Raw genomic sequence first — 71,255 nt, forward strand, 5'->3', positions numbered from 1 at the left:
GATGCCTCGTCTAGAGTGCGACAAAATTATCGTCGAAGGGAATTCCTTAAATGTTATTCGCTGGCTTTCGGGTAACGCTTCTCCCCCTTGGCGATTTTTGCATCTCTTAGAGGAAATAGAGGACAGAGCTAAGGGCTCCTCAATAGTTTTTCGCCATGTCAGGAGATCAGCCAATGCGGAAGCAGACACCCTTGCCAAGAAAGGAGTCTTTCGGGCCGCGTTTGAGTGCTTTGACTATCTACCTCCTTGAATTATTGTACTGCTATCTTTGTATTATCTTTGTTCCTTCAGGACCACCTCGGTTCTGTTTTTACATATATATATATATATATATATATATATATATATATATATATATATATATATATATATATATATATATATATATATATATATTCTGTTGCCCTTTTCAAAAAAAAAAAGATGGCTGGTAGGCTTTTCCCCAACAGACTTTCCGGGTCCATTGATCCGATCGCCAAAACCAAATCTGGTCCATTGCTTTTACCTCACTTTGATCTGACGATCCTAACCCTTTATCTATTATGTCTGTTTTATGGTTAATGCCACAAAAAGCTAAACTGTTGTTTTTTTTGTAATCCACCAGATCAATTGTCATGGTTATATACACAAGGAGATTTTATATGGTGGCCGACCTTTACTTGTAAAGGAGGTCGGAGAGAGAAAACACCCCCTCCCTCGATCTTTTTTACTTTTCTTTGGATCTAAAATCAAGCTGACAGGTTTTCTCTCTCCGCCCTTGTGATTTCACAGTCGGCCACATATAATTTCTCTTTACACAAGTCCCCATGTGGGACCACTATTGATTGTTTGGGTTGGTCCTATCTGTATCTGTCCGTTAATTGGCCTCATACTAATATAGTCTGAGTCTGATATTGACACTCCGTTACTTTTATTAGTGTCAGTCCTTTATTTTACTCTTCTGAATTTGGCTGTTACTCTTTACTGTTAGAGGGTGTTCCTATTTCCAGACATCTACCCAGAGAAGTGTTAAAGATTATCATTATCATACAAGGGAGTGCTGATATCATCTCCCTAATATGATGGGAAAGTCTTTTTGGTGTTGAATTTGAGTTTTTCCCGTGATGGTGATGACCACTGAGGTCATTGATTCAATACTCCTTTTTTTGGTGGGCTGTTGAGTTATGGCTGTTAAGATATGAGCCATTCATTTGGTGGGTCCTGCTATGGATGTGCCAATTAGATAATCTGATCATTCAATTGATGGCCGTTGATCATTACAATTTGTAGTGGGATTCATCTTAATGAACTGTCTAGATCTTGAACAGATGCGTATGGTCGTTTAGATAGAGGTAGAAAGTTTCCATATTTAGAGAGTGGTGTCACCACTTCTGGAAAAAAAAAGGTTAGAGAGTGTTGTTCAATCATGCTTGTTCTAGTAGACATTTAGAACAGTTGGATCTCCCAAAAGACACTAGAAGTGCTACTTTTTGAAATTGGTAGGATCTCCCAAGAGACTAGAGGTACTGTTAGATGTGATTAGTTCTGTATTTCTAATCTTCGAGTTAGATAATTATACTATATTATATGAAAAATGACAAAAAAAAAGAAGCCATTTTTGGACTATTATTGAAAAGGCTGGGAAGTTGAAAATGACCAGAATGAAGTACTTTTTACTGTTCATAGATTTTGGAGGACAAAAATGCTTTTCACTTTTTTTCAATCACATCTATTATTTTATTATTACTTTTTGAACTTACCTCTCTTCCTTCTCAATCACATCCATTATTTTATTATTACTTTTTGCAAAACAAATTTCAATAGCTATTAAGGGGTTTTTTTTTTGGGTTTTGCAAAACCAATTTCAACTACTATGTAGGGATTTTGTTACGGTTTTGCAAATGTGAACCACTTTTTAGGATCTTATTATGGTTTTACAAAACCAATTTCAACTACTATTTAGGGTTATGTTAGGATTTTTCTGTGTTTGAGAACCCTAGTGGTTTAGAGTGTTCAAATAGAGGTTGAAACTTCCTAAATAGTGGTTCAATTTATAAAATAGTGGTCGGAAAAGTGATCCTACTCGGTCGAGTAGATAAGCTTATCTACTTGGTCGGGTTAAAAACAGTGTGGGCCCACATTGTTTGGGTGATCCAAACCAAGTCCACAAAAAATCAGATCCATATGATCATCTTAACCCATCAAAAAATGGAGGAAAAAATGAAAAAAATGGACAGACATTGTTTGTCACAAATCTGAGCATCTTTTCCCTCCACTTTTGGATGGGTTAGGATGATCCTATGGGGCTGATTTTTTGTGGACACCCTATCTAGGTAAGGACCTTTCAAATGAATGGTTTGGATCACCCAAAAAATGTGCCCCCCCACTGTTTTTAGCCGATCGCGTAGATAAGCTTATCTACTCGACCGAGGACGCTCACTTTTCCCAATAGTGATTTATAGTGTTGAAATAGTGGTTTCCACTAAGGAGTTAGTGGTTGAAATCTTGAATTATTGGTTGAAATTGGTTCAAAGTGTGTGTCCATAGTGGTTGAAATAGTTCCTGAATTCTGTAATTATTGTTTGGAATGTGGTTGAATTCTATAATTAGAATTTCCCTTACCTTTTTCTCTTTTCATTTTCAGCTTTCATGTTCAAACTTTTACCTCGTACCTTTTTCAACCACTAACTCCTCACTGGAAACTACTATTTCAACACTATAAACCACTATTGGGAAAAGTGAGCATATTCGGTCGAGTAGATAAGCTTATCTACTCAGTTGGCTACAAACAGTTGGGGCCCACATTTTTTGGGTGATCCAAACCATTCATTTGAAAGGTCCTTACCTAGATAGGGTGTCAACAAAAAATCAGCCCATAGGATCATCCTAACCCATCCAAAAGTGGAGGGAAACAATGCTCAGATTTGTAACAAACAATGTCTGTCCATTTTTTTCATTTTCCCTTTATTTTGGATGGGTTAAGATGATCCTATGAATCTGATTTTTTGTAGACACCCTATCTAGGTAAGGGCCTTTCAAATGAATGGTTTGGATCACCCAAACAATATGGGCCTGCACTGTTTTTAATCCTACCAAGTAGATAAGCTTATCTACTCGACCGAGTAGGATCACTTGTCCTACCACTATTTTATAAATTGAACCACTATTTAGGAACTTTCAACCTCTATTTGAACACTCTAAACCACTAGGGTTCTCAAACACAGAAAAACCCTAACAGAACCCTAAATAGTGGTTGAAATTGGTTTTGCAAAATCCTAATAATATCTAAAAAGTGGTTCACATTTATAAAACCGTAACAAAATCCCTACATAGTGGTTGAAATTGGTTTTGCAAGAAGTAATAATAAAATAATTGATGTGATTGAAAATGAAGAGATGTGATTGAGGTTAACAACAAAGAGGTTATTGTGGATTTCTTTAGTATTTTGGTTGGATTTTAGAGGCAAGGGAGTATGTCCTCTTATGCTTCTTTTATTTTTATCAATAAAAATCGAAGTGCCTGCCCCCCTTTCCTAGATAAATTCCTTGTTTAATAAAAAAAGGGAAAAAAAATTGTGGTGTTAACAACAGAGAGAAAGTTTTCTTTTTACCTTGCAATGGGATAGGTTTTCGATGGGAAATGATGATATAAAGACAGTTTTAAGATTGTCTCAGATAGTGATCGTAATATTGATAAGATAAGGACCATAGTCACAAAGATCTCTGATATTTTCTGATTTTTGCAAGGCCACCCCTTTACTTCAGAATTTCTCTTTTTATAAAATGATAGAATCCTAAATTTTTCTTCAGATTCTAAAAGATCACGAGATATCTTCATATTTTGCAAATATCTGTTGTCCTAATTTTCTTCATCGATTTTACATTTTTTGTGTATTTATTTTCTAATATTTTTATATAAATTCAAATATAAAATATCTTGAGATACACCCTTCCTGAGAAATATTCGGCTGGTCGGTCCTAATCTTCCATATGAGTGATATTAACTTAAGATAATATGAGGACAAATTTAGTGGTCCAAATGCTCCCTTCCAGGATGCTGCAATGAACTTAGTCATCCATTATGAGTCATACGTTGTTAATTAAAGGCAGTCAAAAGGAACACTTCATTTGTTTGGCTTTGTCTCCATTTTGAATGAGTCATGTCTCTAACTTCTCCCCTTTTGGTTGGATGATCCTAACCATCAACTTATCGGCCGGGATGGTTAGAATTGTCTTGGAAGGGGAGATTTTTCATTTTGGGGGACATTCCTACCTATCGTGCGACAGTGGGTAAATGGTGTGGATCATTGAACAAGTATTCTTCGCCTCTACTTTATTATACACACATACTTTTCTTTGAGAAAAGTATCAAAGTATTACTTCATTTTGTTTATTCCTCCTTGATTTTATGTAAAAATTAGGCAAAATCATTTTGACCCAGAATGCCACAGACACAATAAGCCTGCATTCTCTATTGCCTGCTTGGACTGACTCTACTTGGCGTAGAGAATTCATGGGCCATGTAGCTCAATGATTGAGGCTTTGTTTCTCAACCTTTCTCAATGTTGGGGTCGCAGGTTCAATCCCAACTTGCCCACCAAAAAAAAAAAAGTGACAATAGTGAAGAATCCAATATTCGGTAGCATAGGGTGTGCTCTACAACCATTAATTTACAGGATTCTTCCCCCTTTTTAGTTGTGGAGAATGAGGAAAGCAAAGAGATCTAAAAAATCTCGTTTGGTTATTCGACCTGCTAAGTCCGATTTGCAATTTTCACCTTTTCCGACTAAAAATTGAGATTCTTTGGAGCGAGTCAGAGTCGCTTCTGAAGTTTCTCATCAATCCATTTCCACCCGTTTAATTGGGCGAGAATGAGAAGCCTTGCCGAACACGCTCATAGCCTAATATTCTATTAGGTTCAATCTACAACAAATTAGGGTAGGGTTCCATATGTAATTCGTTAGCGTGACTATATGCATGAATAGAAAATTTTAATAGATGATCCAATGCATGCAATTCACTTCAGTTGACAATTTTTTGTTAGGCAATTGATCAAAGAACAAGGCATGTCAAAGTTTGACCAGTTTATTTATTTAATAGAAAAGATCTGAAGACAGAAGCTTTCAAGCTGTATCATTATTGAAAAAACACCCTCTTCTGCTTTCCTTCTGAAAAATAAATTATTTGAAGTTTTAGAAATTATGTTAAGTTAGTGAATGAGAGAGGATATCCAAGACTTTGTGTTTATTTCCCATCAAAATCTATAAGCTAGAAGTTATTGATTTTTAAAGATTTCAACATAGAAAAAAGTTGTTTAATCTACCGCATTATTTTGTCATTTCAATTGACCAAAGCATGCTTTATATTAAATGACTCAAATACTTGACTTTCTTTGTGAATGACAAAAAGAGATTTTTCTAAATCGAAAAGGGAAAAGAAAAGGGACCACGACCAACCTAACTAACCTAGACTCACCTATCTTCTCCATTACATGACATGAAAATCACTCAATTCCAACATTTCTAACCATTGATTTGATCATAGAATGGCCTAAAATTTACTCTATTCAAACATTTCTAACCATTAGATTAGAGAACGACATGAAAATCACTGCTTATACTCCCTGGAGACGTGTGATCGAATCCCACCTGGGCTTAGCCGATGCGCGTGGTTTATGGGCTATTGCGTGCATCCGTAGGGAATAGTCCTACTTCCAAAGGGGGGTGGGGACACCTTACCTCACCAAAAAAAAAAAAAAAAAATCCTCTTATCTTTTCTTAACCATTCATTTGCAAGCCGACAAAAGGACAATTATGATGCTTAATTTTAAGTGTAATTTTCATAACAAAGCCCACTAAATGAAGGGTCCAGATCATGACATCATGCAGATGATCATAGGATCAGTATATTATTCCTCGTATCCATGAAAAGACCAACACCAAACTTTGTCATAAAACAACAAAAGAGAAGATAAGGAAGAAAAAATCTAAGATGAACCAATTAAAAAGAATAAAAAAAAGGATAGAGCTAATGTTTTTTTTCTTTTTGTCTCCTCCATCACACGTATTCCAAGAGTAGGAAAAGCAATATACCAGTGTGACAAAGTCAGGAAGAGAAGACTTGTCTATCTCTAACTTTTGATTTGAACCCTAAAAAGCAAAACCCTCTCTCAACTATACTATTTTGTTCTTTCCCTTATAATAACGCGTTTTCATGGCCATTTAAACTTTACCTTCTTCGACCAATCTTTTCTCTTGTTTTTGGGTCTCCTCTGAAATGGAAAAACCCATCTTATTTGTGTTCTTCTTTGTTTGTTCTCTCTCATTTTTCACTTTCTTCTTCATCTCCCTTTACAAGAAGAGGAAAAGAGAGCAAGATAAATCGACCCAGAACTCTCTTTCTCTCTTCAATTGTTCAATAAACAAAACCCAACAAAATCATCCTCTATTTGTTGAGATTCTCACCTCAAATCATTCTCCCAAATGGGATTCTATCAGCCCTAATTTCAATGTTTCTTTGCCATTGATAAGTGATGTTGGGGAGAAAGATAATAGTTCTCGTCCAGATGGGTCGGAATTGGATACAGATGCCGGAGATGCAGCCGGAGACGATTGCGAGAGGAGCGCGGACTCGATGGGGAAGAAGAAGAAAAAGAGGGGGAAGAAGAAGAGGCAGAATTTGGGTGGGAGGGATGATGAAGGGTGTGGGGATAATCAGGCGGAAATGGCGGCATTGGCTGCGAAACAGGGTTTTGATTGCTTGTATCCTTTTACATCTTCGTCTAGCGCAACACAGAGGAAGATCAAGCAGCATTATGATCAGATCATTAAGTCTAATGATGCCAAGGCCTTGACAGTGGCTCAGGTATTCTTTTCTTTACCAACAAGTTTTCTTTCCTATCTCTCTCTTCTTCTTTTTTCTATACTTGATATTGAGATATTCTGCATTCTTTACTGCTTTGAAGAACCCATTTAATAACTTTCAGGGAGTGGGATTAAAAATTTAAAACGTCTTCTTTTGTCATGTTCTAAGATCAGCAAATAGTGAAGCGGATAGACTTGCTAGAGTGGGAGAGCTTGGCGATATTTGTCTTCCTTCCCCTTTGAGGGGCTTTTCTTTGTATTACTATACTGTTTTCCTATTATTGTGCTTTATGTTTCTTTGTTCTGACCACCTCGGTCGGGGGTTTGTCCCTTCTTTGCCTTAGTAAAGTAATTCAACAAAAAAAATAAATATTAAGGGAGTTTTTTAATCTCAAGTTGTGAGGGAAAAAGAGCTTAAAATACATTGACATTTTGAAGAAGAGCAAACACCTCTGTTTCATTAGAACACTTAATCCCACATGGCGTCACCTACAACGAACTAGCTTGTACTGTGTGATCTCTAATGATCCCACCTAAAGCTTGTAGGACCTGGATTGCTTCAGACACCCATCAAAGTTTAGTTCGAGTTGTCTGCTCTACCTCAGAATTAACTTTTCTTGTTTCACTATGCTAACAACAACTACCTTCCGATACTAGTGAGGGTCTTCTCTGACTCCTTTAAACTCCTCGAAGGTGACAGCCCATGAAATAACTTGGCTTTTTTTGAGAACTCTTGTCACATTTCATAGAACTCTTGTCACATTTCATAGAACTCTTGTCACATTTCTAGCTAGTTTCCAATTACATTAGGATTGTACCGAGGATCAGCTCGAAGCCCTTATCTTTTAAGCTAGTTATGGATGAACTTACGGAGGGTATCTAGGATGAGGTGCCGTGGTGTATGTTATTCGCACATGACATAGTATTAATTAACGATACCAAAGCAGGAGTTAATGCTAAGTTAGAGTTATGGAGAACTAATCGAAAGGTTTTAAATTGAGTAGGAGTTATGGAGAACTACTTTGGAATCGAAAGGTTTTAAATTGAGTAGGACTAAGACAGAGTATATGGAGTGCAACTTTAGTAATGTAAGGAGGCGGGGCGAGGATGTAGTAAATATGACTAGACAGGAGGTACCTAAGAGGGATATCTTTCGCTATCTTGGTTCAATCCTACATAAGGAAGGAGAGATTGAAGAGGATGTTAACCACAGAATAAGATCAGGTTGGTTGAAGTGGAAGCATGCTTCAGGAGTTCGGTGCGACCGTAAAATACCTACCAAGTTGAAGGGAAAGTTTTATAAGACAGCTGTGAGGCCAGCCATGCTGTACGGCTCAGAATGCTGGACCACCAAGAAGCAGCATGTGCATAAGATGAGTGTAGCGGAGATGCGAATGCTTAGATGGATGTGCGGCCACATTGTAGAACAAATGTAGTGAGTAATGCATGGATAGGGACATTTAGTCATTTGGATTCATTTTTGGAGAATGTGTAGCAGTTTGAAGTTTGAACATGGCAAGGGAAACTTACCTCTGTTGGCAAAGAGTCTCTGATCCCGGCCACTCCAACCAACACCCTGCCTGTTTAGATGTCCAAACCTGAAATGTCTGCTATGCATTGAACGCGGATATGAGTACCAAAGTTATATTTCTATGGACAAAAATGATAAAAGAAAACAAGGCATCACTAACAGCATCCAATGCGTAGATTCATAGGGTAGTTCCTTCATCTCCGCACGAGTTTGGTTGAGCAAACCCTAAGTTATTCTCCACTTAATTCTTGGATTGGATTAGAGTACATGCAATTGATCAAATGATGTTTGCACCTATTCATGTGACTTATTAGAAACCCTAATTTGTTTCCCAGTCAATTTGTGGGATTGGAATACAATGCAGAGTTGCAGGCAACTTGCTGATTTCTGTTTGCATCAATTTGTGGAGCTGGTCTGGTTTTCTTTTGATCTGAATTTCTGATTATGGTTCATATTCTTAGATATTGATGAGAGAAGATTTCGAGAGTGGTTCATGTGATGGAAGATTGCCTTATGTGACTGTAATCTGTTTTGTTTTGTGACCTATAAAGACTTTGTAAACTGTTTTTAGGATTTGAACTCCTTCCTCAAACATTTCATGGGTTTTTTTTTTTTTTTTTTGAATAATCACATTTCATGGGGGTTGCCCTAGGGTTTCTTGGGATTTCTTTTTTCTCTTCTTTAATTTCTCCAATCAAGGGTGATTTAAATCATATAATCAAAGATTAGGGTTAATCTACCCATGGAACACTTCCAGGACATATCAAAGAGACAGATTTCCTCACCTGTGAGTATCATATATACGGAAAAGCAATTAGAAGGCTTTCCTTAAGGCGAAAGAGTTTAGAAGCATTGCTCCTTCACTCCAATTATGGCGCAATGAGTGTAGGGGCGAGAGATAGGTCTTGATGCTTTGAGGCTCGGAGGTGATTACTCGACTCATGGGCCATGTAGCCCATCACTTATGCATGGTAGGGACTTTTTATCCTAAGCATGAGGAGTGACTTCTTTTGTGGGCTGAAAGGAATTGCATTGGCATCTTGGTTCTTTTTTATGTACCTTTGGGCATATCTAGTATTTAAATCCTTCTGTGGGACATTTATGATATTTAAATTTTGAATGCCTTTAATGAGTCTTAGTAGGTGATTTTAAGGACAATCATTTCACCAACTATGGACTCTATTGTTGTAAGTAATAGAGTTTTCCTTCCTTAGTTTATAGAGGATTCTATAAGACTGGTTAGAGTATGGTGTGGTATTTCAGGCATTGATGTTTCCATTTATACCTTGATATGATCGTGGCATATATTAGGATTTATAAGCTAGTTATATTTATTTATTTTTCTTGTCATAATGTATTTGTGTTTTTCATACAGAATGAATGGCTAAGAATTTTCCCGTTGTCTGCATGTGATACCAGGCTGATTCCGCTACCTGGATTGTGTGGCTACCTCCAATATCTGTCATTTAGGATGATATATGCACTATGTGTGAAATGTTAATTTAATCATTTAGGTGACTAAGATTTATTGGCCTGGTTGAGTGAAGTAAGGACCTCGAGTAGGGCCCTGCTCTATATCTGTCATTTAGGATGATCTATGCACTATGTGTGAAATGTTAATTTAATCATTTAGGTGAGTAATATTTATTGGCCTGGTTGAGTGAAGTAAGGACCTCGAGTAGGTCCCAATCAATTGCTTGTTTGTTGTAGATTACCTTTCAATGTGGTGTGGGTTATCTGACAATAATCACATATCTCATACCACATTTTCTAGAGACTGTTACCTACAACCATTTCTAGGTTGTTGTTCGTGTACAGTGAAGTGGCTAGTCCTATAGAAAGCTCCTGTGCACTCAAACACCCATCATCCTGTTGTGAGAGAAACTAGTTTGCTTAATAGGCAGTAAGTGCACACTGGGAGAATGAGTGATGTTCTGAGGATTGCTTGAGGATGATCGTGATTCACATGTTCTAATGTGGGCCATGCTGGTCTAGGGCATACATGTGGAGACTGCAGATGGAATTTTTGGCATTAGTCAAATGGAGATCTAGTGCAATTCTCTCTGTAAATTAGGTGTAATATCAGAGCTCCAACGCCTCGGATTCTGATAATTATGGAAGGGAAAAATCAATATTTGGATTGGAAAGAAGCATAAGAACAATAGATCAAGATACAATGGGCGGATTATATGGGATTGAAAAGGGCTCTTTCCTTTATTTCTTTCACTTCTATTTCACTTTATTTAGTTTTGTCCTTTTAACTTAATTTGTTCTTTTTTTTTTTTTTTGAAATGGTTTAACTTAATTTGTTCTTACTAATAGAATGTGGATTTTCCTTCTTTTTTTTTGAAAATTGACTTGGATTTTCTTCTTCCATTTAATCGTATTTTCACTTGAATCTTGTGAGTACATTATAATGGGCTTTCCTTTGTTTGGAACTTCCTATATTGAATAAATATTTCATTAATATTCATGCGATCCCACTCACCAAACTTCTACTTCCCAGTCCACGCTGTTCCAAATCTCTCTTCTCGCATTATCATTGAGCTGTTGTGGGGCCATTGGCTCCAAACAATGTTTCTCAATTCCTCATACCTTGCCATTAATATGCACCAAAAAAGTCAATAAAGTGAATTCTGACTTCTGAGACTTCAGCAACTACTATAGATCATAGACATTGTGGAACATGCAAGTGATCGCAGATTTGACATAGTTTACATAGCCTAGTTTCCACATGACATAAAGTTCATGTACTCACATCTTCGGAAATTTTACATCCACATAACTCATAAAATTTAGGTTTTATATGCATCATAATGTCTGACGTAGAGTTATAAATTAATCGAGATACATAGAAAGCATCTTTTATACATCTTTATCCCCAGCCAGGATAAAGGAGGAGGGTTAGAGTTAGGTTGGCAGCCGGCCGTAAACTTTTCCACTCTTCTATGAAATGAATCCAACATTGTCTATTTCAAAAAAAGATGATGTTGGATATAGGTGCTTGATATATAATTCTATAAATATATGGGTCCAACAACTTGTAATTGCGCCACATGACACCTCTAAACCAGTCCAACTGGTAGCCAGTTTGCTTTGTGAGGCTTTCCCAAACCAACCTTCATGTTGAGGTACTACTTTATTCATGTTCAGCCTTTATGTTGAATACCATCGATTTATAATTACGTCTTCTAACTACAATTGCACGCATAAAAAAGAACTGTTTTTGCTTGGCATCACATGTAGAACAGTAGAAGATATGCTTGGATTGATGAGGGAATTCATAAAGGGAACTATTTGTCACGTCACATACAAAATAACTAAACGTTGTTGTAATGTTATATATTTTCAAGTAAGATACACTTGTCGCAATTGGTAGTTTACATCTGTCAAGTCCAGACTCTGTCTGGCAGAATTACTGAAACGAGACTGTCATCACTGTGGGCATCACTGCTCTACCTACCCCCCTTGTTGATGTACAATGCTTATTCGTTACAAGCCTTTAATTGCTGAATGGTATCCTATTTACACATTTTGGTTCCTGCTGTTTGCATCACATTTCATTTCTTATCCGTCATCTCTACTCCATCCATGACAAATCTTACTTGCATCATTCTATCATTAGTCCATTTTTTGAAAGCTCAACACCCATTGTCATCCGAACTTAGAATCCATCTACTAGGAGAACTTCTAGCCCGACCCTTGCCTGTCATTCTGATGGGCAGACCATACTTTCTAGACTAGGACGCTATTACAAGAAGTAATGCAGGAAGTGGAGGGAGAAGGGCTCAAAAAAAGAGAAAACGTGGGAAGTTGGAAGCACTAAGGGTTCGTTTGGAAGCCGTGAGACAAATGGGAATCGGAAAGTTTTACGTGGCCGACAGGGGAAGGCATAGATTGGAAATATTGGGAATCGAAAACATTTTTTATTCCAGCAGCTTTTTGGAAGACATGGAAAGTGGGTGAGATGAAATTGGAAAGCAATCTATATACGGGGTTGAGACAAAATCGGAAAGAAATCTTGAAATCTTCTACAATGAAATCTATTCAAGGGGTTGTTTTAAGCTACGATTCTGGGATGGGATTTTGGGATTTCGACGGAATGAGCGAAGAAATCTCGAATGAAAACCCATGTTACTGGGTTTGCAACCCCAATCGAAGAAATCCATTTCATTGCCGTCAATGTTTTTGATTCAGCTGAGGAGACATGAAACCACATATTACTGGGTCAGCTGAGGCGATCTCCGGCTGCACCCACACAGAGAATGCCTGCCCTTGTCGGCCTCTTGTCAGCTTATCTGGCGTCCAAAACTCAGGCTTGAATTTTCCGCCTTAAATCGAGAGGATTTAGGCAGAAAATCTTAACATCTAGGATCGCTCCTCTTTGATTCACGTATGAAGTACCACCAAACCCACCTCTTTCTCTCTCTCAAGATGCAGAACCACTTCTGCAACTATGGCCTCTACATTGTAATGGCAAAATCGATTTTCTGCCAGATGCAGACATTCTATTGAGGAAAGCGAGTGGAAATCGCCATGGCAAATGAACATGAGGCGTGTTGGAAGCATTCATTGGAAGTGCACAAGATATGTGTAGGAAGAAATAGGATTACAATAGTTATGATTGGAGGGTAAATGTAGGTTAGGTTAAAAGTAAGTTAAAGATCATGGTTGACCTTTTAGTCAATGTTAAACTTTGTTCCAAAATTACTGTTCAGAGCTGGGATAAGTAAGTTTTTGTTCAGTTATGATAACTGTTTCTGTGGGCCTTCATTTTGCTCACTTGAAAGGAATATTCTAGTGTCTTGTTCATGTTGGTATTCTGTTTCGGAATGGGCACTATGATTAGTGGGGTTTTTTTTTTTTTAAATTAAAATATAAAATATAAAATATTAGAAAACGCTGTATCAACAATTTGAATTGGCTCTGTGAAACTTCTAATATTAGAAAATGTTTCCTGTTTTCAACCCTTGCCAATTCCATAGAAGCGAGCTTCCGAACCTTGTCCTGAGCTTCATGTAACAATGGGTCAGAGATCTCTTTTCAGCTAGGAATGTTACCCCTTCCCTTATTTTTTTCTCAACCATTCAATTAGAATTTTCTTTGTATCTTTTCTTTTTGAATGGTAATAAAATCATATTAAAAGGGTGAAGGGAATTACAAGACCAAGAAGGTCTCATCCCCCAACAAAGCGAAAAAAAATCACAAAACACACTTTAATGAATAAAAGCCAAAAACAAAAATACGACAATCCTCAAGGGGGAAGGTAATTGAAAGTCATAAGTTCATCTATATAAAGACCCTTAAGGAAGTAAGCCGATCTGCATCAATATTGGACGAACGCCAAACATGTTGAATGTTGAATCTCTGTTTCATGTCCCTCAATCACATCGAGAATCTCTTCAATAACATCCATGAACCTCCAAGGGTAGCAATCATCGTGTCTCACCCATCTGACCATATTGAGAGAATCACACTCAATAATAAGGTTATCTACCCAAGTCTGCTCCAAAAGATAGAATACCACAAAGAAGAGCCTGGCATTCATCCATCCCTTCATTGATCAAACTGTTATGGGGTAACATCAACTACATTTATTAATTTTCCACAGTTCCCTTCATTAGTGTAACCCAATTTGGGAACAGCTTTCCAAAGAGTATGGTGCATCATCAATTCTTTTGATGACCAGATACCAATTGTGAAAAATTTATGTGCCCTGGTTGTCCTAGATATTGTAAAATGAAAAACCTATATTGCAAAGCTGATCAAGCCTATATTTAGTCTCTATCATATATCTCTTTGCTTCTCATACTGTGCTCTACAAATGGTTGATTTTCTGGCTGTTTTTTGTTTTGTTTTTGCTCAATTAGAATAGGGAATTAAGAGATTCCGGCTTGGGGAATGAACCTAGACAAAAGTTTGCATCGTCCATGGATTGGAAATGGGAGATGGAGGGGTGTATTGCCTGACTCAGTTATAGTCCTAGATTGAACACCATTTTAGAAATTATGTAATAGGTTTGGCCTTTAGATCAGAATAGGGGAAAAAGGATGAAAGAAAACTATCTTGTCGAATGCCCCCCTTGATTCTCTGAAAAGCCTTAGCACTATTGATCGGGATAAAGGATCAGTGATAAACCAAATTCCATTATTAAATTCCATTATTTTTATCACCCTTATGTTAAATGACCATGCGCTTCTCCTAGCCTACCTCAAAACAGATTTCTTTTAAACTTCTTTTCTATGAATGAGCAATAGCACCATTAGCAGCTACGCTCCAGCTTGAATTTATCTTCTCCAAATGAATCCTCTTTGGAATAACAAAATGAGATCGGCTAGGTAGTGCATCCCCACCCTTGATTTATTGGCAAAGATTTCAGTAGAACTATAAGGACTGAAGGCTTTGCATTAAATGCATTACTGATCTTTGGAATGGGATGGCTTAGTATTTAGTTAAAGGGTGAATGCAATAAATCCAGGCATTAAATGCATTACTAATCTTTGGAATGAGATGGCTTAGTATTTAGTTAAAGGGTGAATGCAATAAATCCTGCCTCACAGATTGGACTGAAGGCTTTGCATTAAATGCATTGCTGATCTTTGGAATGAGATGGCTTAGTATTTAGTTAAAGAGTGAATGCAATAAATCCAGTGGCTTTTGAGATTTCTATTTTTTAGAAAAAAAAAAAAATAGCTGCTGTTGCTCACATGAGATGATGGAAATGATTGTTTATTAGTCCTTAGTCCTTACTAAGTCTGGGAGATATGTTACAAGCATACCTGATGCGGGAATGGTTAACCCAAAGAAGTACCCGAAATAACGGTTTAGGAGTTCCTATCCTTGCTAACAAAGGATCCAGTTTTTATGTTTGTAGTGATCACAACTTCATTGTTAGTACAATGAAAGCGAAGCTGTGATGATTTAAGTTAATTTGATCGAATTATATCTATCATGTGCTACTGACCAGTCCCACAAGGGCTTGTGACCTTAAGTAGTTTTTGTCACATGATTGAGGGCCATGTTTCTCTTATCTACGCAGTTTTCCAGTGGTTTATTTTCCCATCTGAGTTTGTTTTTAGGTGTCGTCAGATTTATTATTTGATTTTGCTGCTGCTCAAGCTTTTATAGTTCTAAAATTTGGTTGCTCAATCGTGCCATCTTTGAGGTCCTCCATGATTGCAGACCTGTCTTTTAGCCATTTATCCGTTTTATATTTTTTCGACATAAAAAGGCCGAAATTGTCTTTGGTGCAGGTTGGTCAATTTGCAAATTGCCTTATTGAGGCAAAACATGAATTACAACACAAGTATGTCCTCTGCCTTTTCCAAAAGCTCCCCTCCTCTCATTTGGTCTTCTTTCATACTAATTTTTCTACAAGTTCCAATGTAATAGACCTCATCGTGCTTTCCAATTCCCTACAGATCTGAGATCATCCAGCGTAAGTTTACGATAACAAAGGCGCTACTAGTCAAGGCAGACCGGTCATCATTTGACCGCCTTTGTCAACAGGTTCGTGATAATTAGCATGGGGAAGCTAATGGGGTTTCTTTTATACCTTTCTTGAGCACCTCTTAAAGATTGGTTTGGCGTATTAATATGTGCAGATACACAAGCTAGAGGTAGAACAGAAAAGATTAGAAGAGGATGCACTCGTTTACAATCGACTGCAAGAGCAGCTAAAACTCTCACCGGCTTTTAATAAGGTAGGATATTCTTTGACTTGGTATTTCCGACAATGAAATATCTTAATTAGTATTCTACTGAATTCTGACTCATTCTCCCACTTCCTATCTAAGATGCTTGAAATCAGCATGGAATTGGAAGCCAATTCTGGCCAGTTGGTAGAAGACCCAGATGCCGAATTTTCTGACATCTCATTTGAGGAGTTACTAGCACAAGAAAAAAAAGATTCATTTTGGTAGGGTGGCTAATCTTAAATACTGGGTTGTAGTTTTTTATTTTTTCCTATGCATCAAAGTAAAGTGACATGTTTTGTGTATCTCTATGCAGGCATAGGAATGGCAAGCTGCGATCGTGCACGACCTAAGGGACAGTATGTCACTCTGCTGACTTATCCTGCAATTTTCCCTCAATGCAGATTGTACATGCTTCAGCCTGAGGTTTTCTGCATGTGGGCAGGAGTTTTTTTTCGGGGAGGTGGTTGCGTTTGCTCCTTTGGCTTACTTTTTTTTCTCTCTCTTTCGTCTGGAAGCTAATCCATAGGTAATCATCATTATTTTCATGTTGTAGATTGATCGTAGGATGGCATCGCCAAGCTATGTATACATATATAAATTTTACTTTCTCATCTCAGCGTGAATATTTTCATGTATACCATGCATAATAATTACACAGTTCATATTTGGCAATGAATGATTGGTTGAGTTTGGAGAAAATTTGGAGAAAATGCATGTGTTTCTATTTATTCAGGGATGTTTTTATCAATATAAATATGGTCTTTTTTCTTCAAATAAGATATAACGAAATGCATGCAAGGATGGTTAAGTGCTTATATTTGTTTGATGGGGATTTGCTAGGGTCCATTGCAAAAGGAATTTCACGGCTGGTCTGTTGCATTCCAGACCAGTCACCTCGTGAATGGAGACAACAGCTTTTGTCTCCATTCATGAGGTGGCTGGTCTGACATGTGACAGACCAGACAGACCAGCCGAGAAATGCCTTTTGCGATTTACCCTAGCAGTTCCCTCGTTTGATTAGGATATGAGTTCAGTTTTCACTGCAATGTGTTTCAATACTTGGATCCAACATAAGGCCTGCTGTCAGATGGGCCTTCCAGTTCAACCAAAGTTGGGTCCCACCATAATAATAATGGTCATGCATGCATCGCTATATTAATTTAAGGATTTGCTAGCGTCCATCGCAGATGGTCGGTTGCATGTCAGATGAGCCACCTCATGAATGAAGACGGAAGCTGCTGTAAAGTGAGCCTGTGTGGCTGGTCTGACATGCAACAGACCATCTGCGATGCACGCTACGTGATGGACGCTAGCAAATCACATTAATTTATGCCTTTCTTTCTTGCGGACTGATACTCGCACTGCCATGTTTTGATAATGGCACTAATTCTGTTTTTGCACTTTTTAAATGGGCTTTGCAGGGTTGTTTCAATACTCAAGGTGCTATCAACATCAAATCAGAAAAAGTGTAAAACAAAGTGAGTAGTGCCATCATCAAAACATGGCAGTGCGAGTATCAGTTCCTTTCTTTTATCAAGGGAGAACTTTGATATAAATTATTGGATAAAAAGAGATCAATGACAATGTTAAGATAGGATGTTAATCTCTGTTCTTTAAGCTATCTATAAATAATAATCATTCCATTAAACTTTTCTTAAAGTATATTTTGCCCAGTTGAAGGGAAATGATATGTTATTCGCCCTTTCTATCTTACCCGGGCCACCTGCTTGTAGTGTAAAAGGGTAGTGATAAATACAGTGGAGAAGGCTGGCCCAGGCAAGAAAAGGGGGCTAATATATCACTGATTCACTTCCCTCAGTTGAAATTGTATATTACTCACCTTATATGAAGGCCCGTTGGGCCTGAGATGGGCCAGAGTTTGATCCAATTATTTGGCAGCCCACAGCTATCTAACCACATTTTCTTTTAATTATTATATTAAAATACTTTTTTTCTACTACAACAATAATTAAAATGTGAGGCAATATGGAAGCTGATGTGTGTTTTGTTCATCTCTATGAGGGATTAAGCCTTTTGAGTCATTTAATATTCGAAAAATGGAAAAGATGATGCTTTGATTAGCTGTAAAGTAGGGCGGATTATCAAAAGTGGTGAAGTTCATGTTCAATAACTCTTGCTCCTTTCAAGGGTTTGAATTTGAAAGCAGAGAATGGTTTTCTGCTGAGATAACAAAAACAGTTGAGAAGCTTTATGTACTTGAGCATTGAGAAGAGGAAAGAGAAGGTGTTGCCATCCATTGAAGCAAGAGAACAGCCTAAGATCTCTTAAAGGATGTGTTTTCTAAGTTTTTAAACTTATAGTTTTTAAGTTCTTATTACAAGATGGAGTGTTGTTACCATCAGTTGCATGCATGAAAAAGCATCAGTTGGTTTCTTATGATTGGTGCATGTGATGGGACTATGGGAGCCATACTGCATTGGGTCTAATAACCCATTAATGGGAAAATCCCATTGCTCGCACCGCGCATCACAAATTTGAGAGTGATGCTAGCATTCAGCTTGTAAATTTGTTAAATTATCGGTGTGATATCCTAATGTGGTTTTGGCGAAAAATATACTAGTTATCTGGCATGTGTAAAGGTTGAAAATATGGGATAAAAGCTAAGTGTCTTGAATAAATAATATACATTGTAATGAAATGGATTCTGAAATCAATCGTGATGATGCTTGTAGAGAGCAGCCACACAGAGGAATTAAATGAATAAGACAGAATTTGTTGAAAAGGCAGCCTATGTGGCTGCTCTCTCATGCAACAGCCAGCCCACGAAATGCCTTTTGTGATGGTCCATGGCAAATCCCATTTTTATATATACACAAGAAAATATCATGTATTGTGTTTGAGGAATGCTAAACTCAGGGGAGCCCTTGCAAAAATGGGCAGAATGGGCGCTGCGATTGGCTGCAACTTAAAGAGTATTAAATGCACTTTGGTGACTTGCAGCCAATGGGAGCACCCTTTCAGCCCTTTTTTGTAAGGGCGCTCTTGAGTTTAGCACACCTCATTATGCTCCAACATCTTTAGCACAAAAGATATGTGCTTTTAAGATTAAGTTCTTAACATTACGAGTTCACCACCCAAATGATCATCATTAATATATAATCTATATGATCTTGGGCCACAAATGATGTATTAAGACCATTGATTTGGTAGATCCTCGTGAAGTAACCTACATGAACCCGGTCCTACACCACATGCACACTCGGCCTTGTATATGATCAACACCTACAAAAATCAACGGTTTAGGTTTTTTAACTTTTTGGGAGACATAAAGAAGTATCATTTGGTCAGGGCTCTAGTATCGTCCGATCATGATGAGACCACTATTTCAATCAAGTTGATTGTATACATGTGACTTTCATGGCCTAAAGACACTTTTGTTTGTTTCAAAGATTCATGGCTTTAGACATTGGGATAGTTAAGGGCTAAAGTCTCCTTGGCAAAAGCTCTTTCTACTGGGGTAAAGATGAAAAATGTAGTGGGACCGGTAAACTGACATGTTCCACCATTCCACTCTTTTCTCCGATTTTGTAATCTCCAGCAATATTTGGCTTTAATTGGATGTGGGGCATAGGCTCAGAGAGAAGCGGAATAAGAAGTCAAAAGAGAGGAAATGGGCGTTGGATTTGTCTAGAGTTACCTCTCGGAGAATAGTGTAATAGATTACATTAGTGTTTGATTGCACGACATAGGCTCAGAGAGTAGGGGTGTCATTACTAATATAGAGATTAAAGAGAGAGAGAGGGAAGAGAAAGAAAGAGAGAAAAGAACCATTTCCAAGATTTTCAACCAAAATTCTCCTCATAGAATTTGGTTTGATAGTGAGGAGGAGAAGAGATAAATGCCACATGGCTTGACAAATAATATATGTTAGAAACATGTTGAGGTGTCTCTTGGAAGTTCAATACAATATTGGCAATCAAACAAGGAATGTTTGTGCAACCCAAACTGCCACTGAAGATTGGAGAATAAGAAACCTTAAATATGTGCTCTATGTTTTTTTTTTTTTTTTTCTTTTGGGATTTTCTAGGCAATGTTGCGGCAAGCCATTTCACAGCTAGCTTTTGTTGGGTATATGATATAACCTATGTATGTTCTAATATAAGCTCAATAAGATAATTGACCGGTGTAGTGAGCCTACTTGGGCTAGAGTCCATTAACCAGTCATTAACCCTCGTGTATCTCTATATGTAGGAGCTGGAGGCAACAAACTTGGTATTCCAAACTAGATACCTTAGGTGTAATGCTTCAAGCACTCTTTGCTCGACCTAAATACCTCTAACAACTTTTGCATGTGAGAACAACCACACACGGGTTGACTTTTTGGCAGATTTTGTCTTATTCATTCAATTCATCCAAGGTGGTTGTTCTCACATGCAAAAGCCAGCCGTGAAATCTTTCTGCAAAAATTGCCTAGCAAATCCCTAACCACATTCCAATATAATATATTAAAATATATATATTCCTTTTGAGTAGTTGTTTGTAATATAAGGTATTTAACAGCTATAAAGGAATTTATATTTATAAGATCATTAGTAGCTAAAGATAAATTTACATCTATAATATGTTTAATAGCTATAGATACTTTTGTCAAAAAGTTTAAGAGAGCTGCTAGCAAAATGGGATTTCGAATCCCCACGAAATGCAAAAATCATTTTGGAAATGACCAAACCGCCGGCCAATTCCACTTTTGTCTTTATTTTCCAAACGAAATCCCATTTTGGAAGTGTTGGGGGTAAAATCCAAATAAGAGATGGAAACGTAGCACGCACGGATCCAACAGCTCTTGTAGAAGCCCTAGAAACCCTAAAGTTACAGCCTTAAAACTCAACCGCCACAGATAATCTTAAAAACCAAAATTTCAACAAAGCCATCCAATAAGGAGAGAGTCCAATCTCAGAGAGGCAAACTTCTCCTAATTGGCTTAAGGGAGTAAGGCTCAAAGGTATGGATTCTCAATTTCATTCTCTTGCTTTCATTGAGCCCGTAGAGAGGTCAATTCATTTCTGTTGCCTTTTTTACTTTGGCATTGAAAAGCCTCCCCAGAGACCAAACTCCAGCGGGCTTCCTGATGTGTCTTCCTTACTTGCAGGTTGAAAATCTTCGCCCTAAGAGCCATCTCTGCGTTGCTCGTCCTTCGAGAGTTCTGATCCAAATTTTAGGGGCAAAGAAGTGTTTTCCATAGTTTGATATCTAATGTTTGTTAGTGTAAGTAAAAATAATTTTTAAAAAGTTAAAACTTTGGAAAATGATATTCCCACCCTCTTGGTTCAATAATGAAACAACACCATCTCTTTGCATTTTTTCTAAGGCTCCTGATGCTGGCACCACTATGTTTTAACAATTGCACAACCTCATCTTGTCTTTTCCTTTTTTAATTGGCTCCTGAGATATTTTTGGAAATTGTAATGATTTTTTTTCCCGTAGGTGAGTTGGGATTGAACCTCCAACCTCTAGGCTGAAAATCAAAGTCTTGACCATTGAGCTACAGGCTCAATCCCAATTGTATTAACTTTTGACAATTGTTTAAATAATAAAAAAGAAGATGATTTAGTGCAATTACGGAAACACGGTATTGCCAATATCAATTTCCTTTCTCAACTTAGCTTCTAAAGATTTAATTTTTTCCAAAATGATATGAATTAGAATATAACCAATGTAAAAAGTATAACAAGTAGAATGCCATTAATAAAGAATTAGTGGCCAGGGATTTGCTAGCGTCCATCCATCGCATAAGGCATTTCGAGGATGGTCTGTTGCATCTGACAGCAGCCACCTCGTCAATGAAGACAAAATCTGCTGAAAAGTGTGCCTCTGTGGCTGCTGTCAAATGAAACAGACCATCCACGAAATGTCTTCGGTGATGGACGCTAGCAAATCTCGGGTGGGAATATCATTTCCCAAATTTTTTTTTTTTTTGGCTAAATCACAATTCTTGATGGAAAATGATATTTTTACGCCCCCCACCCCCCCCCCCCCCCCTCTCTTTTGGCCCTTTCCAACCTTTTCACCTCCTTATCATGACCTTTTGTTTTTTTCAGGAAAAGACAAGTAAATGGGGTACGGTAATACTGCGAAAACGAGGTGCAAATATTAATTCCCTTTCATGATTATTACTAATCAAAATGTAATTTGCATATGTTAGGGTTTTGTAAGTAAAACTGTAACCAATCACAAATAGAGAAGAAGCATATATATTGTTCTCTCTCACACCTCTCTTTTTCTCTTCCTTGGCGTTAGGGTTTTGGTATCTGGGTCTGGGAGTCTTATCTTCTCTCCTCTTATTGGCTCTATTTGAACGTCAACAAAGAAGAAAAGAAAAGAAACAGAGAAGAAGGACAAACCCTGATATGAGCAACAACAAGCAAATCGACTTCAACATGGCCGATCTTGGCTCTGCTCTTCCGGCCGCCACTGCTGGTACACATCTAACAAAAACCCACATCTCATTTTCCTCTCTTTTTTCTCCTCTCTCTCTCTTGATTTTTTAGAAACCCTAAAACTGCCTGGTTTTACTCATTTTTTTGTAGCTCTTAGTGCGGAGGATAGAGCTGGTCTCGTCAATGCGCTCAAGGTGCGGTTTTTTCGGCCCTCTTGTCTAGATTCTCGTTGCTTTTATTGTTGTTGATAATTTCCAAGGTTTTACTTTTCTAGGGTTTTGAGGGCTGATTTTTTTTTTTTTTTTTGGGGGGTCTGCAGAATAAGCTTCAGAGTCTGGCAGGACAGCACTCTGATGTCCTGGAGAATCTTTCTCCCAAAGTCCGGAAGCGCGTCGATGTTCTCCGAGAGATTCAGGTCTGTTCTTCATGGGTTTTGCAGATTTTTCTTACTCATTCCTTTTCAGGGTATTTTTGTGGGGTTTTATGTTGTTATTTCTCTTTTTTTTTTTGGGTTTTAAGTGATGGGTTTCATGGTTTCTTATGCTACTGTTTAGACTATATTGCACGATTTATGCAGGTTTCAATCCCATTTTCAGTATGGGTGTACTGTTTGTTCTATTGCTTTTGCAGTTGCAGCATTAAGTGTCTTTTGTCGTGGCAGGAATCTCTTCAGTTGTGTGATGTGAAATGGAAAATCTTGTTGTCTTTGATTAGATTGTGAACTGATTGCTATGTAAAGAGAATTGTTTTTTTAGGCGTAAGGTAGTTAATTTGGTGATATGGATTGCACTTTGAATTGGATAGTTTAGTATGGTGCAATATCTTCGGTTGTTTTCTATTCATGATCCTTGTGGGAGGTGATTAGGATGGATGCATGGTCATTATATATTCTATGCCACCGTTCATTTGTAAAGTCATCGATGTTGGCCAATATTTGTTCCAACTAGAGGAGCTTAACCATTTGGGTGGCGGCTTGAGATGTATTGAAAATATAAAATTGGGAAGTAGCCCATTGTCATCAGATGAAAATCCATTGGTCAGATGGTTTAGGGTTGTCTGATTGTTGCGATCCTTTTCCTATTGCCACTGGCCAATTTCCTAGTGGGGTGAAAAGTTTGGACTTTAGCAATCAGTGCGTACATGGCTATGTGCATGAGAGGCAGGGTCAAGACCTATTGTGTAGCAGTTGCGAGACAGCTACATTGAAACCCATAGTTGTTTGTACTATTCACTTGTTGCTAATCAATGTATGTTTAATGCCTTTTGACACGGAGAAACTTGATTCATCCCATGATGTGGTAGCGTTAGTCTTGTGATCAATAGGTTTCTTGCAGGGTTTGCGTTGATGTGTAGGTACATGGTGATATTACGGGTAATGGTTTGTTGTAGAGATCTTCGATTTTTTGCTCACGTTGCATGTTTTGAAGTTGAAAAAATGGCCTCAAACCATGTAATTTAGGAAATTGGACGATTCGTAAATTGCTGAGTTTTTCAGTTGGATGATACAAACAATTGTGTATTGCCTGATGGATAGTCAGATACGCTCTGTCTTGGGCAATGCAGTCCAGTTTGTATTTAGTGATTGTTTGGTACTTGCTGGAAATTTGATACTTACCTTTCTCTCCAAACTGTGCTAGTGTTTCTAGGGAACACTTGGAAACATGTTCATTCATACTAAATGTCAAGAAAGTTGTGATTCTGGAGAACTCCAAAGTCCAAACTCAGCCAAGACAACTCGTATTTGACTTGAGGCCACAACTCGGTGCCGTCTTGGCCCACTTTTGAATTTATCATGACAAACAAAAGTAAACTTGGGTGTCCCTGTTGGGAGTTGTTAGCACCACTTTCGTTAGTTGTCTTCTTATTGCCTGCTTTTGTACAATCCTTTCTCCTTTTGTTGCTCATTCTTTTATTTTTCGATCCTTTATCTAGATCTATCTAATCTCTGCCACATGCATCTTAATTACATCTGAAGACATGTATTGCAGCTTAGTGGAATTTTTTTAGAATATCAAAACATTAAATAAAGAAGTGAAAGTGTAAAACAGCAACTAGGTCCGAGATGGCCCTAAGCTAGCAAAAACAAAAGGATCATTACGTCAATGGGTAAAAATCCATTTGATCCCCAATTTCCTTTATCTTAAAAAGTTATTCTATTTCTCTAATTCCAATGCTCCCACAAGACATAAAAGGAGCAATCATCCATAAAATTTTCCCTCGTTCTTCTAAAACCGGCTTTACACAATGAATAAGTTGGGTGTGGACCTCTATAATACTCCCCATGCATCATGCTACTTGAGCTTTGAACCATTTTGGCAGGCATAAGGAAAATACTTTCAAAACGAGGTTTCGTTTGGAACCCCAGTTCAAAAAAAAAAAAAAAATGAGGTTTCCTTTGGCAATCAAAATGAAAGATTGAAATGAAAAAAATTCCTTTCTAAAGGGTTAAATTTTCGACCTAATACCATTCTCACAACACCCTGATTGACGGCCAGACGAGACATATGCTGACTTGAGTCTACCCGCCTAGCCAACATATTATATTTTAGGTTAGTTTTTCGGCCTCTTGTGGATCACTTTTTGCCAATCAAACTCTCACCTGACACTATTGCCCGGGGTGGGGGAGCTAACGGTCGTCTGGAAATTTATCCCTGAGATAGGGATATTTTAGTTGTTTTTTTCTTTTTTTTTGAAATCTGATTCAGCTCGACACTTCTGACACCGTTCTTTTCTCTGCACACTTGTTGTGCACCGAACGACATGATCTTCTGGCAAAGTGGATTCCCTCACATGCATAACCATTCCTTGGTGTCATGCTTTGGTAAGGCTTTCCTTACGAGGAGATCCACTTTGGACCATTGGCATGGTGTCATAGATTATTTCCGTAAAGTGATAAAAATGAATGTTCTCGGTGACTACCTAGTATCTTTCCCAATGAATAGAAAAACATTTCCTAAGTGATAAAAATGAATGTTCTCTGTGGCAACCTACTGTTCTTTTGTTGTTCTCTTAAGCAACTGGATATCATAGAAACATGTGCTTCATTTGCCCGTTTATATTTGTATTCAGTTACTCATTTCAATAGTTAGTTTGTTTTCTTTCATCTTTGATGCTGATTGATTTTAATTTTCACCTGGTATATTTATCCTCACTGCTAATTGTTCTTTCTTTGGCGCCTTTCATACGTCTGTTTCCGACTGTAGTTTCATAATGATTGCATGGAGCATATTACCGTCTCGTATGTTTTGACATGAATCTGCATAGTTACGAGTTATGATTGACATGCTTTAGTTTAATCTAATCTAACAACAAAAGCAACATTATCCGTTTGCTCTTTTTCATGAAATTACACGAACGGATAATTTCTATGTTATTTTTTTTAGCAAGCAATTCTTCTGGTTCAATTGTCTCTTTTCACTTTTGTTTTAGCGTGTTTTCATAATCTGCTATTATTATTATTATTATTATTGTTAAAAGTGTTCCTGCGCTGCAGCGCAGGGACGCTATCTGCGCTTAAGTGGTTTATACCACCTCCCATTGGTTCATTTAGCGGGTCCACCTTTGCGGGCCCAGAAAAAGCGACCAATGGGAGGCGTTATAAACCACTACAGCGCAGGGAACTCCCTGCGCTGGAGCGCAGAAACATTTTCCTCTTATTATTATTATTATTATTGCTTTCTGAATAGTTAAGATTACATTTATACTCGGAGTTCCCATGTTACGCACTTTTCTTTTTCTTATCTTCTTTTTTCTTTCCTTTTTTTTTTCAAGCTCACGTGTTTTGAGATAGAGGAACATTAGGGAAGAGAACAAAATGATTTTGTTGACTTTATGTTGAAGTCTCAAGTTTGAACTTTGAACCTTATGATGTTTTCCCAATTTGCAGAGTGGTCATGATGAGTTGGAGGCAAAATTCTTTGAAGAAAGAGCAGCACTTGAAGCTAAGTACCAGAAGCTGTATGCCCCACTATATACAAAGGTATTCCTTTTCTTGTCTCTTCAATCTATTTCCTGATATTTTACCATATCTGCAGTTTTTTATACTTATTCTGTTTCATAGCTTATCATGATGTTGTTTAGACAATGATCCAAATAATTTGTGTTTAGCAAATTCACTGTGGTACGAATTGGAGTTGTTGGGCTAATGATATGACATGCCAATGTTCTTGTTACAGACTGCATTTATTTGCTCCTTATATGGGCATATTGTGCATCATTTTTGTTTTCCTATGGTTCGTACTTAGTAACATCTCGCCAATTTTACAGAGATATGAAATTGTGAATGGTGTCGTTGAAGCTGAAGGGGTTACAAACGAAGATGAGGCAACAGAAACTCCTGGAGAGGATAATGTCACAGAAGGTACTTTAAAAACCTCGTGACTCAAATGTAAATACCCTTGTTTTAGTTGCTTGTCATTTGTATTTTTTTTACACATATTTAGAGAACGGGATGCCAGATTTCTGGCTCACTGCAATGAAAACTAACCATTGTTTTAGATGCTTATCATGTTTACTCACAAAAACTAATCCTTGTTTTAGATGCTTATCATGTGTATTTTTTTCACATGTTTAGAGAAAGGGGTGCCAGATTTCTGGCTCACTGCAATGAAAACTAATGAAGTCCTGGCTGAGGAGGTGACTGACTGTTTATCAATGCAATTTGCCAAGTCATGTTTGTTTTTGCATTGCTTTATTGCTGGAATTATGATTTCAATTCTTCTGGTGTTCAGATTCAAGAGCGTGACGAAGGGTCCCTCAAGTATCTCAAGGATATCAAGTGGTGCAGGATTGATAATCCTAAGGGCTTCAAGCTTGAGTTTTTCTTTGATCCTAATCCTTACTTCAAGAACTCTGTTCTTACAAAAACCTATCACATGATTGACGACGACGAACCTATTCTAGAGAAAGCAATAGGGTAACTTAACTTCTTCCGCAAAACTTGCAAATTTCAACTGTTCGAATCTTATTTTGCATGACTCACAGGATTTGGTTGGGTGTTTGTAGGACGGAAATTGAATGGCTTCCAGGAAAGAGCTTGACGCAGAAGATTCTGAAAAAGAAGCCTAAGAAGGGATCAAAGAATGCTAAGCCCATCACTAAAACTGAAAATTGTGACAGTTTCTTTAATTTCTTTAGTCCGCCTGAAGTCCCCGAGGATGAAGATGACATTGATGAAGAAACTGTAAGTTTATCCCCCCCTCCCTGACAATGAACTGTATGAAATTCTGAATAGCTGAATTTTTGTTTGTCATTTCTCTTGACAGGCTGAACAGCTTCAGAATGAAATGGAGCAAGATTATGACATCGGGTGTGTTTCTTTGCTGTTCATCACTCAATTTTTTTATGGACGAAATCCTCTCAATGGAGTAGAATCACAGAATCCCCCTGATTTTTGTTTAGTGGATAAAAGAATGCCCTTTTTAACATTTCCAAATGTTGAGTTAATACTTAATTGTTTTGGAAGAACCAAAGCCCGCATGATGTTTGTGAACTCTTTAAACTTGATGGGTTTGAAAAAATTTGATCCGCATTATAGCCTTTTAAAAAACTGTCACCAAACTTGCTTGTACACTGTACAGTGGAAGATGACAAGTTGTGGTGCCTTTTGCAGGTCGACTATTCGGGACAAAATTATCCCCCATGCTGTCTCATGGTTTACAGGTGAGGCCGTACAGGGAGAGGATTATGAGGACATTGATGGAGAGGATGATGAAGATGATGAAGATGGGGAGGAAGATGAAGATGATGAAGAGGAGGATGAGGAAGAGGACGAAGAGGACGATGATGAAGAGGAAGAAGATGCAGGCAAGAGCAGAAAGAAGGTAATGCATGGTTAAGTTTGGGCTGCAGTGAGATTTATTATTTACTTCTAGATACTGATCATTTGTCTCACTTGTGTCAACTATTTCAACAGGGAGCAGCTGGACCAAAGGTACGTTTTTTTTTTTTTTTTTGAAAAACTTAATTTCTCCTTAGTACTTGTGTCGAAAATTGCTTGTTTGGTGTTTTAAAAAATTGCTTGAGTTACTGGTTCTCTGGTATATGATGAGTGTCTGTTTGTCTGAATCTGCAGAAGAGTGGAGGAGCCCATCTCGGAGAAGGTCAAGGTGAACGGCCGCCTGAGTGTAAGCAGCAGTAATGGTGTTCATTTCAATACAATATATGATGTATCCGAGGGTTACTACTGAAGGGTTTGTTGGGTTATCTCTCTTTTTTCCTGGTGTCAAAACCCATTTGGAAGAGAAGGGTAGTAGTAATTGAAAGGAAAGGGGGGACTAGAGTTTTGGTGTTTCTTTTCTCCTTTATTATTATTATTATTATTATCACCAACATTACCATTTCATTCTGGTTTTGGTTAGGGGGGAGGGTATTGCTAGGCAGTAAAATGTTATAATTTGTTGGCCTTGAAGGAAGTGAGCAACCGTTAAAGTTTAAATATTATAGTTTCTATGCTTTGTCTGGTATTAAATTATTTTGCATATTGCATCTTTGTTGTAGTTCTTTCGTGGGTGTTTGCATTTCTAATCATCAGTTGTCACACCTTTTTTGTAATAGTAGAATAGATTCAGGGAAAGGATATTTGCACTCCCTTCTCTGATAATGGCGCCACTTTCTGATTGTCTGTTAATAGTGTCCTGGAAATTGTAGAAGCCTTCAATATCCCGCTTTTATACGAAAGAGTGTCATTATCAAGAGGGAGTGTGGATATTATTTCCCTATAACAAGAAGTCAAATGGTGTTAATAATAAGGACCAGCGACCAGTGGCTGGCTAAATTCAAAATTTGCAATCTGATAATTATGTGGAAAATGATATCCGCACGCCCCTTGTTAGTGACTTGCTTTATTAGACACTTGTATTGATGGACTGTTAAATAACTATTATAAAAAAATTGTGACAACCCATAACGTCTAAATAGTGTGCCAATATCAAAACCGGGGGGCGGGGGGCTCCCCGGTGCAAATTTACAATTAGAATTAGTTGGTGCTAAAGTAGTCGACAAACCAAAAGCTACCCCCTCGCTTGTATATAAAGCCCCTCTATTTTCAAACGGAGAAAATTATGTTAGAAATGCCTGCCAAAATCCTTGGTAAGTAGCAATGACTGCACCAAAAACAAATCTGACTAGAGGCTGTTTGATACGTTGAATCCTCACAACGAATTGCACCCAATGAAATTCGGTTGCAGATCCGAATTCACCCGAACTGAGAATGGAGTAAGGATATTCAGAGTATCCGTGGTGGTAATGGTAGCAATGTGTAGTTTTGGGGTTGAGCCCAACCTCAGTCAAAAGGTGCTTTTTGACCCAACCTTAAGCTCGTGAGTTCAACCCCTGCTTACCCATCAAAAGTATAAGAAAAATAACAAGAACATTAAGCATCACTTCACCCACCCATCCATAAAATCTAGCCCAAGAAAAAGCAACCTGATTTTGGAGCGATTGGAGTAAATCAGGAATACATCATTTCCCTACTTTTGTAACCTGCTTACTTCCTTTCAACACCCCTTTTGGTGTCCAGCAAAAACAGAAAGAAAAGAGAAATGATGAAAGGAAAGCACTTTCACTTGAAACAAAATGAACAAAATGGCTGCCTTTATTGTCCAAAACGAGCAAGAATGCAGTCATTGCCTTGGAGCCTTGGAAAATCATGGCAATCCAATCTCAGATTTCTCATCCACAGTCGACAACGAAACCCAATCTGCTACCAACCCAGGCTAGCCTTTCTAAAATGCCAATTCGACTCCTCTATACCTCTCATCTACCCCTTACATATTTCGCAAATGAATCAACAAAAATCATTTTTCTGTCATAATCCACCCCAATTCACGAACCTTCTGATCTCATCGTATAACACTAGAATTGCAGCAGCACCAGTACTCCTAAACATATTGGACACTGTCCCGCGATAGAAAGAAGCCACCCCTTCCAGCTTATAAATCTTCCTCCAACAGTCCAGAGTGCTCTTGTACATTGGCTGCTCCAAACCAGACTGCATCATCATTCGCCTCCGCACAGTATCCAATGGGTAAGATAACAGACCTGCTGAGGTGGTAACTGCTTGGGCTACCACCCAACGCTTCCACAATAGTGGCTCGGGTTTAGACTCATCTGACATAATTTCTTTTGCAGTGTCGAAGCCGCCAAAGTAGAGGCCACGATGGACGATCATCCCATGTAGAGAGGCAGGAAGGCCTTTATAGATGCCTGTGATTCCGTCTTTCTTGTAGATGGTGTTGAGGAAGTGGATGATGCCCCTGAATTGGCGGGCGTCTGTTTTGCCAATGTCTGCTGCGAGGCGTGTGTGAGCTATATCAAGTGGGTAGACAATGACAAGAGTTGTACACCCAGCTGCGGCTCCTGCCACGAAATTTGCAGGAGCCCCGTACATGAAATGACCATCTTGAGATGTTCCATTCTGTAGCATTGTTCTGTAAATATCCTGTGTTACAGTTGATTGGATAAGCAAACATGATCAGGACAGCAAACTACTGAGTTATTTTGCGTAGGAACACTAGCTATTTCACTATTGCATCAACATTCAAATGTTCAGTGATTACTTAATAACAATCATTTCAGAATACTACTTATTGGTTGATCAATGAATGCAATGAGCGAAATAATGGAAATGAAATAAAAAGCATGGCATAAAGTACGAATGGAAAAGCAGGGCCAAATGTGAAGAATTACTTGAGATATTCTGGGCTCCATGAAGCCTGAACATCGAATATAGGCATACAAGTGGCTTGCAATCTAGAGGTATAGGTTGGCCAAACAGAGAAAGACCAAGACTAAGCTACCTACATATCATGCACACTCCTTTTTCTTCCTTTTTTAAAGTAATAATGGCAAATTTTCTGAGAAATAGGCTGCTCACCCCTAAGCAAAATTTTGGACTCTTGACAATAATATTGTAGTAGGTTGTAGTGATCACTAAAGGCACTATAGTCATTTATGATTCATCCTTAACAGATCCATCGTATGGGTTTGGGCCTGTAGTTCAATACGGTACAAGGTTCGACATGGATGTCTTTTTCCAGCCCAATCGGCATTTCAGATTCAAATGACGTGGAGGCTAAAGCCTTGCTATGGGGGCTCAAGTGGGCGGTTAATCACCTATCTCTTCCTCTTATAGTGGAGGGTGATTAGTCAAATGTCATCGCTTGGGCAAATGGGTCGGCCCGTAGCCTGTGGCAGGCACCATTTTGGAAATCAGGGACTGTTGCCAGAGGATTTCTCCCTCTCACTTTCACTAGCCCCGCTCGGCTAATGGAGAGGCTGACTCCTTGGCAAAAGAGGGAGTTGAAAAATCTGGTATGGAGGTAATCATAAACAGAGTCACTTAATGTGCTTGTCTAAAATTGGAATCGTTGTATGGGGTAGAGGGATGTTGGCGAGAACTTGTCTCACATGCCTACATCTAATTGTACTTGAATGTTGGATTTTCAATAAAATTTGTTACCGTTTCCTCAAAAAAAATTACGGTACTTAGTATGAGAGTAGATGATGCAATAGGTGCTTTTTGCTCTTTTGAAAATTCCTATCTCTTTTCTCATCCTAGAGGGTACCAGAGCACCTGATAGAAGATCAACGAGCCTCACTGCTAGAAGTTTGAATTGGTAGACCTAGGGTGGACTAGAATCATTGTAGCTGGGATTCAAGCCTGTATGACGGTATGACTGCAGGCAGCAGATGTATGGACGGGTCAACAATAGAGTTGTGCAAGAGTGCCAACGTGATCCGAAGATCTAGATTAATCAAGATCATTCAAGAATTTCTCAAGAATTCAAGGCTTCTTGAAGTAAATATTTTGTCTGCAACCTTTCAAACCAAAATACAGTCTTTCGATTTGTAAGCTAGAGGATAATCTGTGAAGAGATCTCCATCGAAGTGTTTTGGGGGAAGGGGAAGTAGTATTTCAATTTTTAAAAGGTTGGACAAGAACTCACTCAAGGTATAAAACTGCATTGACTGAAGCAAGCAAATGATTGACGTGACATGTTTTTTTATTGACCCACATATTGGTAGGGCCAAATCCGAGTCAGCTCAGCTCAGGCAGGTAAATAATTGCCTCTGGGATTTTTTAAACAGAGCTTCTTAAATGTTTCGGACTAGAATTACAAAGTACAGTGCTTCATAGGTTTTCTGGTAAGAAAAACCTAAACTATGTTTACTGTCACCCTCTCCCAATCTTTAACTTTGTCTTGAAGTTCTGAAGCTTCAAGGATCTAGATGTAGATCAGATAATTGCACTCTCAAATTTGAAGCGATGCATTCATAGAGACTCATACTATCATTGAGAGGTAAAACTAACAGCAACAATTTCTTGCTATGGCCTCAATAAATGAAGAGTTTGGTAGCAGGCAAGATGAGGCTTGGATATGTAAAAGGTATGTTTGAAGAATTGGATGCTTCAATTTGAAGTAACTGAAATAGGAGTTGACCAATTGGTAGGACATTTTATGGCTCATAGAGCCTCATATTAGTAATAGTTTGTTGTTCTTGAGAACTGCAGACAATAATTTCATCAGCTCTTCCAAAAGATTTGAGAAGCACCACAAATAGGGATACACTCACAAGAAGCCTCCCAGTAGATTTCTTATCAATGTCACAGTGATAGAACTGTTAGCGAATAACAATCAGCTATGAAAGGAATCTGAATTGACAAACTAGCAATACTTTTCATCTCATGATGCGAGAGAAGTAGAAGATAGCAGGAAGCAGCTGAAGGGAAGCCAAATTTCAAGTACATTGCAGATCTGACTGCAGTGACCAATGTCATCGAGGTTTCGAAAATCCTGCGATGTTAAAATAAAAAGAAAAGAAAATAAAATAACATCACAAGATTTTCAATAAAACATGAGATTTATCTTAATTTTTTCTTGTAATATTTTTACGATATATTTTTCTTGAACCATGAAAATTCGAGATGGTTGAAGGCCGCCATCAAAAGAAATTAAAAAAAATGCAAGGACCCCTTAAGGTGCGAGGTGATAAAAAACAGTCAGCTGATCCTCTCCACCTACAATGGGCCAAAGCACCTCCCTAGGTATTGGTAGAACTGGTGTTTAAAAATGTAGATGCGGCGCGGAATGCGGCAGAAGAAAATCCTAGTCGACACTGCATGATCCGGTCGAGTACTCGGTTGACGCGGCCATAATTCGGGAGTCAGTCAAAGGAGTTTTTATTGACTCCGTAGGGCAATACAAGGAACACGGCAGCAAAACACGGAACGCAAACAAGGTAAAAGGGACTCAACTCGGGGGAAAATAATGGACCACAGTGAACCATGTGCCTACTCAGGGGGGTCAAATCTGGCAGATCACGTCATCATGAAGATATTAATTTTGAATGTTAGAGGGCCGGGTACTCTAGCAAAAAAGCCCAGATGAACCAGTTGATGGTAAAAACTAAACTCGACATTCTGTGCATTCAGGAAACTAAGATGGATAGTATGAGCTGAAACATGATAAAGGCACTAAGGGGGAAAAGCAAGTTGGGACTTTGAGACAATTAATGTTGTGGGAATCGTAGGCGGGGTTTTGGTGACATGGGATGCAATTATATTGAAAATGGTTGACAGCTTCATTGGAAGGTTTTCAACATCGGTAGTTTTGAAGAATGTCTCGGATAATTCGTTGTGGACCTTTACAGGAGTGTACGGTCCAATCCATGGGAGGAATTGCATGAGGTCAGGAATAGGTGGTCAAAACTAAGGCTGCCAAAGCAGGAATTGAATGCGGGAATCGAAGGCTCCCGGAATGGTCGGAAGCGGGAATCGTGAAGTCACCGGAGATTCACCGGGGAGTTGCAGGGGAGTCACTGGGAATCGCCAGGCAGTTGGGAATCGCCAAGGAATCTCCGGGGAATAGCAGGGGAATCACCGGAAAATCGCATTTCACATAACATTAAACCGCGGTTCCCAGTGGGAATAGCGTTTCCAGGGAATCATAAACCGCGATTCCCAAAAGTGGGAATCGGGTTTCCGGCGAATCCGAACTGGGATTTCTAGTTTTTGGGGATTCGAGAAGATTCCTGTTTCGGATTCGCGAACTGGGAAATCGCGGTTCCCCACTCCCAGGGAAGAATCCTGCTTCCTTGGTCAAAACCACAGTGCTTGGGAGGTGATTTCAATGTGACCATAATGGTTGAGGACAGACTAGGGTGACCAGTTGTATGAGGGCTTTCACGTATTTTATTGGCCAGAATTAACTTGTTGGTCTACCTTTGATTGGTGCGAAATATACATGGGCTAGGAAGCATAGTTAGAGTAGAATCGACAGATTCCTTATGTGCCCCCAGTGGCTTTCTTCCCACCCCAAAGTGTGCCAAAAAGCATTACAAAACACAATATCAGACCATTGCCCCATTCTTCTTGACCCTCATCTTGAGTCGTGGGGTCATTCTTCCTTCCTGTTTGAGTTACCTTGGATGAGGTACCTAAGATGGAAGAGAATCTGGGTGAATGGTGCAATGGAATAAATGTAACGGGCCCAGTTGACATGAAGGTTGGTCAGAAGCTTTGCTACATTAAGAGTTAGTTAAAGGAGTGGAACCAAGAGAAGCTGAAGGGAATGAGAGATTACTTTCCCATATCCAGGAAATTTCTAGAGCTAATGAGGAAAGCGTTGCCTCCTGAGGAGGAAGTGGGGGAGATGGGAAGTTATGAGAAGAATTAAAAAAAAAATGGTTCTTCGGGAGGAAATCTAAATCTATTGGAGACAGAGATTGAGAGTGCAATGGTCAAAAGAAGGGGATAAGAATACTGCCTACTTTCATGGAATAGCAAGTGCGAGGAGGAGATGTAATTGTATATCCTCATTGGAAGTGGAAGGAGCCCTTAAGGAGGAAAATGAAGTAATGGTGGAAGAAATAGTGAACTTTTATACAAGCTTTATTCATCTGAGGAGGTGGTCTATCCTTTGCCAGAGGATGTGACTTTTAGTTCAGTGGAGGAAAGAGAAAGGGATGCACTAGAGAAATCATTAGAGGAAGAAGAGACTAGGATAGGTCTCTTTGCCTCAAGCATGGTTTAGGCCCCTGGGCCAGATGATATTTGCATGGGTTGCTTCCAAAGCTGTAGGGAGGCTGCCAGTTTTTCAAGGAGTTTTATGATGGATTGTACCTAGATTAAGGAACTGGAGCCACTTTCATTGCGCTTATTCCTATGGTAAAAGGGGATGTGAGGATTGAAGAGTTTAGACCTATAAGCTTGGTAGGCCGTGTCTATAAAGTTCTGGCATAAGTTTCAGTTGAAAGATTGAAGTGGCAAAAGTTTTAGCAGAAAGATTGAAGAAGTTGCTTCTTAAGATTGTCTCTGGGAACCAGTCTGCTTTTGTGCAAGAGAGACAAATCCGAGACATCGTCTTAACAGTGAATGAGGTGACGGATTACTATCTCAAGAATGGAGGGAAGGGTGTTCTTTGTAATCTGGACATGGAAAAGGAGTACGACGGCGTAGAGTGGGATTGCTTGGAATACCTATTAAGGAGAATGGGATTTGGGAATAGATGGTTTTGATGGATTATGAGAAGCATCTCCTCATGTTGGTTCTCAATTTTGATTAATGCATCTTCTAAAGGCTTCTTTAAGCCATTGCAGATGGATAAAAAGAAGCATCTCAGGTTGGTTCTCAATTTTGATTAATGGCTCTCCTAGAGGCTTCTTTAAGCCATCCAGAGGATTAAGGCAGGGCGATCCCCTCCCCCTTTCTATTTGTAATGGTAGTATAGACACTTACTAGACGTCTAGATAAAGGAAAAAGTCTTAGATTGGTTGAAGGGTTCAAAGTGGGAAACAATCAGCTAGAAATTTCTCATTTGCAGTTTACATATGATACTTTGGTATTTAATAGCCCTAACATGGAAGGGATACTCAACTTGAAATCCATTCAGAGATCCAACTTTCGTAAATCCGAGCTAATGGGAATTGACATATCTGATGAGACGGTCGAAGATTCAGTGAGCCTTCTTGGATGTATGGTGGAAAAGTTTCCCTCAAAATATTTAGGTCGTCCTTTGGGGCCAGAGAGACCGAGGAAGAGGGAGTGGGAACCAATAGTGGAAAGGGTGGATAAAAGGTTAGATACATGTAAGCAGAACTCGGTGCCCTTGTAGGGAAGAATTACACTCATCAAAAGAGTACTAGTAAATATCACAATTTACCAGCTCTCGGTGTTTAAATGTCCAATGAGTGTAATTAATAAAATAGAACAAATTCAAAGGAGATTCTTGTGGGGTGGAGCAGACAACAAACGGAAATTTCATACCATAAAAAAAACGGAAATTCCACTTGGTAAGATGGGAGGAGGTATGCAAACCAATTAAGGCTGGGGGTTTGGGAAATAAGAGGCTAAAGGGGGGTAATAATGCTCTACTTGGCAAATTGTTATGAAGGTTTGGGAAAGCGGAGCCATATCTGGACAAAGGTCATCGAGTTCAATTACGGAAGTACATCGGGAACTGGATATCTAACGACAGATTCAGACACAATGGAGTCGCAGTATGGAGGGACATTTTGAAGCAGACAGTCAGGGTTAATGAAGGAATAAGATTTAGATTCTGTTCGGGCAATAGAATCCGATTTTTGTATGACAGGTGGTGCCGGGGCGAAGCACTCAAGGATATGTTTCCAGACTTGTTTTCAGTGGTGTGTGATAGGATGTGTTTGTTATGGACTGCTTTGAATAGGTGGAGGGAAAGATATCTTGGAAGTTAAATTTCACAAGAAACTCCTTTGATAGGGGACTGAGAAGAGTACGCACATATGTTGGGAATGTTAAAGAAGTACTTCATCAAAATGTTGGACGAGTTAAGAGGGTTTGGACTTGGTGCTATTCCGGTGTCTTCAACGTCTAAGTCCTACTATACTCAGCTTGCTCTTAGCCCTGGGCCATCGCCTATATCCATAGTATGGGACATTCCAGCTTCCACCAGAGTATGCGCATTTGGACGAACGTTTTGTCTTATTAAGATCCTCCCACTCAATCATCTTTGCAGCCGCCACATGTTGATTGTGGATCATTATGCCTTCTGCATTGAGAGTAGTGAGTAATTGGATCATTTGTTCTCCACTGTAAATTGGCCAGAGAAGGCCTAGAGTTCTTTGATCCCCCCTCTTCCTTGAAGAGTAAGAGGTGAATAGGGGGGGGGGGGGGAGGTTGGTTGGGGGTTTGTTAGCTCACGTACATTTTTTTTTGAGATAAGCCCCACATATGTATACACTTGAGGCACTAAAGCAGGATTATTTTGGTCCAATTTGAGGGTTATACTGGTGTGAAAACTGAGAATGGAAAAACCACACAAAATTTGTCTTTTTCCTTTGTAGATTTCATAGGTTTGTAAATGTTTAGACGTAGCGGTGTAATTACATACCCGGGTTGGGGTATTTTAGTCATTGTACATGAACCCTAGTCGCATACATATATAATACATATTTTGAGAGGGAGAGACATTCAACTCTCTCATCTCTTTCTTCTCCATCCCTTCTCTCTTCTCTTTTCTCTTTCATTCATGGAGATTAAGATACCATGAACAGTAAAATAGTGGACTTTAGAGACTTCTATTTGTGTAGGGTTTTGATTCTCTTAAAAGTTAAGATCTAGAGCTAAGACCAAGTTTAGATTATAGTGTAATGGGACTACTATATATATATTATTAGATTCGGGTTCTCTTCTTTCTTTGGGTGTGATGCTAAAGAAGCCCTTTTACAGTGATTCTACAAGTTCTACATGGCATAATGCTGCACAGCTAGACCATGTGATGTTTGAATGATATATAATTTGGTATAAGATTATTATTTTTTATTACACTATCATGTTTTTCTCATGGGCATGAACATTTTAGTATCGCATATTATATGACTATTAGGGTTCTTTTGTTTTACTACACTCATGTTTTTCTTATGGGTTTGAACATTTTAGGATCACATATGATGTGATAATTAACGTTTCTTAGGAAACATTTAGGAACCTACGTTAAGGATTCATTGAATCTCTACCCTAGTAGCATGGTTTTGCCACTTCCTAGCCCTAATATAATAGCATCATTTACATTTCATAATCTTACTGGGTAAGATCTTGAACAACAAAATCTTACCCAGTATTCCTAGAATTTTCCCAGTACCATAGTTTTGCCACTTCTTAGGCCTATTAGCCTCATTTACATTTCATAATCTTACACTCGATTAAGAAAATAACCCAATACCTACTAGAATTCGCAAACCTTACATCATCTTTCTTTGTCACTAATTGAAGCCCTTAAGTTTTGAGTTACACCACCAATGGTGCCCCTCTGATAAAAACCGAAATCCAAAGATAAATACATTCTTATTCCCATGGAAAAAATAAAAAAGAGAAAGCCAAACAGATGAGAAGTTTTGGTGTTTGATATGCAACACAATAAAAAATTCAACTTCAAAAATATCATACAAAGAACAAAAAATATTAATAATACTTGAACCCCACTTTTCTATCATCCACACCCAAATTGCAATTTGAACCTTCTAAAGCTGTAGTTTATTTGCAATTTGGGTGCAATTTGGCCTTCCTAATCTGCAATCTAGACAGGCCCAAATTGCAATTTGGGTGTACAATCAATTGGTTTAGATACATATATAGTCAGTTATTGGAAAAGAAATATACCCTAGAACAACAGAATGAAAATCAGAGACAAGAAATCATAAGAAAAAGCAAATGGGTTTAGAAATATACTCATGTATTAGAAAAAAGAAGAAGTGAGGAGTTAAATAGTTACCTTGAGGGAGAAATTGAGGGCAACAGAGGGGTAGTACCTAAGAACACTGCTTCCATTTCCCCTCCAAAGAGACAACAAACCCTCTTCCTTAACCGTTCTAAAAAGGCAATCAAACATCCCTTTGAACCTTCTGTGGCCCCCACCAGAGATTATAGCAACGTTGCTCTCTTGGGTCTGTAACAAAAGCTTTGCTCGTTCTATTGGGGCCACGATTGTGTGCACGACCCCACCCATCAAAGCCCCCGCCATTAAATCCTTGTAAAAATTCAATAACCATGTTTTGTTCTTCAGTTTCTTCTTTTCCTCGCTACCATTTTCACACATTCCTTCTTTCGCTCTCTCTCTCTCTCACTTTCTTCCTTTCTCTCTCAATTAATTACTTGTCATTCTAAAATCTCTTTCTGTGAATAAATGGGGGGTGTATCAATCAAAATCCCATCCCTGGAAATGAAGGCATGTATTTGGGTTTTTCAACTAGTTGACGAAGGAACATTTATTTATATATCGTGGTTGGTGGGTTCGATGATCAGGGCAAACTAAATCTAGTGGGCCCGACTAGAGAATGAAATTTGTATCGATCATGCCATCCTGGCCATCGGATCTAGATAAGAAAGGTGCGGTTTTTTGTTTGTTTTTGTTTTAACAACTCATTTGAAAGATGGTTTGATCGTAATGGTTCTTGTGAGATGGCTAATCCAAGCAGCCAAACAAGACCAATCGAAATCTGACCAGTTTTTTTAGTGGTCTCATGTTTTGACTATGCTTAGAGGAGAGGTATTGGGATGATTTTGTATGATCTCTTTTGGAGGTGTTGTTTTAGTCCACAGTAAAAAAAAAATTTAAGAACTGAATAGGTTAGACAAAAATGGACACAATGTAGACATATAATGGTTTTAAATTTCCACCGAAACCAACACGAAATAATGAAACTTTTTTGTTTCCATCACTTACGAAATAATACCTAACCAAAAACACGTTCCAAAACAAAAATCGTAAGCCCATCAGTGTTATACTATATGCGCAATGGGATTTGCTAGGCAGTTTCGCTGAAAGCCATTTCGCGGCTCACTTTTGGAGGCCACATATGCTCAATTTTTGGCAGATTCTGTCTTATTCATTTAATTCATCTGAGGTGGCTGTTCTCTCATGCAAAATTGAACCACTAAATCGATTTCTGCAAAATTGCCTAGCAAATCCCATACATAATTATATTAGTGCGAGTTGTATGTGAAATATGGTGTATGTATTATGTATGTATAAATATTTATATAAATTATATGTTAATTATGAGACATGCGAGTGATTTCATGTCTGTTTCTGTGGCGACTGAAACTGAAATTTAAAACCTTAGATGTGACACATGTTTGGTGGGCCACCTCCAGTCTAGCTAATCGATGAACAGATGATCCTAACATGTTTTAGAAGACATGATTGAGTGAACAAATTTCCATTAGCCATGAGATGAGGGCCGCCGGTGGTGCCTAAGAAAAGCAATGGCCCCGATCGTAAAAACATGTGGTGGGGCCATCTTGATCCTGGTTAATGGGGACTAGTTAGTCCCGTGGCGGAGTCCAAACCAAACAGCACAAGGAGTAATTTGATAGATTATAATCTAAAATGTGGGTGGCATGAGATCACGAAGAAAATATTCCAAAACATGTTCTGTATTCATTAGTAAGCAATTCAAAGAAAGCCTCATGTAAGTGATTATGTACGAAAGATGACTTAGAATTGGCCCAAAAGAGGGTGTTCTCTGCACATTTGTTCTGTATGCATGTTCACCAAAGGGCTGATTCCCATGGCTATGAAAATGTCATTATGTGCCCTTACAGTACGGAAATATACTGAGAGAGAAGAGCACCATCAAAGAAAAAACAAAACCCCCAGAGGTTCAGGAGCTGGGGAAAATCTAGAGAACAAGTATAGCCAGAAGATGATGGACCCCCTGGATCAGTAAACATGTCTTCTCCTAAGTATGGGGTCCTGTTCACGTGTCTCCCAAGCCCCGCCAAGTGCAAAAATCCAGCTCTTGTATGTTCTTTTCTCTTGTTTGTTTTGGGTTTGTATTCAAGAGTATCATGACCCTAGTGGTTCGGCCCTTTTCCTTAGACATTGTTCCAAGGATTGGGCGGTGGTCTTGTTCCTAATATTGTATCATCTTTCTTTATTTAATATACTGGTAGGGGTCCACCTAACCCCAGGTTACCCATCAATATTTGAGAAGAAGGAAATGTTGAAGCCCATAAGACTGACAGATACATGATATCCAACTCAGGTTCTTAATTTACATGAACATGTTATAGCCAATTTCATTTCTGAACCTGATGTGAATATGAATTTTCTCTATAGCTCCATGTCTGTAACATAAAATGGGTGTAAAACAAATCTTACACACATTTTTTTCACTTAAAAATGGCTGTAGAATTTGTTTTACGCCCAATTTACGTCGAAAGAAACAGAGGCTATATGAAACAGGCACAGCAATAGTAGCTCATCTTCAAGAGGTCCGGGCAAACACAACAGTAGCTCATCTCAAGGCACTTTCCCAACAACCTTGGCAGCTCAAGTGCTGCTAGGAATGATGTTGAACAGAGCAGCTCTTCCGCCTCTTCGATCTTTGCTAGAAGGTCCATCCATATCTTTCTGTTTTCCAGTGATGAAGTGAACTACAACAATCAGTCCTTGAACAGCGCTGATGACAAACATTGGAGCATCTTTGCTCGGAGCAAAACTAATCACTTTCTTATCATCACTCTTGAGATGGTCATCTTCATGTGGAAAAAGAGCTAACATTCAATCTCACTCAAGATGCTTGTAATCATAGGATCAAAACATGAGGTATTTATCTCAGGATTGTTTGCGAAAATTGGGTATAATTGATCCTAATCCATGAATAAAAATACTAAACAAAATTTAAAATCATAATCACTAAAATTCATATACAGATGAATACTGAAACAAGGGAAATATGATACAGATGAATGTTGAGGCACACTACGAACACACTGTCTTTTTAAGACAAATATCACCCTCTTGGGATTGATCACCTATATGCCATCGGGTTTGCCAGTGATTTGCCTCCAAGAAACAACAACCCACTGCTCGATTGAATGTTCGGCAGTGTGCACGCACCGTCTAAGGACCCCGTGAACATGAATTTCAACTAGCTCATGGAAAAATAAGAAATATCTAAAATGCAGGAAACAAACATCCTTTGTCATGTCAAACAAGAGACAAAAGACCTCTATAATACAGACTTTAAGGGGCCGTTTGGATACGTGGATTTTACAATCTTGGATTTCCTCAAAATCGTAGATGGGAGGAGAGAGAAGGAGGCCAGCCGTCGTTTTTTGATTTTTCGCCCTTCTTTCCGTCAGCAAGAGAGTAGGACATCATCCCATGTTTCCAGGTTTTAGAAATCTCAGGATGTGGGAGAGATTTCTAAAAACCTAGATTTCTTACTTAAAATCCAAGATTCTAAAGAGAAGCGAAACGGACGGTCTCCTTCTTCTCTTGTCTCCCATCTAGGATTATGAGGAAATCCAAGATTCTAAAATCCGTGTATCCAAACGGCTGTAACAGTCAAACTCATAAAAGTTCACACGAAACAGTTAGAATGATCAAATGATTAAACACAGAACCATTTCAAAACAACAAATTAAGTGGGTATCAATAACAAGTTTTGCAATAAAACTATAAAAAATCATTAAAACAGTAGCACATCCTTTATTATCCTACAAAATATTACAATAAGATGAGCATGAAAAAAAATTATATGCAGTCGTAATTCTTTCTAGAGGAATGATAGATGCAAGGGAGCCCTTGCATAAAGAGCTGGAAAAGGGCCCTTGATTGGTTCCACATCATTAAGTGTAACCGAATTTACTTTTTCAATTGATTTGAAACGGTCACACTTATTGACGTGGAACCAATCAAGGGCCCTTTTCTGGCTCTTTATGCAAGGGCTCCCTTGCATTTACCATTGCTCTTCTTTTTATGCTGATAATGTAACTGTTGGGTTCCTGCCACTTCTGTCAAACCTCAACTTAATTAGCCCAAAATAAATAAAAATACTTGAATGAGATGACATCAGTGTTTCAGAACGCAGATGCGAATCAAAACGTGGCGAAAGCAAATCCTAGTCGACTCTGCACGACGTGGTCAAGTACTCAGTTTATGCAGCTGAGTACTCGGTTGACACGGTCATAGCTCATGAACTCAAAGGAGTTTTGATTGACTTTGTAGGGCAAAACATAGACTTGGATAAGAACGTGGCTAAGGTTTTTAGGGAGTCGACTTGGGGAATTCCATGATGACAAAGGAGAGTTTTGAAACTATGGATCAGATATTAAAATCTGGTTTCTGGGCAGTTTGGGTTCACAACCCACTTGCATTTCAACCAAGGATTGACATTTCGGTTTCAGCCTCAGCCAAAAACGAAATTTCGATGGAAATTTCCATGAAAATATTATAATTTCGGCCAAAATTTTTAAATTTCAGCCCCGACCGAAATCTGAAATTTCGGTATTTCGGCTGAAATTTAAAACCATGATTCCAACTGCCATTCATTTTTGATGTGCATTACTGTGGTCACTTGTGCTCCTCCATCTATTCTTCATCGCTACTTGTGACTTTTATTCTATAGTAGTTGTGTGTACGGGTCATTGTTGCATTTTCATTGCTTCTGCTACTACATTAATTTCTCTGCATTTTGGCTTCCTGTGCCATTCGAAAGAATTGCAAAATGGGTAAAGATAAGTTTTGTCATTTGCATTAGGCAGTTAGACTGTTGCATTCTGGTCAGGTGTCCATTCTTGTAGTTTGGTAATTTGGAATACAGAACCAGAAGCCCCAAAATTTTCAGGGTTGTGCACAATCCTTGGCATGTTAGTGTTAATGGAGAGGTTTTGGAGGATGAAATCAAAAGGGAGACAGTGTACTCTGGTCATCTCAATATGAAGGAAATTGCTTAGGGTCTTGTTGGCTTTATTTATTACTAATGAGGAATAAATACTCCCCTCAAGTCTGTATTCCTGTTGAAAGGGTGAAGCCATGCCAAATAATGGCAACTTCTTTTATTAGGTTGCTTGTAGGTCAAGCAAGCTAATAATGAAAAGAAAGTTACTTTGTTTGTTTTGCCAAATATTGAAAACTCCTCCAAAATGTTGATATCTATTCTTTTTTGGGTTTTTGACAATTGTGGGTTGTTGCTTCTATGTAAAACCCCCAAAACAAAGAAAAACAACTTTGTGGAGATTTTGAGGGTTTGTATTGTCTTGTACTTGGCTGCCATTATTGAACAAAGAAAGAAGAAGAGATTGTCGCCTGTGGACGTAGGCTTTGCCGAACCACGTAAATCCGGTGTGTTTGTTCTTGTTTCTCTTTGCTCCCTACTTCCTTTCTTCTCTATTTTTCTGCTTGCTTGCCAATTTGCTTTATGGTTTTTACACGGTTAGTCTCTCTACGCCGCTATTTTCTTAACAACTGGTATAAGAGCTAAGGGTTTTTTGAGAGATCTGTGTAGAGAAGTGTAGACACCCCATTTTGACAAGGCCCTAAACCTGCATATTCGAATAAAATCCCGAGGTCAGGCGGAAAATGAATGAAATTAATCCGAGCAAAAGGGAATGTGGGGCCCGCTTGTGTGGGACCCGCTTTTGTGTGGGACCCGCTGATGTGGGGCCCGTTTGTGTGGGGCCCATTTGTGTGGGGCCCGCTTGTGTGGGGCCCGCTTGTGTGGGGCCCGCTGATGTGGGGCCCGCTGATGTGGGACCCGTTTGTGTGGGACTCGCTTGTGTGGGGCCCGCTGGTGTGGGACCCGCTTGTGTGGGACCCGCTAATGTGGGATGCGCTTGTATTCAAAGAGAGAATAAGGACAGTCATCATTTCCTTTGTTTTTAAAATGGCCGGTAATGAGTATGTTTTTTTTTTTTTTATTTTTTTTATGGCATCCGATGCCATTTGTGATGATTGTTTTTATTTTTTTTACGAAAAAAAGAGAAAATGGGGAGGAAATGGGGGGACATGAGGGGGACAAAAAAACCCTCATTTTTCTCCCCTCATGAAGACTCATGATGAGTCTCGGACTCATGAGGTGTCTCCCCCTGGTCTCTCGCATGAGGGGAGAACGAAGGAAAAAACCAAAAAAAAAAAAAGGAAATCGACAGTGGAGAAAAAGGGAGCAGAGGAGAAAAACCAGGGGGAACCAGAGAAAAAAAAAAAAAAGGAAGAAGAAAATCGGCAGAGAGAGAGATCCGGCCAGTCATCTTCTCCGGCGAATTCCTTGCCGGAATCCGATCGCACATCTCTCATTACCAGTCACCTTCTTCATCTCCATCTACGCCACAAGCGTCTCAGATCCGGTGGTTTTATATTGATCCGGCGGATCTCCGGCAAATTTCTCCCTTCTTCGGTCAGTATCATCGGATTCCGTCGATTTTTACTACCTCCTGCAATGATTCCATCTCCGGCCAAGATCCGAGGTCTGCAAATCTGAAAGGAGAGAGGATCAAGCTGCTGATTTCAAATCTTTCCGAGCTTTGATCATTTTTTTTAAACTCGATTAGCAGTCCATGTAAGTAGTTTCTCTTGAATGTTTGTTTTTGTTCTTGAGTTTTATTTGGAGGCTTGAGTTGCTTGTGATTGTAGACACCCCGCTGATGTGGGGCCCGCTGCTGTGTGGGGCCCGCTGGTGTGTGGGGCATGCTGATGTGTGGGGCCCGCTGTGTGTGGGGCCCGCTGATGTGTGGGGCCCGCTGTGTGTGGGGCCCGTTGATGTGGGGCCCGCTGCTGTGTGGGGCCCGCTGCGTGTGGGGCCCGCTGACGTGTGGGGCCCGCTGACGTGTGGGACCCGCTTTTGTGTGGGGCCCGCTGCTGTGTGGGGCCCGCTGTGTGGGGCCCGCTGTGTGGGGCCCGCTGTGTGTGGGGCCCGCTGTGTGTGGGGCCCGCTGTGTGTGGGACCCGCTGGTGTGGGACCCGCTGACGTGTGGGGCCCGCTGTGTGTGGGACCCGTTTATGTGGGGCCCGCTGATGTGGGGCCCGTTTGTGTGGGGCCCATTTGTGTGGGGCCCGCTTGTGTGGGGCCCGCTGATGTGGGGCCCGCTGATGTGGGACCCGTTTGTGTGGGACTCGCTTGTGTGGGGCCCGCTGGTGTGGGACCCGCTTGTGTGGGACCCGCTAATGTGGGATGCGCTTGTATTCAAAGAGAGAATAAGGACAGTCATCATTTCCTTTGTTTTTAAAATGGCCGGTAATGAGTATGTTTTTTTTTTTTTTATTTTTTTTATGGCATCCGATGCCATTTGTGATGATTGTTTTTATTTTTTTTACGAAAAAAAGAGAAAATGGGGAGGAAATGGGGGGACATGAGGGGGACAAAAAAACCCTCATTTTTCTCCCCTCATGAAGACTCATGATGAGTCTCGGACTCATGAGGTGTCTCCCCCTGGTCTCTCGCATGAGGGGAGAACGAAGGAAAAAACCAAAAAAAAAAAAAGGAAATCGACAGTGGAGAAAAAGGGAGCAGAGGAGAAAAACCAGGGGGAACCAGAGAAAAAAAAAAAAAAGGAAGAAGAAAATCGGCAGAGAGAGAGATCCGGCCAGTCATCTTCTCCGGCGAATTCCTTGCCGGAATCCGATCGCACATCTCTCATTACCAGTCACCTTCTTCATCTCCATCTACGCCACAAGCGTCTCAGATCCGGTGGTTTTATATTGATCCGGCGGATCTCCGGCAAATTTCTCCCTTCTTCGGTCAGTATCATCGGATTCCGTCGATTTTTACTACCTCCTGCAATGATTCCATCTCCGGCCAAGATCCGAGGTCTGCAAATCTGAAAGGAGAGAGGATCAAGCTGCTGATTTCAAATCTTTCCGAGCTTTGATCATTTTTTTTAAACTCGATTAGCAGTCCATGTAAGTAGTTTCTCTTGAATGTTTGTTTTTGTTCTTGAGTTTTATTTGGAGGCTTGAGTTGCTTGTGATTGTAGACACCCCGCTGATGTGGGGCCCGCTGCTGTGTGGGGCCCGCTGGTGTGTGGGGCATGCTGATGTGTGGGGCCCGCTGTGTGTGGGGCCCGCTGATGTGTGGGGCCCGCTGTGTGTGGGGCCCGTTGATGTGGGGCCCGCTGCTGTGTGGGGCCCGCTGCGTGTGGGGCCCGCTGACGTGTGGGGCCTGCTGACGTGTGGGACCCGCTTTTGTGTGGGGCCCGCTGCTGTGTGGGGCCCGCTGTGTGGGGCCCGCTGTGTGGGGCCCGCTGTGTGTGGGGCCCGCTGTGTGTGGGGCCCGCTGTGTGTGGGACCCGCTGGTGTGGGACCCGCTGACGTGTGGGGCCCGCTGTGTGTGGGACCCGTTTATGTGGGGCCCGCTGATGTGGGGCCCGTTTGTGTGGTTTTCTTCTTTTTTTTAGAGTCTGTCATAGAGAGTTTAGGATTCCGTCCTTCCATCTTTCAGAGTCAGTCTTCAGCATAGGAGTCAGTCCTTCAGTCTTTCAGGGGTCTGTCCTATCATCATAGGGGTTAGGATTCTGTCCATCCCCTCATCCAACCACGTGATTTTATTCACTCCTGCAAGGTATAGGATGCTGTCCAACCCTTGCAGAGTTGTTATTCTGTTCATCCCCCCCGCAAAGCATAGGATGCTGTCCAACCTTTGCGGGATATCAGGAGTCTGTCCTCCCCTTGTGATGATAGGATTTTGTCCTCTTGTGTCGAAAAATTCAAAAACATCTGAAAAATCAAAAATCTCAAAAATCTCGAGTCAGTAGAGTGTAGTTAGGAATTCAGTCCGAACTACGTTGGCTTGATCCCTTTCAACAGGGTACGTAGTGCAGCTTGGGATCCACATCCCAGGTCCAGCCAAACCTTTAAAAATAAACATTTCAAATATTCCAAAAAAATACAAAAAAACTTCAAAACCTTTTCAAAAAAGATCTTCCCCTAGAGTTAGGAGTCTGTCCTAGATATTTAGGGTGTTTTAGAGTTAGGAGTCGGTCTTGATTTGTATTGATATGGTGTGTCCTGTCGTGTGAGTGTCCCTAGAGTTAGGAGGCCTCAAGTCGATCGGTTAGACATTTAGTCGAACCGATGGCTAGACTAGGAAGCATATAGTCAACCCATGGTTTTCCTTAGAATGCACAGCCTAGATACACATAGGATATAGGGCCCACCTACATTAGCTTAAGGCTAATCAACTTGCATTAGTTAGGGCATATAGAGTCCTAAAAATTACAATCCACTTGAATTTAAGCAATCGCACAAAAAGCTTTAAACATCAGTCGAGTCTAGTGGATCGAGTCTAGGATAGCGGTCCTAGAGTTTTAGGCATCGTAGTTTAGAATAGGGCACCGAACTACGTTGGCTCTGATTCTTCCCGAGGCCGGGATACGTAGTGCAGCTAGGATGGATGGCCATCCTGGTCCGAGTCAAGTATTGCATTAGAGTCTAGGGTTTGTCGTGTCGGGTCGTGTGTCGAGTCGTGTTGTGTTGTGTGTTTTGCTGTGTTTTCTTATTTTTATGTACAGATCCTATACCTTTAGCTGTAACATGCATGTGCTTGTCCACCAGAACTTAGACACCAATTAGGCATGTCACTCATAACCTAGCTATTCTTAGGCGACATATCTTTCATTTCTTTTGTGTGTGCTTCTTATTCATCTCCGAGACATGCATGATTAGCTAGACGTTATCTCGGAGATATTCGTTCCCATTTCGCATGATTTTCGCCCAAAACTCTTCAAAATTAATAATAAATGGCATAAGAGACCAGGTGCTAGCACTTGGGCGAATTGGGGGCGCCTAATCCCTTCCCCATTCGTCATCAGGCACGAACCCTATTTTATATCTCTGGTTATCCGTTGCAACAGAGCACAGCATGGGATCCAGGGCCCACTTCCTTGGATGGCGACTCTTCTTTGTTTAAGGTACGCCTCGAATCTGGGCTAGTCCCCGAATCGAGAGGTATCTCACTTTACATCGCCGCTCATGCTGTGAGGGGCACTCTTTCGAGAGTTCCTTGGTGGGGCTCTCCTTCACGTGGACGATCTAGAGAGACTCGCGCGGGGGCCCGTCCCTCCACGCCCGTCCCGGATCGGGGTCCACAGGCTGGCGACTCTGCTGGGGAAATCTTGGAACATTGCCTAACTCTGTAAAAATGCCATCTTTATTAATTTTGAAGAAATTTGGGTCAAAATCAAGCTAAATGGGAACTTTATCGTTAGAAATCCAGGGGCACCAAGTAGGTGCGTAATTAAAACAAGGGATTCACACACTGCACATCATGCATTATCATATTGTTTATTGTTTATTTCTTTCTTTGTTTTTCATCATTATTGGCTCCACGGGATAGATTCAGTGCGTGCCCGACTGGGATGTTGTTACACCCTGATGGTACTGTTGAATCTATTTCCAAGCTATGCGCCGGTGCTGCAGCCGTAGACATTGGGCGTACTTTTGTCTACAGCAGCCGATGGGCAATGAAGCATACTATGTATAACATTGGGCGTACTTTTGTTATACATATTAAGTATGTTTCATACGCATAGTACCCGATAGATTGAGTCCGGAGCCCTACTTTGTTTTATATATTATGTATATACTTACTGACTTAGTGAAACCCAACTAGGAAGTACCTATGTTTATATACATCTATATTGCATTAATATGAGGACGAACATGTGTTACTTACACATGTGAAGCCTAGAGTTAGGAGCCTTGTCCAATTTGTAGACTAGGGTAGCTCACCTTGCGTGGCTACAGCGCGGTCCTAGTACACTCATCAGTCTGTCACGAGTCGAGACCTCCTTGACTCCGCTAGATTAGACTAGGGTTGGTGTCCCTGGTTAGGATGTATATATATATATATATGTACATATTTATTATTAGATTAGGGCTTGCTTCCTAGTTAAGTTTTCCTTCATAATCTAATCAATTATTCTTCTCCATCCATTCTGTGGATTATCATCAGATGCTGGGCTCTTTTAGCCATGATCTATCTCCCATGTGCTTGATCATTTGATTGATCCTGATCAGGTGTACTCCGCATGTCGATTATGAGTCTATCTTGCCATTATCATTATCGGAGTGTGTTCTTGCTGAGAGCCCTGCTTTATCTTGACCATGACGGCATACTCTTCATGTTTAGTTGCTGAGACCCTCCTAGTATAGCCGTTATGCTGCCGATTTTTTTTCAGAACCCTTGAGCGTAATCATTCTCCTTTTGGGTTCGTTGACAACCATGTGCTTACCTTACCACATCTCCTGGTATAGCCGTTATGCTGCCGAATTTTTTCCAAATACCTTAAGTGTGGTCATCATCCTTTTAGGCTTGTTGACGAACCATGTACTTGCCGTACCACATCTTCATGTACAGTTGTTATGCTGTCGGATTTTTATCCAAGGGGAGGATGTGTTTGTGCTACCTTTTGCTTCAACTTGCACATTACATTGTCATGCGATTAATTCTCATTGAGCCTAGTGTTTATGATGTCCATGACAGGAGTCTTAGTCACTCGTCTACCATCAACCCCAAAAAAGCTTTCATCTCTAAACTCGCTTGGTCTAGCCCGCTACCTGGTAGACAGGGATTCCCTCATTCTTCTTGAACTCAAATGCTTCTGAGAACCCTGCACATAACCATGTTGCACTTCTTTCACCCACCATGGGAACCATTTCACCCATTCAACCCTTCACATATCTTACCACCTTTACCTGTACCGCCTCTGGGCTGGAAAATGATTAGGAAGGGAAAAGAAAAATGTCAGAGCTTGAACTCCTTGAAAACATTATACCAGAGAAAGCCTTGCCATTGTCAGGTGCTAAAGGACAATTTGAGCTGGATCAACAGAAACCAAAGAGGCCCTCTCTTCTGAGATTCTAACTCCAGGATTGCTCTCTCAAATCATTATCATCATTAATGAAGGCACGTTGCCCTTGAACTTTCAGCGCCAATCCGTTGCCTCCGATGAAGTGTCCCATCTTTGAAATTTGCTTTGAAGTGTGTATACCGACCCTCCTGTCAAAGTTGGTAAGTCTAACCATGTCAATATCAATTCTAAGTATGTCGTGTTTTGTGGTCTCTCTCATTGTGAGCCAATGTCCCATCTTTTGTTGAATTTGATGGAGAGCCTATCGTGGCGCGTCAAAAATCAATGTATGTACTTCAAACATTCAATGCAACGAACATTTGATTCCAGTGTCGTCAGTATTCTTGTATATGTTCACTCTTAGATCTAATGTTAATAAACAAATTAAGACACCCTCCTCAGACGAGGATGCCGATGAAATTCTCCTCGAGATTTGAAAGCTGATCAAACGAGGGGAAGAGCGTCGAGCAAAGCCACTCGAAGATGAAATCGATACCGTGGATAGTGGTATCCAAATCCGAAACTCGGGAAATAAGGATTGGCAAAATCTCCCGAAGAGCGCAAAGAATCGATAAACCTATTTAGAGGGTTCAAATAAGTGTTGCTTGGTCCTATGAGGATAAACCAGAAGCATGCCTTGGCACTGTTCAACGTAAGTCACCCTCAGCTTCAGACATCGGGTCGAAAAAGTGAAAATTTCAAACGAAGAATACCAGACATCAAGTGAAGTTAATGAAAAATTGAGAGAAGACTTTCGGACAACAAAGTCATGAGCATAGAACATGAACCCCAAAAAGAATACTTGGGCTATACATTCCGATGGAATTTCAAGTTAGAACATTCAAGGAGTAGGGGCCTCCCCGACATCCAATAAAAAAAGATAGAATCCAGAGAAGAAAGGAGAGGGGAGCATGCCCCACGTCAACTCCTCAAGAACGTCAGAATCTCAAAAAGCAAAGCTGATAAATAGATTGAAAATTTCAAAATCATCTTCAGCATTCAGAGAGGACCCAGAGTCGTAGAATCCCGAATATCAGTGCAAGATCCCAAAGAAAAAGTGGGAATTCAATCAGTCTAGCTTGCACAGTGCAGATGAAGTCTTGTCAGGAAATGCCGCCAGACTCCTCAAAAAAAAAAAAGAGAACAAGAGAAAAAGTTCAAAGCCATTGAACCTTGGCCATTCAAGAAGCTTGTATGCCAAAACATCAGAAGGCCATCCTTGGACGCCTGAGCCTTAAATGCCAGAATCCCAAGTTTAAAAAAAAAAAAAAAAAAAATCCTTTTGCAAACACCTTCGAGCCTCAACAAAATCAAACATTATTTTCAAGCATCCACAAACCAGGGGCATTTCGACCCGAACTACGCGGACCTGATCCCCAACTCTTCGGGGGTACGTAGGCAACTTGATCAATTCAGGTTCGGTCAAATCCTTGGGGATAAAAACTAAATCATCCCCTTTTCAAACTTTTGAAGCTAAAAAGCTAAACCATTCTTTGTTAAACCCAAAGCGAACTACGCGGATCTGATCCTCCATTTTTGGGGTACGTAGGTAGTCTGGCGAGACCAGATTCGATCCAAATCGTTTGAACTTCCGATATCTAACCCTTTTGAACCCAAGCCCGCCTAGAAAGTCCTTCTGGTGAACAAGCAGTGGTTCAAAGTCAAGAAGAAAAAATGATGGAGTTTGAAGACCCGCTAGGCTGAAAACCCGAGAGGGCGGTCTAGGCAAAATTTAGGGTCATTCACCCGCTAAGTTGACAACTGAAAAGTCGGGTTAGGCAAAAGTTAGGGTATCGAGCCCGCTGGATTGAAAACCCGAAAGGGCGAACCAGGCAAAAGTTAGGGCAAGCGGTCCGTCAGATTGAAAACCTGAAAAGGCAATCTGATCAATGGCAATGACTTCCAACAAAAAAGCGAATCATTGAGATGGAGAAACAGCCTTCAACCAGCGTAAAATCTCGGGGTCCAAGTAGTGCCAGCAAGCTTACTTTAACATTCCTCTAAACTGGGGCATTGAAACCGAGCAATCCAAAAGGGATAATAACCATGACCTAAACACCGAAAAAGGAGAGTAGTGCCTCTTGACACGGTCTTCGAAATACTCTAAGAGTGACTAAGCCATACCCTTAAAAAATGACACATCAGATCCAAGAGCGAAGTCGAAAGCGAGTCGAGTCCTTCGAGCAATAAGAGTCTTCTTTGATTGAGTCCTTGGAAATCTGTTCCTCCTTCATATTTGTGTTCCCTTTCCTTGCAAAGTCCAAACTGTCAGGTGCTGGAAGAATGGGAGTGTGTCCTCCAAAATGCGAAGAAAATTCAGAGTAAATCCTGGTTTAGGTATCAGAAGGGGCGGGAGACATCTTGTTCAAACCTACCCGAGACCTTAAGCCTCCAAAAGTGAGCCATGCGAAAGAAGAGATTTTCAGACTCAGTCATCATGGTTATTGTCCTATTCTCTCCATACAAAAAAAAAAAAAAAAAAAAAAACTTTGCATCCTCAAGCCTTCATGAAACGAAACATCTTTTCTTCAACCATCATTGTCTTGCCTTCTTAAAACTCCTGTCATGGAAACACAATATACTAGGGGCATCTTTTATGACTTGCGTCATAAAAGATGTCAAGCGCACAAAGGCAATCAGTAACAATGTCTCAAGCAAGTAAGGATAAGAGGGGTACAAGCACATCTCAAGCCTAACCTCTAAACTCCTCAGTTGAGTCCTCTCTTCAGAAGAGTCAATTCTCTAAGAAAATCAGTTTCCCAAGCGGAGTCTAGAATTTGCTCGCGCAGCCTTCAATCCCCGGCAAAATCAGAAAAAATGGTCAATATCCAAATCCCTGCAAGTTATCTGAGTCCAATTCTCAGCAAGGAACTCATACTCCCAATTTCCTCGGCAAGAGGCAATCAGTCTAAAAAAAAAAAAATCATCATTCGAAATCAATCAATTCTCAGCAATATCACTGTCCTTCCAAGGCTCTTCGTGGTTTGTCAGGCAGGCACATCATGGACCCTTGCTCCCTGAATGGCTCTTCGTGATCTGTCCTTTAGGATATATCATGGACCCGCTCTCCATGCTCATTTCATTCATCTCCATTACTTGTTATTCTTGTTGGGCTCTTCGTGGCTTATTGTCATGGACCCCAAATTTCATTCTAGGCTCTTCGTGGCTTATTGCCATGGACCTTAGATTCATTGCGTGGCTCTTCACGGTTTGTTGCCGTGGACCCTCGATTACTTCTTGGCTCTTCATGGTCTACCATTCAGGTATACTACGGACCCATGCTCCCCGATTGGCTCTTCTTGATATGTCCTTCCAGAAATATCATGGACCCACTATTCATAGTCATTCCATTCATATCTTTTACATATCATTTGTTTCTGCATGTTGGGCTCTTCATGGCTTATTGTCATGGACCCCAAATTCAATGTTTGGCTCTTCACGGAGTATTGCCGTGGACCCTAAATTCCTTTCTGCTGGGCTCTTCATGGTTTCTTGCCATGGACCCTAGCTTCATTGCGTGGCTCTTCACGGCTGGTCACCGTGGACCCTCGATTACTTCTTGGCTCTTCATAGCTTATGGCTATGAACCCTTGATTCTCAGTTTTTCTAATCCATTAATCACTCAATATCTTTCTTGCAAGGTTCTTCGTGGCTTATTACCACGGACCCCGGATTATGGCTTGGCTCTTCGCGGTTTGTTGCCGTGGACCCTCGATTTCTAGTTTCCTAAAAATAAAAAAATATAAATAAATTTCGTTCCGCGAGGCTCTTCGTGGCTTACTACCATGGACCCTCGATTCCCGTTTGCTTGGCTCTTCACGGTTCACCACCGTGGACCCTCGTTTTCTGCAAGGCTCTTCATGGCTTATTACCATGGACCCCTGATCAAAATTTTCATTCAACTGTTGTTCTTCCTTGTCTAATTTGGTGAAAAGCTGGACAACAACTCTCTCTAGTTATTTTGTTGTCAAGTCATGGTCCGTCGTTCCACAGTGTGCCGTCACCCAAGTGCGGAGTCAGGAATACCTGTGTGACCGATGTGTTACTCGAGTGTGACCGATGTGTTACTCGAGTTATTTCTCTGGTGGGAGGCTATCTCACCAATATGTTTTGAATGCTGAGTTATGTGTCCAGCATTTCACCAAATTAATATTAAGTCATGTTGAATGTGAAATTTTAAAACGAAAGTCTCTCTGAGAGCATCTTTGAGAGCATCAAGCCAATAATCAAAATCCTTTTCATTCAAAACCCCTGAGGCATCCCTTCCCTCCAATTCGAGTGAGACCCCTGAGACATCTGTTCCCTCCACGAGTTCAATCTTTGTAAAATAAATTTTGGGCCAGTCAAAATGTGTTGTCTGTTCAGCTTTGACATTCGCGCGACAAGCACACTCTGCCAAAGAGGGGCATCTGTAGACACCCCATTTTGACAAGGCCCTAAACCTGCATATTCGAATAAAATCCCGAGGTCAGGCGGAAAATGAATGAAATTAATCCGAGCAAAAGGGAATGTGGGGCCCGCTTGTGTGGGACCCGCTTTTGTGTGGACCCGCTGATGTGGGGCCCGTTTGTGTGGGGCCCATTTGTGTGGGGCCCGCTTGTGTGGGGCCCGCTTGTGTGGGGCCCGCTGATGTGGGGCCCGCTGATGTGGGACCCGTTTGTGTGGGACTCGCTTGTGTGGGGCCCGCTGGTGTGGGACCCGCTTGTGTGGGACCCGCTAATGTGGGATGCGCTTGTATTCAAAGAGAGAATAAGGACAGTCATCATTTCCTTTGTTTTTAAAATGGCCGGTAATGAGTATGTTTTTTTTTTTTTTATTTTTTTTATGGCATCCGATGCCATTTGTGATGATTGTTTTTATTTTTTTTACGAAAAAAAGAGAAAATGGGGAGGAAATGGGGGGACATGAGGGGGACAAAAAAACCCTCATTTTTCTCCCCTCATGAAGACTCATGATGAGTCTCGGACTCATGAGGTGTCTCCCCCTGGTCTCTCGCATGAGGGGAGAACGAAGGAAAAAACCAAAAAAAAAAAAAGGAAATCGACAGTGGAGAAAAAGGGAGCAGAGGAGAAAAACCAGGGGGAACCAGAGAAAAAAAAAAAAAAGGAAGAAGAAAATCGGCAGAGAGAGAGATCCGGCCAGTCATCTTCTCCGGCGAATTCCTTGCCGGAATCCGATCGCACATCTCTCATTACCAGTCACCTTCTTCATCTCCATCTACGCCACAAGCGTCTCAGATCCGGTGGTTTTATATTGATCCGGCGGATCTCCGGCAAATTTCTCCCTTCTTCGGTCAGTATCATCGGATTCCGTCGATTTTTACTACCTCCTGCAATGATTCCATCTCCGGCCAAGATCCGAGGTCTGCAAATCTGAAAGGAGAGAGGATCAAGCTGCTGATTTCAAATCTTTCCGAGCTTTGATCATTTTTTTTAAACTCGATTAGCAGTCCATGTAAGTAGTTTCTCTTGAATGTTTGTTTTTGTTCTTGAGTTTTATTTGGAGGCTTGAGTTGCTTGTGATTGTAGACACCCCGCTGATGTGGGGCCCGCTGCTGTGTGGGGCCCGCTGGTGTGTGGGGCCCGCTGATGTGTGGGGCCTGCTGATGTGTGGGGCCCGCTGTGTGTGGGGCCCGCTGATGTGTGGGGCCCGCTGTGTGTGGGGCCCGTTGTGTGTGGGGCCCGCTGATGTGGGGCCCGCTGACGTGTGGGGCCCGCTGACGTGTGGGACCCGCTTTTGTGTGGGGCCCGCTGCTGTGTGGGGCCCGCTGTGTGTGGGACCCGCTGGTGTGGGACCCGCTGACGTGTGGGGCCCGCTGTGTGTGGGACCCGTTTATGTGGGGCCCGCTGATGTGGGGCCCGTTTGTGTGGTTTTCTTCTTTTTTTTAGAGTCTGTCATAGAGAGTTTAGGATTCCGTCCTTCCATCTTTCAGAGTCAGTCTTCAGCATAGGAGTCAGTCCTTCAGTCTTTCAGGGGTCTGTCCTATCATCATAGGGGTTAGGATTCTGTCCATCCCCTCATCCAACCACGTGATTTTATTCACTCCTGCAAGGTATAGGATGCTGTCCAACCCTTGCAGAGTTGTTATTCTGTTCATCCCCCCCGCAAAGCATAGGATGCTGTCCAACCTTTGCGGGATATCAGGAGTCTGTCCTCCCCTTGTGATGATAGGATTTTGTCCTCTTGTGTCGAAAAATTCAAAAACATCTGAAAAATCAAAAATCTCAAAAATCTCGAGTCAGTAGAGTGTAGTTAGGAATTCAGTCCGAACTACGTTGGCTTGATCCCTTTCAACAGGGTACGTAGTGCAGCTTGGGATCCACATCCCAGGTCCAGCCAAACCTTTAAAAATAAACATTTCAAATATTCCAAAAAAATACAAAAAAACTTCAAAACCTTTTCAAAAAAGATCTTCCCCTAGAGTTAGGAGTCTGTCCTAGATATTTAGGGTGTTTTAGAGTTAGGAGTCGGTCTTGATTTGTATTGATATGGTGTGTCCTGTCGTGTGAGTGTCCCTAGAGTTAGGAGGCCTCAAGTCGATCGGTTAGACATTTAGTCGAACCGATGGCTAGACTAGGAAGCATATAGTCAACCCATGGTTTTCCTTAGAATGCACAGCCTAGATACACATAGGATATAGGGCCCACCTGCATTAGCTTAAGGCTAATCAACTTGCATTAGTTAGGGCATATAGAGTCCTAAAAATTACAATCCACTTGAATTTAAGCAATCGCACAAAAAGCTTTAAACATCAGTCGAGTCTAGTGGATCGAGTCTAGGATAGCGGTCCTAGAGTTTTAGGCATCGTAGTTTAGAATAGGGCACCGAACTACGTTGGCTCTGATTCTTCCCGAGGCCGGGATACGTAGTGCAGCTAGGATGGATGGCCATCCTGGTCCGAGTCAAGTATTGCATTAGAGTCTAGGGTTTGTCGTGTCGGGTCGTGTGTCGAGTCGTGTTGTGTTGTGTGTTTTGCTGTGTTTTCTTATTTTTATGTACAGATCCTATACCTTTAGCTGTAACATGCATGTGCTTGTCCACCAGAACTTAGACACCAATTAGGCATGTCACTCATAACCTAGCTATTCTTAGGCGACATATCTTTCATTTCTTTTGTGTGTGCTTCTTATTCATCTCCGAGACATGCATGATTAGCTAGACGTTATCTCGGAGATATTCGTTCCCATTTCGCATGATTTTCGCCCAAAACTCTTCAAAATTAATAATAAATGGCATAAGAGACCAGGTGCTAGCACTTGGGCGAATTGGGGGCGCCTAATCCCTTCCCCATTCGTCATCAGGCACGAACCCTATTTTATATCTCTGGTTATCCGTTGCAACAGAGCACAGCATGGGATCCAGGGCCCACTTCCTTGGATGGCGACTCTTCTTTGTTTAAGGTACGCCTCGAATCTGGGCTAGTCCCCGAATCGAGAGGTATCTCACTTTACATCGCCGCTCATGCTGTGAGGGGCACTCTTTCGAGAGTTCCTTGGTGGGGCTCTCCTTCACGTGGACGATCTAGAGAGACTCGCGCGGGGGCCCGTCCCTCCACGCCCGTCCCGGATCGGGGTCCACAGGCTGGCGACTCTGCTGGGGAAATCTTGGAACATTGCCTAACTCTGTAAAAATGCCATCTTTATTAATTTTGAAGAAATTTGGGTCAAAATCAAGCTAAATGGGAACTTTATCGTTAGAAATCCAGGGGCACCAAGTAGGTGCGTAATTAAAACAAGGGATTCACACACTGCACATCATGCATTATCATATTGTTTATTGTTTATTTCTTTCTTTGTTTTTCATCATTATTGGCTCCACGGGATAGATTCAGTGCGTGCCCGACTGGGATGTTGTTACACCCTGATGGTACTGTTGAATCTATTTCCAAGCTATGCGCCGGTGCTGCAGCCGTAGACATTGGGCGTACTTTTGTCTACAGCAGCCGATGGGCAATGAAGCATACTATGTATAACATTGGGCGTACTTTTGTTATACATATTAAGTATGTTTCATACGCATAGTACCCGATAGATTGAGTCCGGAGCCCTACTTTGTTTTATATATTATGTATATACTTACTGACTTAGTGAAACCCAACTAGGAAGTACCTATGTTTATATACATCTATATTGCATTAATATGAGGACGAACATGTGTTACTTACACATGTGAAGCCTAGAGTTAGGAGCCTTGTCCAATTTGTAGACTAGGGTAGCTCACCTTGCGTGGCTACAGCGCGGTCCTAGTACACTCATAAGTCTGTCACGAGTCGAGACCTCCTTGACTCCGCTAGATTAGACTAGGGTTGGTGTCCCTGGTTAGGATGTATATATATATATATATGTACATATTTATTATTAGATTAGGGCTTGCTTCCTAGTTAAGTTTTCCTTCATAATCTAATCAATTATTCTTCTCCATCCATTCTGTGGATTATCATCAGATGCTGGGCTCTTTTAGCCATGATCTATCTCCCATGTGCTTGATCATTTGATTGATCCTGATCAGGTGTACTCCGCATGTCGATTATGAGTCTATCTTGCCATTATCATTATCGGAGTGTGTTCTTGCTGAGAGCCCTGCTTTATCTTGACCATGACGGCATACTCTTCATGTTTAGTTGCTGAGACCCTCCTAGTATAGCCGTTATGCTGCCGATTTTTTTTCAGAACCCTTGAGCGTAATCATTCTCCTTTTGGGTTCGTTGACAACCATGTGCTTACCTTACCACATCTCCTGGTATAGCCGTTATGCTGCCGAATTTTTTCCAAATACCTTAAGTGTGGTCATCATCCTTTTAGGCTTGTTGACGAACCATGTACTTGCCGTACCACATCTTCATGTACAGTTGTTATGCTGTCGGATTTTTATCCAAGGGGAGGATGTGTTTGTGCTACCTTTTGCTTCAACTTGCACATTACATTGTCATGCGATTAATTCTCATTGAGCCTAGTGTTTATGATGTCCATGACAGGAGTCTTAGTCACTCGTCTACCATCAACCCCAAAAAAGCTTTCATCTCTAAACTCGCTTGGTCTAGCCCGCTACCTGGTAGACAGGGATTCCCTCATTCTTCTTGAACTCAAATGCTTCTGAGAACCCTGCACATAACCATGTTGCACTTCTTTCACCCACCATGGGAACCATTTCACCCATTCAACCCTTCACATATCTTACCACCTTTACCTGTACCGCCTCTGGGCTGGAAAATGATTAGGAAGGGAAAAGAAAAATGTCAGAGCTTGAACTCCTTGAAAACATTATACCAGAGAAAGCCTTGCCATTGTCAGGTGCTAAAGGACAATTTGAGCTGGATCAACAGAAACCAAAGAGGCCCTCTCTTCTGAGATTCTAACTCCAGGATTGCTCTCTCAAATCATTATCATCATTAATGAAGGCACGTTGCCCTTGAACTTTCAGCGCCAATCCGTTGCCTCCGATGAAGTGTCCCATCTTTGAAATTTGCTTTGAAGTGTGTATACCGACCCTCCTGTCAAAGTTGGTAAGTCTAACCATGTCAATATCAATTCTAAGTATGTCGTGTTTTGTGGTCTCTCTCATTGTGAGCCAATGTCCCATCTTTTGTTGAATTTGATGGAGAGCCTATCGTGGCGCGTCAAAAATCAATGTATGTACTTCAAACATTCAATGCAACGAACATTTGATTCCAGTGTCGTCAGTATTCTTGTATATGTTCACTCTTAGATCTAATGTTAATAAACAAATTAAGACACCCTCCTCAGACGAGGATGCCGATGAAATTCTCCTCGAGATTTGAAAGCTGATCAAACGAGGGGAAGAGCGTCGAGCAAAGCCACTCGAAGATGAAATCGATACCGTGGATAGTGGTATCCAAATCCGAAACTCGGGAAATAAGGATTGGCAAAATCTCCCGAAGAGCGCAAAGAATCGATAAACCTATTTAGAGGGTTCAAATAAGTGTTGCTTGGTCCTATGAGGATAAACCAGAAGCATGCCTTGGCACTGTTCAACGTAAGTCACCCTCAGCTTCAGACATCGGGTCGAAAAAGTGAAAATTTCAAACGAAGAATACCAGACATCAAGTGAAGTTAATGAAAAATTGAGAGAAGACTTTCGGACAACAAAGTCATGAGCATAGAACATGAACCCCAAAAAGAATACTTGGGCTATACATTCCGATGGAATTTCAAGTTAGAACATTCAAGGAGTAGGGGCCTCCCCGACATCCAATAAAAAAAGATAGAATCCAGAGAAGAAAGGAGAGGGGAGCATGCCCCACGTCAACTCCTCAAGAACGTCAGAATCTCAAAAAGCAAAGCTGATAAATAGATTGAAAATTTCAAAATCATCTTCAGCATTCAGAGAGGACCCAGAGTCGTAGAATCCCGAATATCAGTGCAAGATCCCAAAGAAAAAGTGGGAATTCAATCAGTCTAGCTTGCACAGTGCAGATGAAGTCTTGCCAGGAAATGCCGCCAGACTCCTCAAAAAAAAAAAAAAAGAACAAGAGAAAAAGTTCAAAGCCATTGAACCTTGGCCATTCAAGAAGCTTGTATGCCAAAACATCAGAAGGCCATCCTTGGACGCCTGAGCCTTAAATGCCAGAATCCCAAGTTTAAAAAAAAAAAAAAAAAATCCTTTTGCAAACACCTTCGAGCCTCAACAAAATCAAACATTATTTTCAAGCATCCACAAACCAGGGGCATTTCGACCCGAACTACGCGGACCTGATCCCCAACTCTTCGGGGGTACGTAGGCAACTTGATCAATTCAGGTTCGGTCAAATCCTTGGGGATAAAAACTAAATCATCCCCTTTTCAAACTTTTGAAGCTAAAAAGCTAAACCATTCTTTGTTAAACCCAAAGCGAACTACGCGGATCTGATCCTCCATTTTTGGGGTACGTAGGTAGTCTGGCGAGACCAGATTCGATCCAAATCGTTTGAACTTCCGATATCTAACCCTTTTGAACCCAAGCCCGCCTAGAAAGTCCTTCTGGTGAACAAGCAGTGGTTCAAAGTCAAGAAGAAAAAATGATGGAGTTTGAAGACCCGCTAGGCTGAAAACCCGAGAGGGCGGTCTAGGCAAAATTTAGGGTCATTCACCCGCTAAGTTGACAACTGAAAAGTCGGGTTAGGCAAAAGTTAGGGTATCGAGCCCGCTGGATTGAAAACCCGAAAGGGCGAACCAGGCAAAAGTTAGGGCAAGCGGTCCGTCAGATTGAAAACCTGAAAAGGCAATCTGATCAATGGCAATGACTTCCAACAAAAAAGCGAATCATTGAGATGGAGAAACAGCCTTCAACCAGCGTAAAATCTCGGGGTCCAAGTAGTGCCAGCAAGCTTACTTTAACATTCCTCTAAACTGGGGCATTGAAACCGAGCAATCCAAAAGGGATAATAACCATGACCTAAACACCGAAAAAGGAGAGTAGTGCCTCTTGACACGGTCTTCGAAATACTCTAAGAGTGACTAAGCCATACCCTTAAAAAATGACACATCAGATCCAAGAGCGAAGTCGAAAGCGAGTCGAGTCCTTCGAGCAATAAGAGTCTTCTTTGATTGAGTCCTTGGAAATCTGTTCCTCCTTCATATTTGTGTTCCCTTTCCTTGCAAAGTCCAAACTGTCAGGTGCTGGAAGAATGGGAGTGTGTCCTCCAAAATGCGAAGAAAATTCAGAGTAAATCCTGGTTTAGGTATCAGAAGGGGCGGGAGACATCTTGTTCAAACCTACCCGAGACCTTAAGCCTCCAAAAGTGAGCCATGCGAAAGAAGAGATTTTCAGACTCAGTCATCATGGTTATTGTCCTATTCTCTCCATACAAAAAAAAAAAAAAAAAAAAAACTTTGCATCCTCAAGCCTTCATGAAACGAAACATCTTTTCTTCAACCATCATTGTCTTGCCTTCTTAAAACTCCTGTCATGGAAACACAATATACTAGGGGCATCTTTTATGACTTGCGTCATAAAAGATGTCAAGCGCACAAAGGCAATCAGTAACAATGTCTCAAGCAAGTAAGGATAAGAGGGGTACAAGCACATCTCAAGCCTAACCTCTAAACTCCTCAGTTGAGTCCTCTCTTCAGAAGAGTCAATTCTCTAAGAAAATCAGTTTCCCAAGCGGAGTCTAGAATTTGCTCGCGCAGCCTTCAATCCCCGGCAAAATCAGAAAAAATGGTCAATATCCAAATCCCTGCAAGTTATCTGAGTCCAATTCTCAGCAAGGAACTCATACTCCCAATTTCCTCGGCAAGAGGCAATCAGTCTAAAAAAAAAAAAATCATCATTCGAAATCAATCAATTCTCAGCAATATCACTGTCCTTCCAAGGCTCTTCGTGGTTTGTCAGGCAGGCACATCATGGACCCTTGCTCCCTGAATGGCTCTTCGTGATCTGTCCTTTAGGATATATCATGGACCCGCTCTCCATGCTCATTTCATTCATCTCCATTACTTGTTATTCTTGTTGGGCTCTTCGTGGCTTATTGTCATGGACCCCAAATTTCATTCTAGGCTCTTCGTGGCTTATTGCCATGGACCTTAGATTCATTGCGTGGCTCTTCACGGTTTGTTGCCGTGGACCCTCGATTACTTCTTGGCTCTTCATGGTCTACCATTCAGGTATACTACGGACCCATGCTCCCCGATTGGCTCTTCTTGATATGTCCTTCCAGAAATATCATGGACCCACTATTCATAGTCATTCCATTCATATCTTTTACATATCATTTGTTTCTGCATGTTGGGCTCTTCATGGCTTATTGTCATGGACCCCAAATTCAATGTTTGGCTCTTCACGGAGTATTGCCGTGGACCCTAAATTCCTTTCTGCTGGGCTCTTCATGGTTTCTTGCCATGGACCCTAGCTTCATTGCGTGGCTCTTCACGGCTGGTCACCGTGGACCCTCGATTACTTCTTGGCTCTTCATAGCTTATGGCTATGAACCCTTGATTCTCAGTTTTTCTAATCCATTAATCACTCAATATCTTTCTTGCAAGGTTCTTCGTGGCTTATTACCACGGACCCCGGATTATGGCTTGGCTCTTCGCGGTTTGTTGCCGTGGACCCTCGATTTCTAGTTTCCTAAAAATAAAAAAATATAAATAAATTTCGTTCCGCGAGGCTCTTCGTGGCTTACTACCATGGACCCTCGATTCCCGTTTGCTTGGCTCTTCACGGTTCACCACCGTGGACCCTCGTTTTCTGCAAGGCTCTTCATGGCTTATTACCATGGACCCCTGATCAAAATTTTCATTCAACTGTTGTTCTTCCTTGTCTAATTTGGTGAAAAGCTGGACAACAACTCTCTCTAGTTATTTTGTTGTCAAGTCATGGTCCGTCGTTCCACAGTGTGCCGTCACCCAAGTGCGGAGTCAGGAATACCTGTGTGACCGATGTGTTACTCGAGTGTGACCGATGTGTTACTCGAGTTATTTCTCTGGTGGGAGGCTATCTCACCAATATGTTTTGAATGCTGAGTTATGTGTCCAGCATTTCACCAAATTAATATTAAGTCATGTTGAATGTGAAATTTTAAAACGAAAGTCTCTCTGAGAGCATCTTTGAGAGCATCAAGCCAATAATCAAAATCCTTTTCATTCAAAACCCCTGAGGCATCCCTTCCCTCCAATTCGAGTGAGACCCCTGAGACATCTGTTCCCTCCACGAGTTCAATCTTTGTAAAATAAATTTTGGGCCAGTCAAAATGTGTTGTCTGTTCAGCTTTGACATTCGCGCGACAAGCACACTCTGCCAAAGAGGGGCATCTGTAGACACCCCATTTTGACAAGGCCCTAAACCTGCATATTCGAATAAAATCCCGAGGTCAGGCGGAAAATGAATGAAATTAATCCGAGCAAAAGGGAATGTGGGGCCCGCTTGTGTGGGACCCGCTTTTGTGTGGGACCCGCTGATGTGGGGCCCGTTTGTGTGGGGCCCATTTGTGTGGGGCCCGCTTGTGTGGGGCCCGCTTGTGTGGGGCCCGCTGATGTGGGGCCCACTGATGTGGGACCCGTTTGTGTGGGACTCGCTTGTGTGGGGCCCGCTGGTGTGGGACCCGCTTGTGTGGGACCCGCTAATGTGGGATGCGCTTGTATTCAAAGAGAGAATAAGGACAGTCATCATTTCCTTTGTTTTTAAAATGGCCGGTAATGAGTATGTTTTTTTTTTTTTTATTTTTTTTATGGCATCCGATGCCATTTGTGATGATTGTTTTTATTTTTTTTACGAAAAAAAGAGAAAATGGGGAGGAAATGGGGGGACATGAGGGGGACAAAAAAACCCTCATTTTTCTCCCCTCATGAAGACTCATGATGAGTCTCGGACTCATGAGGTGTCTCCCCCTGGTCTCTCGCATGAGGGGAGAACGAAGGAAAAAACCAAAAAAAAAAAAAGGAAATCGACAGTGGAGAAAAAGGGAGCAGAGGAGAAAAACCAGGGGGAACCAGAGAAAAAAAAAAAAAAAGGAAGAAGAAAATCGGCAGAGAGAGAGATCCGGCCAGTCATCTTCTCCGGCGAATTCCTTGCCGGAATCCGATCGCACATCTCTCATTACCAGTCACCTTCTTCATCTCCATCTACGCCACAAGCGTCTCAGATCCGGTGGTTTTATATTGATCCGGCGGATCTCCGGCAAATTTCTCCCTTCTTCGGTCAGTATCATCGGATTCCGTCGATTTTTACTACCTCCTGCAATGATTCCATCTCCGGCCAAGATCCGAGGTCTGCAAATCTGAAAGGAGAGAGGATCAAGCTGCTGATTTCAAATCTTTCCGAGCTTTGATCATTTTTTTTAAACTCGATTAGCAGTCCATGTAAGTAGTTTCTCTTGAATGTTTGTTTTTGTTCTTGAGTTTTATTTGGAGGCTTGAGTTGCTTGTGATTGTAGACACCCCGCTGATGTGGGGCCCGCTGCTGTGTGGGGCCCGCTGGTGTGTGGGGCCCGCTGATGTGTGGGGCCTGCTGATGTGTGGGGCCCGCTGTGTGTGGGGCCCGCTGATGTGTGGGGCCCGCTGTGTGTGGGGCCCGTTGTGTGTGGGGCCCGCTGGTGTGTGGGGCCCGCTGATGTGTGGGGCCCGCTGTGTGTGGGGCCCGCTGTGTGTGGGGCCCGTTGTGTGTGGGGCCCGCTGATGTGGGGCCCGCTGACGTGTGGGGCCAGCTGACGTGTGGGACCCGCTTTTGTGTGGGGCCCGCTGCTGTGTGGGGCCCGCTGTGTGTGGGGCCCGCTGTGTGTGGGACCCGCTGGTGTGGGACCCGCTGACGTGTGGGGCCCGCTGTGTGTGGGACCCGTTTATGTGGGGCCCGCTGATGTGGGGCCCGTTTGTGTGGTTTTCTTCTTTTTTTTAGAGTCTGTCATAGAGAGTTTAGGATTCCGTCCTTCCATCTTTCAGAGTCAGTCTTCAGCATAGGAGTCAGTCCTTCAGTCTTTCAGGGGTCTGTCCTATCATCATAGGGGTTAGGATTCTGTCCATCCCCTCATCCAACCACGTGATTTTATTCACTCCTGCAAGGTATAGGATGCTGTCCAACCCTTGCAGAGTTGTTATTCTGTTCATCCCCCCCGCAAAGCATAGGATGCTGTCCAACCTTTGCGGGATATCAGGAGTCTGTCCTCCCCTTGTGATGATAGGATTTTGTCCTCTTGTGTCGAAAAATTCAAAAACATCTGAAAAATCAAAAATCTCAAAAATCTCGAGTCAGTAGAGTGTAGTTAGGAATTCAGTCCGAACTACGTTGGCTTGATCCCTTTCAACAGGGTACGTAGTGCAGCTTGGGATCCACATCCCAGGTCCAGCCAAACCTTTAAAAATAAACATTTCAAATATTCCAAAAAAATACAAAAAAACTTCAAAACCTTTTCAAAAAAGATCTTCCCCTAGAGTTAGGAGTCTGTCCTAGATATTTAGGGTGTTTTAGAGTTAGGAGTCGGTCTTGATTTGTATTGATATGGTGTGTCCTGTCGTGTGAGTGTCCCTAGAGTTAGGAGGCCTCAAGTCGATCGGTTAGACATTTAGTCGAACCGATGGCTAGACTAGGAAGCATATAGTCAACCCATGGTTTTCCTTAGAATGCACAGCCTAGATACACATAGGATATAGGGCCCACCTGCATTAGCTTAAGGCTAATCAACTTGCATTAGTTAGGGCATATAGAGTCCTAAAAATTACAATCCACTTGAATTTAAGCAATCGCACAAAAAGCTTTAAACATCAGTCGAGTCTAGTGGATCGAGTCTAGGATAGCGGTCCTAGAGTTTTAGGCATCGTAGTTTAGAATAGGGCACCGAACTACGTTGGCTCTGATTCTTCCCGAGGCCGGGATACGTAGTGCAGCTAGGATGGATGGCCATCCTGGTCCGAGTCAAGTATTGCATTAGAGTCTAGGGTTTGTCGTGTCGGGTCGTGTGTCGAGTCGTGTTGTGTTGTGTGTTTTGCTGTGTTTTCTTATTTTTATGTACAGATCCTATACCTTTAGCTGTAACATGCATGTGCTTGTCCACCAGAACTTAGACACCAATTAGGCATGTCACTCATAACCTAGCTATTCTTAGGCGACATATCTTTCATTTCTTTTGTGTGTGCTTCTTATTCATCTCCGAGACATGCATGATTAGCTAGACGTTATCTCGGAGATATTCGTTCCCATTTCGCATGATTTTCGCCCAAAACTCTTCAAAATTAATAATAAATGGCATAAGAGACCAGGTGCTAGCACTTGGGCGAATTGGGGGCGCCTAATCCCTTCCCCATTCGTCATCAGGCACGAACCCTATTTTATATCTCTGGTTATCCGTTGCAACAGAGCACAGCATGGGATCCAGGGCCCACTTCCTTGGATGGCGACTCTTCTTTGTTTAAGGTACGCCTCGAATCTGGGCTAGTCCCCGAATCGAGAGGTATCTCACTTTACATCGCCGCTCATGCTGTGAGGGGCACTCTTTCGAGAGTTCCTTGGTGGGGCTCTCCTTCACGTGGACGATCTAGAGAGACTCGCGCGGGGGCCCGTCCCTCCACGCCCGTCCCGGATCGGGGTCCACAAGAAGGTTGTGTTTGGTGTAAAAATTGTCTGTGATGGCTGGAAAAGGCACAACTAAATTTGAAATCCCTTGTTTTGATGGGACTAATTTTACACTGTGGAAATTAAAGATGAATGCAATGTTGGTGAAGGATGGTTATGCAGTTGCACTCATGGGGAAAGACAAAAAGCCAGCAGGGATGAAAGATGAAGAGTTTCAGGAGAAAAACAAGATGGCTATGGCGGATCTTCTTCTTGCTTTAGATGACAAGGTTTTGTTCAATGTTGAAACTGAGACAATCGCGACGGGATTGTGGGACAAGTTAAAAAACATGTACGAGGGTAAATCGTCTGCGAACAAAATCTTTTGGCAGCGACAGTTGTACAATTTGAGGATGAAAGATGGTGCATCTTTGCAGGAACACCTTAATGAATTCAACACCCTTATCAGTAAGTTAATGGCACTTGACGTTAAAAATCGAAGATGAAGAAAAGGCCAGCATTTTTCTTTGTTCAATGCCGGAATCATGGGACGCTTTGGTCATGAACTTGAGTTAGTCTAAGTCTCTTGAGATGGAGCCGGTTGTGGCATCGCTTCTGACTGAAGATATGAGGAGAAAATCCAGTCAATGTTCTTCCGGTGATGCAATGTTCGCAAGGGGTAGATCTATTGAGAGGGAACAAAGTGACAGAGGAAAGTCCAGGTCAAAGTCCAAAGGGGGGAAAAAGAAGGTGAAGTGTTGGGGCTGTGGTAAGTCAGGCCATGTGAAGAAAGATTGCAGATCGAAGAACGATGGTGAGGATTATAAACCCGGTTCTAATAATTCCCATGGAAATTTGGTAGAGGGTAGTAACTTTGATGTTTTTGATATTGGAAATGCCTTGTCTGCATTAGAGAGGACGGATATGTTACATAATTGGATTCTTGATTATGGTGCGTCATCCCATATGACACCCCATAGGGAGTGGTTTCACACATATAATACTTGTAGTGGTGGTGTTGTCTACATGGGAGATAACAACTAGTGCAAAGTAGTGGGAGTTGGAGATGTAAGAATTAAGATGTTTGATGGATGTATTCGGACTATAAATAATGTTAGGCATGTTCCAGGTCTTCGGAAAAGTCTTCTATCATTGGGAAAGTTTGATGAGCATGGTATGAAATTCACAATTGCGAATAATCAGTTGAAGGTAGTCCAAGGCGTATTGGTGGTGGCAAAGGGAGAGTTAGTTGGCAACTTATACAAACTTATTGGAGAGACTTTGGTGGGAGAAGCAGTTGTTGCAAGTGCCAAGTCGGAGTGTACTATGCTGTGGCACAAACGTTTGGGTCACATGAGTGAGCGTGGACTTCAGGTACTTTATGAACGAAATCTCCTTTCCGGTTTAAAGTCTGCTTCTTTAAATTTTTGTGAAGATTGCTTGTATGGAAAACAACAGGTACTTTATGAGCGAAATCTCCTTTCCAGTTTAAAGTTTGCTTCTTTAAATTTTTGTGAAGATTGCTTGTATGGAAAACAACGTAGATTGTCTTTTTCTTTATCCACCAGTAGGAGTAAGAATTTCCTTGAATTGATTCATGCTAACACATGGGAAGCACCTACAGAATCAATAGGAGGTTGCTCATATTTTGTCACTTTCATTGATGATTTTTCTCGCAAAGTGTGGGTTTTTATGCTTAAGAGAAAAATCAGATGCCTTTGAAAATTTTAAATCTTTTAAAGCACTGGTGGAGAACCAAAAGGGTTTGAAAATTAAGTGTCTGAGAACTAATAATGGAGGAGAGTTTTGTTCAAATGAGCTCAATAAATTTGGCAGTGAACATGGTATTAATAGCCACTTGACGGTTCCTGGTACACCTCAACAAAATGGTGTTGCTAAGAGGATGAACCGTACACTTATGGAGCGTGCCCGTAGTATGTTGAGCACTGCAAAACTAGAGAAATATTTTTGTGCTGAAGCTATGACTACTGCAATGTATTTGGTTAATAGATCACCCACAATTTCTCTTGACATGAGAACTCCTGAAGAGGTTTAGACAGGCAAACCCGCAGATTACTCTTTTCTTCGTGTGTTTGGTTGTGACGCTTATGTTTGGGCTCCCAAGGAGAAGCGCACCAAGTTAGACATGAATTCCAAAAAGTGCATTTTTCTTGGCTATGAAACGGGAACAAAGGGGTACAGATTGTGGGATCCTACTACGCGAAATGTTATTATTAGCCGAGATGTTGTTTTCAATGAAGAGTCTTTGCAAGGTGACGTAAAAGAGCTAGAGCCAAAGACAGTTGAGATTGAGCATGTTGTTGACAGGGATCAGGGCCAACCTGATATTCATGAAGATCAGCAAGAGATAGATCAAGACCAAGAATCTGACAGTGAGCATGTAGATGAAGAAATTCATGATTTGCACCAAGATGAGATTCCAGTTCTTGAAGCCCAAGCCAGTTCAAGTAGGCCTAAGAGGACTATCAGGCCTCTAAATAGATTCAATGACTACGTTGTGCCTAACAGGTCTCAAGGTAATAGTGCTTGTGCTTATGCATGCCTAGCATAAGAGTATGAGCCTAATTCTTATCAAGAGGCTTGTGACTCTGCTAATGCTAGTTATTGGAGACGTGCTATGGAGGAGGAGATGGTGTCTTTGTATAAAAATGAAACTTGGGAGCTCGTAGAGTTGCCAATGGGGCGTAAGGAAATTGGTTACAGATGGGTTTAAAAGTTGAAGAAGGACTTAGAGGGCAATGTAGAAAGGTACAAAGCTCGCTTGGTGGTAAAAGGGTATGCTCAGAAGGCAGGTATTGATTTTGATGAAATTTTCTCTCCAGTTGTTCGTCTAACTATTGTTAGAGTTGTTCTAGCTATGGCAGCTGTTCTGGACTTAGAGTTGGAGCAGTTGGATGTGAAGACAACATTCTTGCATGGTGAACTCAAGGAAGAAATTTATATGACACAACCTGAAGGCTTTGTTGAGAAGAACAAAAGTAATTTGGTTTGTCGGCTGAACAAATCGCTTTACGGCTTGAAACATGCGCCAAAGTGTTGGTATAAGCGGTTTGATTTCTTCATTGTGAGCTTGGGTTTTCACAGATGTGAAGCTGACCATTGTGCTTATTTATGTGATGATTGTTTTTGTATCTTGTTATTATATGTTGATGATATGATGGTTGCAGGTAATAGCAAG

The 71,255-nt window shown here is 41.0% G+C and overlaps 3 protein-coding genes and 1 long non-coding RNA gene across 7 annotated transcripts; 3 read left to right on the forward strand and 1 right to left on the reverse strand.

Annotated features, from left to right (window-relative positions):
* Positions 1–6,012: 6,012 nt before the first annotated feature.
* LOC143858733 (uncharacterized) lies at positions 6,013–17,728 on the forward strand. Of its 4 annotated transcripts, XR_013239023.1 has the most exons (8): positions 6,013–6,842; positions 15,626–15,678; positions 15,794–15,881; positions 15,977–16,075; positions 16,169–16,290; positions 16,383–16,425; positions 16,512–16,595; positions 17,491–17,728. XR_013239023.1 is itself a non-coding variant. In XM_077369449.1 (7 exons), exons 1-6 carry the CDS (start codon positions 6,255–6,257, stop codon positions 16,417–16,419), a joined length of 987 nt encoding a protein of 328 aa, XP_077225564.1. In that variant the 5' UTR covers positions 6,013–6,254; the 3' UTR covers positions 16,420–16,425; positions 16,512–16,741. The 4 variants fall into 4 exon arrangements, 2 of the variants coding, with proteins under 2 accessions (XP_077225564.1, XP_077225563.1); XR_013239022.1 differs by having other exon boundaries at positions 16,383–16,595; XM_077369449.1 differs by lacking the exon at positions 17,491–17,728 and having other exon boundaries at positions 16,512–16,741.
* A 3,108-nt stretch (positions 17,729–20,836) lies between these two features.
* On the forward strand, positions 20,837–22,172 carry LOC143858541 (uncharacterized). The gene is made up of 3 exons (XR_013238968.1): positions 20,837–21,032; positions 21,180–21,295; positions 22,129–22,172. It is a non-coding gene; the product is annotated as an uncharacterized LOC143858541 (long non-coding RNA).
* A 93-nt stretch (positions 22,173–22,265) lies between these two features.
* LOC143858593 (nucleosome assembly protein 1;3-like) lies at positions 22,266–28,957 on the forward strand. The gene is made up of 12 exons (XM_077369276.1): positions 22,266–22,507; positions 22,618–22,661; positions 22,787–22,882; positions 26,354–26,446; positions 26,734–26,827; positions 27,041–27,102; positions 27,198–27,382; positions 27,472–27,649; positions 27,732–27,775; positions 28,079–28,289; positions 28,382–28,399; positions 28,541–28,957. The coding sequence occupies exons 1-12, from the start codon at positions 22,438–22,440 to the stop codon at positions 28,604–28,606; spliced, it is 1,161 nt and encodes a 386-aa protein (XP_077225391.1). The 5' UTR covers positions 22,266–22,437; the 3' UTR covers positions 28,607–28,957.
* A 1,057-nt stretch (positions 28,958–30,014) lies between these two features.
* LOC143858595 (putative ADP,ATP carrier protein At5g56450) lies at positions 30,015–39,684 on the reverse strand. The gene is made up of 2 exons (XM_077369278.1): positions 39,219–39,684; positions 30,015–30,907 (listed from the first exon to the last, which is right to left on the reverse strand). The coding sequence occupies exons 1-2, from the start codon at positions 39,540–39,542 to the stop codon at positions 30,275–30,277; spliced, it is 957 nt and encodes a 318-aa protein (XP_077225393.1). The 5' UTR covers positions 39,543–39,684; the 3' UTR covers positions 30,015–30,274.
* Positions 39,685–71,255: the final 31,571 nt, after the last annotated feature.

This window comes from Tasmannia lanceolata, unplaced genomic scaffold, assembly GCF_043159265.1.
Source record: "Tasmannia lanceolata isolate RefF3 unplaced genomic scaffold, GAP_Taslan_0.1 ptg000026l, whole genome shotgun sequence".
Classification (NCBI taxonomy): Eukaryota; Viridiplantae; Streptophyta; class Magnoliopsida; order Canellales; family Winteraceae; genus Tasmannia; species Tasmannia lanceolata.

Coding starts and splice junctions, on each gene's coding strand:
- LOC143858733 (XM_077369448.1), top strand. CDS start 6,255: ATGGAAAAACCCATCTTATTTGTGTTCTTCTTTGTTTGTTCTCTCTCA. Junction 15,882..15,976: donor TTGACCGCCTTTGTCAACAG/GTTCGTGATAAT, acceptor TAATATGTGCAG/ATACACAAGCTAGAGGTAGA. Junction 16,291..16,382: donor GAAAAAAAAGATTCATTTTG/GTAGGGTGGCTA, acceptor ATCTCTATGCAG/GCATAGGAATGGCAAGCTGC.
- LOC143858593 (XM_077369276.1), top strand. CDS start 22,438: ATGAGCAACAACAAGCAAATCGACTTCAACATGGCCGATCTTGGCTCT. Junction 27,103..27,197: donor ATGAAGTCCTGGCTGAGGAG/GTGACTGACTGT, acceptor TCTGGTGTTCAG/ATTCAAGAGCGTGACGAAGG. Junction 27,776..28,078: donor GAGCAAGATTATGACATCGG/GTGTGTTTCTTT, acceptor TGCCTTTTGCAG/GTCGACTATTCGGGACAAAA.
- LOC143858595 (XM_077369278.1), bottom strand. CDS start 39,542: ATGTGTGAAAATGGTAGCGAGGAAAAGAAGAAACTGAAGAACAAAACA. Junction 30,908..39,218: donor CCCTCAATTTCTCCCTCAAG/GTAACTATTTAA, acceptor ACTGTAACACAG/GATATTTACAGAACAATGCT.